This window comes from Macaca thibetana, unplaced genomic scaffold, assembly GCF_024542745.1.
Source record: "Macaca thibetana thibetana isolate TM-01 unplaced genomic scaffold, ASM2454274v1 unplaced_scaffolds228, whole genome shotgun sequence".
Lineage (NCBI taxonomy): Eukaryota > Metazoa > Chordata > Mammalia > Primates > Cercopithecidae > Macaca > Macaca thibetana.
Window position 1 is genome coordinate 25,660 of NW_026089017.1, and position 63,887 is coordinate 89,546.

General features: G+C 37.5%; 2 protein-coding genes across 2 annotated transcripts in view; one reads left to right on the plus strand and one right to left on the minus strand.

Moving 5' to 3' along the window:
* Positions 1 to 7,960, plus strand: part of LOC126947398 (probable E3 ubiquitin-protein ligase HECTD2) — a 17,629-nt gene extending 9,669 nt beyond the window's left edge. Inside the window, exons 2-3 of the mRNA XM_050778059.1 lie at positions 4,169 to 4,298; positions 7,442 to 7,960. Coding sequence (XP_050634016.1) covers positions 4,169 to 4,298; positions 7,442 to 7,515 — 204 coding nt within the window. The 3' untranslated portion in view covers positions 7,516 to 7,960. The remainder of the gene's footprint in view (positions 1 to 4,168; positions 4,299 to 7,441) is intronic.
* A 24,350-nt stretch (positions 7,961 to 32,310) lies between these two features.
* LOC126947397 (probable E3 ubiquitin-protein ligase HECTD2) lies at positions 32,311 to 46,262 on the minus strand. Its single transcript, XM_050778058.1, has 2 exons — positions 46,125 to 46,262; positions 32,311 to 32,448 (listed from the first exon to the last, which is right to left on the minus strand). The coding sequence occupies exons 1-2, from the start codon at positions 46,260 to 46,262 to the stop codon at positions 32,311 to 32,313; spliced, it is 276 nt and encodes a 91-aa protein (XP_050634015.1).
* Positions 46,263 to 63,887: the final 17,625 nt, after the last annotated feature.

Consider the following 63,887-nt stretch of genomic DNA (forward strand, 5'->3'; position numbering starts at 1 on the left):
TGGTATAGTCCCTGCCACCACTATTACCCTGAATCTGTTGTCTCAGCTGTCCTCAAGATTTCATAGTTGCCCCATTTCAGTTAGGCACATTTTAGACCTAACCACTCTTCATTATTTAAGATTATTGACCTTTTTTTTTCTTTTCTTGAAACTTTATCCTCCCTTATTTTTAACACATCACTTTCTTCTCGATTTCTTATCTCTTTGGTCATTCATTCTTAATCTCCTTTTCCAGCTCATAACATACATCCCAATATTTCCCACAGTTCTGTCCTTATATTGTCAGGTGTGTCCAATCTTTTGGCTTCCCTGGGTCACATTGGAAGAATTGTCTTGTGTCACACATAAAATACACTAACACAAACAATGGCTGATGAGCTAAAAAAAAAAAAAAAATCACACACAAAAATTTATAATGTTTTAAGAAAGTTTACGAATTTGTGTTGGGCTGCATTCAAAGCCATCCTGGGCTGCATGCACCCTGGGGGCTGTGGGTTGGACAAACTTGTTACAGGTTTTCTGTTGCTATATTACAATAACCCTGTTATAAAAATTCATTATTTTGTCATGCAAAGCATACTTTTGCCTAGTGAGCATTGGTTCCTTTTGCAGTTACTCACAAATCATGTTGATATAACCCTGTCTAGAATTTTCTTCAAAGATGCTTTCTTCTGTACAGTGAGGTGTCAAAATATGCCTATTCTTCTGAAATTTGAAGAAACCTTTTTACAATGTTTATTTCATTTACTTTATAATTTATGGTAGGGTTTGTTCATTCTCATTATGCTTCAGACTTACACTTGAAATAGCTGTTAACAGTTTGGTCATTTCTGGCCCAGGCTGTCATTCCTCTTCATTCCCTATTATTACTATCTCCATTCAAATTTCATTTCTTCCAGTAGGCCTGGTTTAGCTTCCAGTATTTCTACCCTTTATTCTATTCCCTAGACTGCTACCATAGTGATTTTTTTCTAAAATACAGATATGATCTTGTCATTTCTTGCTTAGAAGTGCTCAATGATTTTTCTCTATCTCTGTGCAGGATAGAATCTATACTCTGTAGCCTGAAGGCCTCATAACATGGCCACTACCTACCTTCCCAGTCATATCTTGCTGGACCTTTCTCCCTTTCTGATTCTATATTCCAACTACACTGCTCCCTAAATCCTACTGTTGCTTAGTCTTAGATAACATTCATGACAGTTGTCAGTGAAAAAATGCCCTCTATATGTTAAATTATTGTAGATATTTACAGCAAAGTTAACAAAGGAGGGACCATTTATTATACAAGCATGACTAACCTTCTTTTACAAATTGGTTACTTTCTTATAACTGTCAAATTCGTGTGTCCAATTTGGCATTTGTTCCCCCTATTATTAAGATTTTCTGAGAGAACAAAATATACAAATAAGCAAACTTAGCCCCAGTTGTTAATAAAATTCTTATTTAAGCATCCTAATATATATAATAAGGAATGATTTACTTTTTCAAATATGTAACCTGTTTAGATTTCATTTTCCTAATCAATACACTAGTTTTGTGTACTTGAACAAATTGCTTTAATTTACCAATATTATGCAAATTACATAATTTACTGACTATTTTATAGAAAGATACTGTGTATCACTGTCTTACCTCTCTTTTCAATTTTTTCTCTTATCTTTGAGACTCTATAAATCCACTAGACATTAGAACTGATAGTTGTTGAATAACTGTTAATTGAATTCTTAGTTTTTATTATTTGGAGATCCCACAAGTGAACTAAGCAATATTCTTTGAGACCTCTTTTATTAAGAAGAGGTGAAGGAAGGGGGAAGAAAAGAAAAGAAAATGTTAAAGTCTTTCCCAGATGGCTTAGGACATCAGAAGTTTCCCTAAAGTACATTTAGTTGTTCTGCTTATGTAATATTCTCTGGTTACGTGAATTGCTCCTAAAGAGATTAAATTTAACTCAACATACATCTATAAAAGTAGAGATTACATCAACCATGAAGGGTTGTTGTGAAAATAGGCTGATGTGTTCAACACACCTACTGTCACATGCTAAGCCCTTAATTAGTGACAGCTGCTATAGTGAGAGACTGTAATGTAAGTGTTAAGAATATAGATTTCATGGTCATTCAAACTGGAATTTGAATCCTGGCTTCCCATTTATCAGCTCTGTGAACATGGGCATGGAAATTCAATTTCCCCATCTATAAAATGGGGTGTAAATACATATAGGAATGTTATAATGTATTAAAGTGGCTACTATAGTAGTAGGTATATAACAAGTACTCAACAAATGACTTGTTTCCTAACACAGAAATACTAACCCAGACATTACTGAGCTGAAATCTAGCCAAGAATCACGGACCAAGCAAAAACAAATTACAATAAAATCTATGAACAGCCAAAAATGTCACACCAAAAAAAAATGCATATGTGTTTTTCCTTTACTCAGGAAAGTGTCCCTCAGGTTCCCATTTAGTGTCCATTACATCACTGTTGCTTGTTAGGTCACTTTAGGTGAGTCTCAGACAGTTCCACTTTCCTTTTCTGTGAAATAAAGGAGCTAGCTAATTTCTAAAAGTCTCTTAATTCCAGAGACTTTTTAATTCTATGTGTATAGTATCTGAAATTTATTTCTTTGGGCTCTTTTATATTTTCTTTAAAAAGTAAATTTAAAGTATAGCACCTATGCACAAGACTCACTGTATGACAAGCTCTGTGTTGAACTTCTAGTCCAGTGTGAAGGGCCAATATTAGAATGATTATAATTTTAGTGGAACAATGTAAATAAATTACAAGAACAAATAAGAATGATTGGTTTTATAGAAATGGTGAACACTGGAAAAAGCTTCAGAAACAAGTTGTTATAGGCTATTCTGCAGTTACAAATTAGCCCCAAGTTTCAGTGTTTGAAAACTGTTAAGGTTTATTATTGCTAATGGTATAGTCTAACATTGGTCAGGATTGGCTGTTTCACATAGTCACTCAAGAACCCAAGCTAACAGATGCTCTAGCATCTCAACTCAGCCTGGATGGTTGCCAGTTGAGGAAAATAGAGAAAAGCTAGAGTTTTGCCCCAGTCTTAAATGCATTGGTACTTTCGGACTCAGAAATGACAGGTGTCATTTCCACTTGTGGCCTATTAGAATGAATCAGATGGCTCTACCTAACTGTAAGATAATGGGGGAATTTAGTGAGCATAAATGCTTCTGCTATATTATATGAGTGAATTCTGAAAAGGTAAATGGCAATCAGTCTGGTAAATTAAGAAGGAGGAGATGAAAAAGAAACTCTTCCTCTACTGTGAAAGTGAAGACGTTACCTTCGGAATTAAAAAGTGGATGTTAAAGAAGTTAGCTACTGTATTCTCTTAAGCATCTGGAAATTGGAACATAGCATAAAAACATCTCAGAGAGCTGAGAATAAGCCCTGAGGCAGCTCTATAGCTTAATCTTGCGCTTCAAAGTATGTGTAAAGATTTTTTATATAATTACAAAGTACTGATTAATTAAATATGTACTATGAATTTTATAGGGTTGTTATTTTGTGAAAGATGTGTGTTAATGAATAGATTCCATGTTTTAGAAGATTGCTGTTACCTGTGCCTAAGGATCCCAAAGTGCTTAGCACTACTTCTAAAAAAAAAATCCTGGTATACCCAATCACAGTGCTTAGAAAAAAATTAATTCTAAAGGGTTATCTTTTTACCTGAACTTATAAAGTTACATCAAATGAGAGGATAGCCTTCAGTGAATCAGCCTGTAAGGTATTACATGCATGCTATTTATTAAAAATAATATTTATAGAGATCACAAAATTAGTATTATTTAAATGCATACTTAAAATAGTAGTTAACATTAATGGAGGGTGTGCAATGTGCAAGAACCAACGCTAATTATATGCATTATCTCTGTTAAATCTTACAATAACTCTATAAGATAGGTACTGTTGTTATTCCCATTTCCAAACTTCTCAGTTTGTAAGTGGATAGATAATAAGGCTGTTTTATATATGAGACAGTTAAGTCCTAGAAAAGGTAAGTCAAATTCATATACGTTTTTATCTATTGACTACTCGTCATCAAATTAAAATCTCTTATAAATGTTTGTGATTTTTGCAATAAAATAATTTATAGGTAGTAGGAAGTATACTGCAATGTTAACTTTTCTGTTTTTAGGGTTTGGACAGAGGAGCCAAAGGCCAAATTTCCACTTTCAGCAGTTTTATTTCAGCTATTAGCCCGAAGAAAGAAGCCGCTGAAAACAGAAGTTCACCTGCACATCTTGTTTTCCCTAACATCAAGAATGGTAAATAATTTTTAAATATATTTTGGCTAAACATATATCATTAAATTATTTAAAAAGTAGATGTTAATTATTCAGCATTGTTCTGATAGGTCTAGTTAATACAACAAAAAGAAGCTGTATATGTATTTACCAGAAGCAGCAAAATCTTTATTTTTAGGTGAATGTTACCTAGAGTAAGAGAATGAAATACAAAACTCATGAGTAATAAGCAACTTTGATTAGAGAGGTGGCTACATTATAAATAAAATAATGTACATATATATTTTCTATATTATATAAATGTATATATTCAAATATTTAATGGATATCCCATATTTGAGCAGTAATCAATAAGAAGACTTTATGGAAAATATATGAAATACTTAGAAATAAACCTAAAAGGAAATGTGTAAATCTATTTGGAGAAAGCTATAAAACTGTTATCTAAAGACTAAAAGGTAGTTTGAATGGAAAAGCTTATAGATATTATAAAGATGTAACATAGGTAAAAAGATAAATGGAAAAAATGTACATTATTTATAGTAGTGATATTTGAAGCAATCTGTATTAGTTAGCTAAATTATGTTAATCTGTACTGCAAATATTATGCTTCTATTAATAAAAATATGATATGTATGTAAAGTGACTAGGAGAAATGCCCATAATACATTGTAAATTGAAAAAAGTAAGTTACATCATTATAGGTAGAATATGAATCCAACGTTTTCAAGTGCAGGGAAACCTTTTGTACTTTGAGCGTAGAAGGGTGCTCACCAATCTGTTAATGGGTTCCTCAGGGAGGTAGAATTGTGTGTATATTATTAATGTTTCTTATGTAACTCTATATTGTTTTATCACAGGAAATGTACATTACTTAAATACTTCTAAGTTCCCCTCACCTTGTAACAAGACAAAACAAACCTTCAAAGGCTTAAATGCCCCTCACACCCTAACCAAGCAAAACAAACCTAGAAATATTTAAAGACATATTTTCTGGTAAATTACCCGTGTCCATAAGCTGCATGTGGTATAAATTATTCTTGCACAGAGATTTTCTGTTTGACATTCTAAGCCAGTGCTAGACCTGTTCTACATTCTTATAGGTTAGTATTTATATTGCCTCATTTTTGAACATTTGCTTTTAATAACTTCTTTCTTTTATTTATTTGCATACACACACACACACACACACACACACACACACACACACCCCTCCATCACGCCAATATTGCCCTAAGGAGGCACCTTTGAGTTCACACTCTGATTTCCATCTACTCCATTCCTTCTATACTAATGTCTTGATCTCTGAAGTCAGTTTGCCAACTCATATGCCTACAAGTTTTTTGAGTGGCCATATTGACTCTTAATATGGTCCACTTATTTGAGCTTCCATCAATGTCTGCTTCCCTCTCATCTGCGCCTGTCTTGTGGAATCTGGACTTACCCCCAACTTGAACTTGGGGTATCTGCATAAATGACTCTGACTCTAGATGAGCAGATCTTTTAGCAGACTTCCTCTATCTTATTAGAACTCCTGGTACTGAATTTTCCTAGCTGTTCTATCTGGATGCCACCTGAATTCAGTTGTGACATGGAGTTTATCTGTTAGGGGCACTGCAGAAGTAATTCTTTCAGTGAATAGAAAGTTAGACTACATCTTCCAAATGTAAGCATGTTTATAGTTCCTTGATGTTTTGGGAAGCTTCTCTTACTTTCCAATAAGATTGTTTCCTCAAAGATGCCTCATTTTTGGCAGTTATTATAATTTTCCTCCCTCTTCTCTGGTAGCAGGACCTATGCTGGGTTTCTCTAACAGCTTGTTTCCCTGTCTGATCAACTGGTATTAGGGAAACTGCAAAAACCCAGCGTGGGTTCACCTAACAGCTGAGGAATGCCTTTCCTCCCTGTGGATCACATGACTAGGTATGCCTGTCAAATTGGCTGTCCTTTTAGAAATACGTGAGAAGTGTAGGAGTTTTACCTACTGTAACAGCTGCTAGTGATGATATCTCTTCAGAGAAACAACCTGGATGATAAGTGATAGAGGAGAGAAAGTTAGCACTACATCGTCCCTTACTCTCTTGTGTCTTCCTTTCTAAAGTTATGATGCCCCTTTCACACTTAATTGAAACATTTTTAAGTAGCACAGAATATCTTTAAAAGAAATGAAGCAATTCTTCCCCAAACTTTCAAAAATGTCTTTCCAGTCTAGGTAGTTCAGAAAAGAGTAGCTATGAACTCTGACATTTACCTTGAGAGCAAGCTCATAGCCAGCTCAGCCCATTTCATGAGTTTAGTAGAACCTTGATATGACCTAATGAATTCTGTAGTTTTTACACACCCTGGAGAAAAGCATACTATGATCTTTGTCACTCTGAAGTAGCCAGGGAAGAACAAGTGGTCTGCAGCTGAAATTGCAATTGGATCTGTGTTTGAGTCCTGTGATCTTCACAGGTCAAGTACCCCAGAGTTTCACATTTTCTCTAAGAGCAACTTGAAGGGCAAGTGTTAGAAGAAACCTAGCACAGGGCTTGTTATTTGCGGAAAGCAAAGGACTTGCCACATAAGGATTCCTACCTTAGAAGAGGTATTTTCAAGTCCCAAATAACTCCATCTACAGGTTTCCTTAAAGAATGAACTGGTTTTAGACTAAATCTCTAAGATCTTTCGCTAGGTCAGAGTGGGTAACTTGGATTTGACTTTTCTTAACTCTTCCTATGGGAAGAGTAATTTTTTCTTTTTTATATTAAAGATAACTTTTTATTGACTAGGTAACACATCTATGTGTTTCAAAAATCAAAACTATAAAAATAAATATGTTTCAGACATCTCACTTTCACTCTCTTTTCTGTTGTCTCTTGTATTCTTTCCTGTGGTTTTTCAGGCAAATGCAAACAAATATAAATAAATATTTATATTTATTTATATATCATTTTCCACCTTTGGTGGGTAACTATGTATGCATTGTCCAGAACCTTGCTTTTTGTCCAGTTCATGTATTCTAGATATCTTTCTGTATCAGTACATAGAAAATTTCTTTATTATTTTTTACAAATATATTCCATTGTATTGGATGTACATTGTATTAGAGTAAGTAAACTGGATTTATTTACTCAGATCCCTATTAAAATAAGTGATTTGTGTCCATTATTTTGTTATTGCAGATAATACCATAATGAATGACTCTGTACATACGTTGCTTTGTTCATCTGCAGGTATATCTATAGGATATTTCTAGAAGTGGGGTTGTTGGGTCCAGGAGTAAATGCATGTACAGTCTCCTTGAGTTTGAATCCATCTGTTTGTTTCCAGGACCTAGCATTCATGGTACATGTAGTCTATACTTAGTTAATAATTTACTGAATGAGGTAATGAATGGGAGGCACTTTTTCTGGGTTTCTGGCATGTTTACCCTGTTGGAATGTTAAACCGATCTCAAGGCTGTAATAAATTGTGTAATTTATGTCCAAATTAAGACATCTATTTCACTAAAGATAACTTTATAGAGAGGGGACTTTCGAGTATTTTTATAACTAGGCTCATAAAAGAACATTTCGCCCCTGCTTTTATCACAGTTTGACAAACACACATCATTGAACTTAGTAAAAAGCACATCTCTAAAATCTAATGAATGTATTTGCCTTATTTGGCTCTGATGGCTAAAGTCCTGTGAGTCAGACTTTTTTTTCCTGTCTTTTTTTTTTTCCTTTCTCTCTCCCACCTTCAATTTTATTTTTTGCCAAATGTTCAGAAAGTCATCCTATAGACAATAGTGTAAAAACCACTTGTTATGACTAATCCATTCTGGTCTTTCCTTGTTTCAGCTGCCTGCCACTACGAAGTAGTCATAAGCAGCACCAAAGTACTAAACTAATACAGGGATCCTTCAACTTGTATCTCATTTATTATTACCTGGCTGGTACTCACACATTGTCAGTTAAGAACCGAGTCTTTGGCTCAACTACTACCTATAACTGCCAATGTGATCTTAAACAGATAACTTCGCCCTCTTGTTTTTTATTGTGTCAAAACATTTATAGAATGAGGAAATTGGGCATGGTGAGTCATAAAGTGTCATTTTACACCTAAGTTTTATTATTTAAATGGTTAATTTTCCACTATATTGATTTTGCTTGATGCTTGCTGAATTTTTTGTTGTTGTTGTTCTTTTTTTTTTTTTTTTTTGGACATCTTATAGTTTAATGGCTCCTACACCCATGTTAATTTAGTTTTCCATTTTAGTATTTGTTTTTATACATAGTATAAGGTTTGGCATCATTCAATAGTGGGAATAACATGAGTTTTGTAGCTTCTCAGGCTGGGTTTGAATTCTGGCTCTGTAACATACAAACTGTACAATCCTAGAAAATTTATTTAACCTCTCTGTGCTTATTTTCTCATCTGTAAAACTGGATAATAAAGAAGCTACCTGAGGAAGTTGTAAAGATATGGATGAAAGCATTTAAAAAGTATTTAATTCTGTATCTTAGGAAGTTCAGTACATGTTATGACAATGTATATAGATGAGCAGTTTAGTTGTGGAGGAAGATATTATCATGGGGCAGGAACATTACTCTTAGCAACTGATGGCACACATTTTAAAAATCCAAAATGTGTTATACATGCAGAAGACTATAATCAACATTTAATAATAAAATTGAAACCCAAGAACTCAGCACTCAAGAGCAGTACTGGCACTATAAAAGCCCCAGGGAGCCCAACCCTATCACATTGCCCCACCCTTCTGTCCAGAGGTTGACTATTGTTCCCTTTTTTATAGTTCCCTCTGTATGAATGAGTCCTCAGGAACAAAGGACACCTCTTGGGACGTGTGGCAGAGCTGCAGTTGAGACTATTAGATGTCTGTCAGAAAGACTCCTCCAACTGTCAAAAGCACTGTAGCTTCAATCTGTGAGGTAACCTGAGTGTCATTAGCTGAGTCAGCAGAGAAAGAAGAGGAGAACAGGGACTTCTTGACCCCCCCCCCCCCCACCCTGGCAAGCCAGGAATAAGAAGTAGGCTCACCTGTACATTCTGTCTTCAGTTTAAAAAGAGTACAGAGGCAGTCAGGGTCTTGGTGATGACAAGTATCAACATTGTTAAATTTCAGGCCACTCAGTTTCAGTCTGTATGGAGTGTAGCTCCCACCTCAGACCACCGTGATTCCTGTTCCTTTGAATTAGAGGTCTGTCTACCTCTGTCTCTGTCTCTCTGGAAGCTTGTCGAGCCATCTCTTGTCTTGGAAGTTTTGAAATTGCACAGCGTTGTGCCTTGGTGTGGGTTTGTATTCATCCCTTGTGCTGTATACTTGGTCTAGCAGCTTCATGTCCTTAAATCCCAGAAAAGTTTCTTGAATTATTTTGTTGATGATGATCCTCTGTTTTTTCTATCCTTTCTTTCTGGATCTCCTGTTATTCAAAAGCCAGACTTTCTGGACTCTTAATTTTCTTTTTTACTTGTATTTCTCTTCTCTTTTGCTTTATGATTTAGGAAATTTTCTCAAAACTCTTCTACTGAGTATCTTACTTCTATTATGCCTTTAATTGTGAAGAATTTTTCCCCACTGAATCTTTCTTTTTTATAGTACCCTTTTATTTCATGGTTGTACTCTCTTTTATTCCTCTGAGAAAGCTAGTAATAGGTTTAAAATTCTTTTTTTCTTCTCCCTGCATGGTTTCTGATTCCTCCATGTTGCTTTTGTCTCTTTGTTTTGGTCTCTGTCCTCCATATTGGAGGCTGTCATTAGAAGTTTGGTAGTCTTTGATTTTCTGCTCATGGTTAATGAGGGAACCAAGATGGATGATTGGAAGGTGAGGCATAAATAAGATTTGTTGACCATAAGCTTTATTATGAGGCTATTTGGGTGGCCTGTTGATTGAGGAACCCTGATGTCCGTATCTTTAGTTATTTCTTCTTAGCCTAATCAGATTCCCCATGAATGTGTCTTCTGTCTGAGGGAAGGGCAGGGTAAGTATTCCGTTTGCGGGGAGAAGGAGATTGGGAGTCTCTTTTGACTGGTCAGTCACTTAGTATTAAGCAATTAGTTGTTTACTGCTACTGTGTCTTGGTATAGTTTTTATAACCTCATCTCTGTCTGGCATTCCCTAGTCCAAAGCACGTCTGTTTTACTCTCTCCAAATAATAGGAATTTCCAGACTTCTGCGTGAGTAGGGATGGAGGAGGGATAGTCATGTAGTGGCAAGGAAGAGATCTAGGGAGCTAACTTTTTATTCAGTTTTTACCATAGTTCTTATTTTTGCCTTCCCCCTTATATTCCCAGTTCCTGATTCTGTGCCCTTTAAGAATTCTGCAGTGTAAATCGTTACTTTGTGATTTCCTTATTGGGGCTTGTATTTAGCTGTCTCAGGGATACTAAACCAATTTTCACTGACATCTCTGCTTCCTAGTTTTTTACCTTTGAGGCTACGGCTATTTCACCTGTTTCTGTTTGTCCTTATAGACTTATATCTTTAAAACAACAACAGAACCTTTTACTGTAGTTAAATGGAATTTTGGGAGGAATTAAAATGTGCTCAGTCTGCCATCTTAACCCAAAAAACCTCCATTTGTTTCTTTAACAGATAAGGAGTATGAGATTCTGAGAGATTACATGATTTCTGTTTATACATGTTCCAGTATCTATTGCGTATATAATAATAAACCTCCCTAAAATTTAGTGGCTTAAAATACCAGCAATGTTTATTTTATTTACAAATACATAATTTGCATGGGGATCAGAGGGGACAGCTCATCTTGGTTCTCCTGAGCATTAGTTGAGGCAGCTTGAATACTGAGAGCTGGAATCACCTGAAGGCTTGGTCACTTCCATGCCTGATGATTGATGCTGGTTGTAGGCTTGGACCTTAGATGAAACACCTACATATGGCCTTTTCAGGTGGCTCTTGTCATCCTCACAGCATGGTGACGGATTCCAAGGACAGACATCTCAAAAGAGAGAGCCAAGCACAAATGTTATTGCCTTTCAATAACCTACTCATGCAGCTCCACTTCTGCCACTTTTGTTGATTAGCAAGGAGTCATTAAGGCTGGCTCATATTCAAAGGGGGGAGAATTAGACTCCATCTTTTGTTGGGGGCAGTATAAAATAATTTATAGACATAATGTAGATCCAGAAAAAGAAAACAAGTTTGGTTGGATGGTTGTTCTTTTTCTTTGGTTGTTTTGTTTTTTGTTGTTGTTTTTTTCAGATATTTTCTTATACCATGTTATAAGGCAGAAATTCATAATTAAAAATCAGTTTTCTATAATACATGACATATACATTGTAAGTTTCCATACTTCCTGAATTTCTCTGTTACAGGCCGTTATCTAGGTCACACTGTTAGAGAATTTTGAAACTTTTTGGTGGGTTTATGAGTCTTTTTCATTTTGTTCTTGAATAGTTGTAGAGGTGAAAGTGATCTAAGAAATGATATAAACTCTAGTGGTTTTTAAACTTGTTCTTGTTTTTGATTGTGACAAAACACTTCTAAAAAAATACAATTTATTAGAGCATAATTATATTAAGTAGAGTTGCTGTGAGTAAAACTATTCATTCAGCACCGTTCCCCCGAGGTAGACCTTGAAGTTCTTTTTTGAAACCTTAGGAACAACTGACTTAAGCCATCTTCTTTCTTTTTTTTTTTTTTCTTTAAGTTCTGGGATACATGTGCAGAACGTGCAGGTTTGTTACGTAGTTATACACGTGCCTTGGTGGTTTCCTGCACCCATCAACCCGTCATCTACATTACGTATTTCTCCTAATGCTATCCCTTCCCTAGTCCCCCACTCACTGACAGGTCCTGGGGTGTGATGTTCCCCTTCCTGTGTCCATGTGTTCTCATTGTTCAACTCCCACTTATGAGTGAGAACATGCAATGTTTTCTTTTCTATTCCTGTGTTAGTTTGCTGAGAATGATGGTTTCCAGCTTCATCTATGTCCCTGCAAAGGACATGAACTCATCCTTCTTTATGGCTGCATAGTATTCCATGGTGCATATGTGCCATATTTTCTTTATCCAGTCCATCATTGATGGGAATTTGGGTTGGTTTGGGTTGGTTCCCAGTCTTTGCTATTGCGAACAATGCTGTAATAAACATACATGTGCATGTGTCTTTATTGTAGAATTATTTATCATCCTTTGGGCATATACCCAGTAATGGGATTGTTGGGTTAAATGGTATTTCTGGTTCTAGATCCTTGAGGAATCGCCACACCGTCTTCCACAATGGTTGAACTAATTTACACTCCCACCAACAGTGTAGAAGTGTTCCTATTTCTTCACATCCTCTCCAGCGTCTGTTGTTTCCTGACTTTTTACTGATCGCCTTTCTAACTGGCATGAGATGGTATCTCATTGTGGTTTTGATTTGCATTTCTCTAATGACCAGTGATAATGAACTTTTTTTCATATGTTTGTTGGCTGCATAAATGTCTTCTTTTGAGAAGTGTCTGTTCATACCCTTTACCTACTTTTTGATGGGGCGGGTTGATTTTTCTTGTAAATTTGTTTAAGTTCCTTGTAGATTCTGGATATTAGTCCTTTGTCAGATGGATAGATTGCAAACATTTTCTCTCATTCTGTAGGTTGCCTCTTCACTCTGATGATAGTTTCTTTTGCTGTGCAGGAACTCTTTAGTTTAATTAGATGCCATTTGTCAATTTTGGCTTTTGTTGCCGTTGCTTTTGGTGTTTTAGTCATGAAGTCTTTGCCCATGCCTATGTCCTGAATTGTATTGTCTAGGTTTTCTTCTAGGGTTTTTATGGTATTAGGTTTTATGTTTAAGTCTTTAATTCATCTAGAGTTAATTTTTGTATGAGCTGTAAGGAAGGAGTCCGTGTTTCAGTTTTCTGCATATGGCTAGCCAGTTTTCCCAGCACCATTTATTAAATAGGGAATCCTTTCCCCATTGCTTGTTTTTGTCAGGTTTGTCAAAGATCAGATTATTGTAGATGTGTGGTATTATTTCTGAGGCCCTCTGTTCTGTTCTATTGGTCTATATATCTGTTTTGATACCAGTATCATATTGTTTTGGTTACTGTAACCTTGTAGTATAGTTTGAAGTCAGGTAGCATGATGCCTCCAGCTTTGTTCTTTTTGCTTAGGATTGTCTTGGCTATATGGGCTCTCTTTTGGTTCCATATGAAATGTAAAGTAGTTTTTTCTAATTCTGTGAAGAAAGTCAATGGTAGCATGATGGGGATAGCATTGAATCTATAAATTACTTTGGGCAGTATGGCCATTTTCATGGTATTGATTCTTCCTATCCATGAGCATGGAATGTTTTTCCCTTTGTGTGCTGTCTTCTTTTCTTGAGCAGTGATTTGTAGTTCTCCTTAAAGAGGTCCTTCACATCTTTTGTAAGTTGTATTGCTAGGTATTTTATTCTCTTTGTATCAATTGTGAATGGGAAATCACTCATGATTTGGCTCTATTTTTGGTGTATAGGAATGCTTGTGATTTTTGCACATTGATTTTGTATCCTGCGACTTTGCTGAAGTTGCATAGCAGCAAATGATACTGGCCTCATAAAATGAGTTAGGGAGGAGTTCCTCTCTTTCTATTGTTTAAAATAGTTTCAGAAGGAATGGTAACAGCTCCTCTTTGTACCTCTGGTAGAATTGACCTGTGACTCTGTCTGGTCCTGGCTTTTTTTTGGTTGGTAGGCTATTAATTACTGCCTCAATTTCAGAACTTGTTATTGGTCTATTCAGAGATTCAACTTCTTCCTGGTTTAGTCTTGGGAGTGTGTATGTGTCCAGGAACTTATCCATTTCTTCTAGATTTTCTAGTTTATTTGCGTAGAGGTGTTTATACTATTTTCTGATGGTAGTCTGTATTTCTGTGGGATCAGTGGTGATATCCCCTTTATCGTTTTTTATTGTGTCTATTTGATTCTTCTCTCTTTTCTTCTTCATCAGTCTGGTTAGTGGTCTATCTAGTTTGTTAACCTTCTCAAAAAACCAGCTCCTGGATTCACTGGTTTTTTTTGAAGGGTTTTTCGTGTCTCCATCTCCTTCAGTTTTGCTCTGACCTTGGTTATTTCTCATCTTCTGCTAGCTTTTGAATTTGTTTGCTCTTGCTTCTCTAGTTCTTTTAATTGTCATGTTAGGGTGTCGATCTTAGATCTTTCCCACTTTCTCCTGTGGGCATTTAGTGCTATAAATTTCCCTCTAAACACTACTTTAGCTGTGTCCCAGAGATTCTGGTACGTTGTGTCTTCATTCTCATTGGTTTCAAAGAACTTATTTGTTTCTGCCTTAATTTCGTTATGTACCCAGTAGTCATTCAGGAGCAGGTTGTTCAGTTTCCATGTACTTGTGTGAGTTTCTGAATCCTGAGTTCTAATTTGATTGCACTGTGGTCTGAGAGACTGTTTACTATGATTTCCATTGTTTTGCATTTGCTGAGGAGTGTTTTACTTCCAATTATGTGGTCAATTTTACAATAAGTGCAATGTGGTGCTGAGAAGAATTTATATTCTGTTGATTTGGGGCAGAGAGTTCTGTAGATGTCTGTTAGGTCTGCTTGTCCAGAGCTGAGTTCAAGTCCTGAATATCCTTGTTAATTTTCTGTCTTGTTGATCTAATACTGACAGTGGGGTGTAAAAGTCTCCCATTATTATTGTGTGGGAGTCTAAGTCTCTTTGTATGTCTCTAAGAATTGCTTTATGAATCTGAGTACTCCTGTATTGGGTGCGTATATATTTAGGATAGTTAGTCATCTTGTTGCATTGATCCCTTTACCATTATGTAATGCCCTTCTTTGTCTTTTTGGAACTTTGTTGGTTTTAAAGTCGGTTTCATCAGAGACTAGGATTGCAATGCCTGCTTTTTTATTGCTTTCCATTTGCTTGGGAAGTATTCCTTCATCCCTTTATTTTAGCCTGTGTAGTCTTTGCACATGAGATGGGTCTCCTGAATACAGCACAAGGATGGGTCTTAACTTTTTATCCAATTTGCCAGTCTGTGTCTTTCAATTGGGACATTTAGCCCATTTACATTTAAGGTTAATATTATTATTTGTGAATTTGATCCTGTCATTATGATGCTAGCTGTTTATTTTGCCCATTGGTTGATGCAGTTTCTTCATAGTGTCAAGAGTCTTTACAATTTGGTATGTTTTTGCAGTAACTGGTACCGGTTTCTCCTTTCCATATTTAGTGCTTCCTTCAGGAGCTCTTGTAAGGCAGGCCTGGTGGTGACAGAATCTCTCAGCATTTGCTTGTCTGTAAAGATTTTATTTCTCCTTCACTTAGGAAGCTTAGTTTGGCTGGATATGAAATTCTGGGTTGAAAATTATTTTCTTTAAGAATGTTGAATATTGGCCCCCACTCTCTTCTGGCTTGTAGGGTTTCTGCAGAGAGATCCGCTGTTAGTCTGATGGGCTTCCCTTTGGGGGTAACCTGACCTATCTCTCTGGCTGCCCTTAACATTTTTTCCTTCATTTCAACCTTGGTGAACCTGATGATTATGTGTCCTGGAATTGCTCTTCTCAAGGAGTATCTTTGTGGTGTTCTCTGTATTTCCTGAATTTGAATGTTGGCCTGTCTTGGTAGGTTGGGGAAGTTCTCCTGGATAATATCCTGGAGGGTGTTTTCCATCTTGGTTCCATTCTCCCTGTCACTTTCAGGTATGCCAATCAAATGTAGGTTTGGTCTCTTCACATAGTCCCATATTTCTTGGAGGCTTTGTTCATTCCTTTTCATTCTTTTTTCTCTAATCTTGTCTTTACACTTTATTTCATTATGCTGATCTTCAATCTCTGATATCCTTCCTTCTGCTTGATCGATTCAGCTATTGATACTTGTGTATGCTTCATGAAGTTCCTGTGCTGTGTTTTTCAGTTCCATCGGGTCGTTTATGTTCTTCTCTAAACTGGTTATTCTGGTTACCAATTCCTCCAACCTTTTATCAAGGTTCTCAGCTTCCTTGCATTGGGTTAGAACATGCTCCTTTAGCTTGGAAGATTTTCTTGTTACCCACCTTCTGAAGCCTACTTCTGTCAGTTCGTCAAACTCATTCTCCATCCAGTTTTGTTCCCTGGCTGGCGAGGAGTTGTGATCCTTTGGAGGAGAAGAGGCGTTCTGGTTTTTGGAATTTTCAGCCTTTTTGCGCTGGTTTTTCTTCATCTTCGTGGATTTGTCTACCTTTGGTCTTTGATGCTGGTGACCTTTGGATGGGGTTTTTGTGTGGACATCCTTTTTGTTGATGTTGATGCTATTCCTTTCTGTTTGTTAGTTTTCCTTCTAACAGTCAGGCCCCTCTGCTGCAGGTCTGCTGGAGTTTGCTGGAGGTCCACTCCAGACCCTGTTTGCCTGGGTATCATACAGCAGAGGCTGCAGAACAGCAAACGTTGCTGCCTGTTCCTTCCTCTAGAAGCTTCGTCCCAGAGAGGCACCTGCCAGATGCCCGCTGGAGCTCTCCCGCATGTGGTGTTTGTCAACTCCTGCTGGAAGGTGTCTCCCAGTCAGGAGACATGGATGTCAGGGACCCACTTGAGGAGGCAGTCTGTCCCTTGGCAGAGCTTGAGCACTGTGCTGGGAGATTCTGCTGCTCTCTTCGGAGCCGCCAGGCAGGAACATTTAAGTCTGCTGAAGCTGCGCCCACAGTCGCCCCTTCCCCCAGGAAGAATTTGTATTTCTACATGTTTCCGGGTGATGCTGATGCTGCTAGTCTGCACAAAATACTACGAAACACTCTTCCATGGTTTTAAATGAGAGACCAGTTTGCTAATGACGGCTTTGCTGAACTGAGATTGGCTCTGCTTTAGTGTTCCAATTTTATATGGCTTTGTTTACACTGTGATGGAAATATCCAATGTCAAGTAATTTGTAGTGTAAACACAAATTGGACAAAGGTTCAATTTATAAACAAGTAAAATTAGGTATCCCCACAAATGGCTTCTTATAGATTATATTTGGCAATCTTTATTAGAGGGAAAGAAAAGGGCATCTCAGCCTAAAATAAATAAATGATATTTATCTCCTCTCTTCAACACCAGTCTTGTTACTATTACCTTTTGTGGCTCCTATAGAGTTTTTCTTCCTCTTTACCAGGCTAACTTCCCTTTCTTATCCCTTCCCACACACTTTTCCCCAACCTGGCTATAAACATCTACAATTAAATACAAACAGATTCATTCAAATATAAATTAACTTACACACAGACCATATATACACAGTTTTATATCCACTAATTTTATTAATACCATGCTGAGGTGGAAGAGTGAAATTTGAATTAGTAAGAGAACTGGATTTTGGCAGAGCCTGAGACTGAAGAGATTCTTACATAATAGAAATAGTAATGCCAAGGCCAAGAGGATTCTAGGGTAAGTTTAGAAACCAGAAGCCCAGATGGGATTTATTTTTAGTTGAAAAGGTAACTTAAACTGAAGAGTCCTGCAGAATGTTAACACACTATGTTAATGGAACTTGAATCCTTTGCTCAGATTAGTGAATGAAAACCAAACTCCAGGATGTGACATTCAGCTATTAAGAAAAGAAAAATAACAGACTGCAGCTGTTCTCAAGGCCCTGAATATCAAGGCATTGTTTCCAGAGACAGGCTTTCTGCCTGTTCTCACAGATAGTTATTAAAATATAATTCAAAAAGAGAAAATCAATAACTATGGTGATGAGGGATTAATTAAATCTTAAACTGACATTACAAATAGAGGCAAATCTTTGTTCTATCATATGCAACTTTTTCTGCAATATAGAAAATCATAATAGAGTGAAAAAAGCCAAAATAAATTACTGAACCTCCAAGTCAAAATCTTTTCTTTACCTCCAATTCAGTGAATACTTTGAACATCTTTGGCTGAGCCAGGATAACAGTAATCATTTCCCCTAATCTTTTAATAAAATGCTGTCAATTTTTGTGAATTGTTGTAGAAAGCTGCATTTTACCAGTAAAACACTAGAAGCCAATGTAAGAAGAATAAGGGCTGTCGTGGGGGTTGGCAGTATATTCAAAAATGTGAAGATCAGAATATAACTATGTGTAAGGGGTGTGAGTTTATCTGATCTTCAAATTTTTGAATAGCTCACTGTTTTCACCCCCAGACGTCACAACTTCTCTTCGGAACATTGGTTCTGCAGTGTTTCTACTTAATATTTCGACAAAACAAAGACTGACATTTTCAATTGGCCACATGATTAGGGGACTGATAACTGTTCCTGGCTAGCCAGCACAGATGGCAACAGCAACATTGGAGGTAAAGAAAAGTCTTTATGAAGATTGGAGGTTCAGTAGGAAAATTTATTTTGGCTTTTTTCACCCTTCCTTATTTCTACTGCTAGAGAGAAAAAGTTGCATGATAGAAAAAAGATTGTGCTGCTAGTTAACGTTTTGATTTAATTAATGCTCACCATAGTTTGATTTTCTCTTATAAATAATTATTAATTAATAACTAGTGAGAACAGTAATGAAAAAGCAGTCTTAACAGTATGGGACTGAGTCGTATTGCTGGCTGAGTTGTGAAATTTGTTAACTTTACATAAGCAACTAAAGTTCCTGGGCCTCAGTTTAGACATTATACAATGAAAGAAGAGGGAGTGGCTGGCAAGTCAGCCAAATAGGTTAACAGCTCCGGTCTTCAGTTTAAGTTACCCCAACTGAGAAACGCAAAGGCATCTGGGATTTCTGCATTTCTAAACTGAGGTACCCAGAATCATCTCTTGGCCTTGGTTAGACAGTTATGTGCAGAATCTCTTCAGGGTGAGGCATCACCACATCCGGGAAGCACAAGGGATCACAGAACTCCCTCCCCTAGTGAAGGGAAGGTGTGAGAGACTGTGCCCTGAGGAACGGTGCACTCTGGCCCAAATATGACACTTTTTCCATGGTCTTCACAACCTGAAGACAAGGAGATTCTCTTGGGTGCCTATGCCACCAGGGCCCTGGGATTCAAGCACAAAACTGGGTGGCCACTTGAGCAGACACCGAACTTGCTGCAGGTAAAGAGGAAGAAATACCCAGTGGCGCCAGAAAAGTGACACAGAACCATTCACTGCCCTGGAAAGGGGGCTGAAGCCACGGAGCCAAGGGGTCTAGTTCAGCAGATTCCACATGTACAGAGCCTAAGCAGCTAAGATCCAAAGGCTTGAAATTCTCGCTGCCAGCACAGCAGTCTGAAGACGACCTGGGACACTCGAGCTTAGTGGGCGGGGAATTTTACTTCCGTTTATATTACTGAGTCTTGAGTAGGGAGTTTTCCCCTCACAGTGTAAACAAAGCCACTGGGAAGCATATTTAATAAACTAAAATTGGCCACACTAAAGTAGATTTAAGCAAATGTTCCGCTGTAGCCAAACTGCCTCTCTCGATTCCTCCCCTCTGTGAAGGGCATCTGTGAAAGAAAGGCAGCAGCCCCAATCAGGGGCTTATACATCAAACTCCCATCTCCCTGGGACAGAGCATCTGGGAGAAGAGGTCACTGTGGGCACAGCTGCAGCAGACTTAAATGTTCCTGCCTGCCAGCTCTGAAGAGAGGGGCGAATCTCTCAGCACAGCGCTCGAGCACTGCCAAGGGACAGACTGCCTCCTCAAGTGGGTCCCTGACATCCATGTCTCCTGACTGGGAGACACCTTCCAGCAGGAGTTGACAAACACCACATGCGGGAGAGCTCCAGCGGGCATCTGGCAGGTGCCTCTCTGGGACGAAGCTTCTAGAGGAAGGAACAGGCAGCAACGTTTGCTGTTCTGCAGCCTCTGCTGTATGATACCCAGGCAAACAGGGTCTGGAGTGGACCTCCAGCAAACTCCAGCAGACCTGCAGCAGAGGGGCCTGACTGTTAGAAGGAAAACTAACAAACAGAAAGGAATAGCATCAACATCAACAAAAAGGATGTCCACACAAAAACCCCATCCAAAGGTCACCAGCATCAAAGACCAAAGGTAGATAAATCCACGAAGATGAAGAAAAACCAGCGCAAAAAGGCTGAAAATTCCAAAAACCAGAACGCCTCTTCTCCTCCAAAGGATCACAACTCCTCGCCAGCCAGGGAACAAAACTGGATGGAGAATGAGTTTGACGAACTGACAGAAGTAGGCTTCAGAAGGTGGGTAACAAGAAAATCTTCCAAGCTAAAGGAGCATGTTCTAACCCAATGCAAGGAAGCTGAGAACCTTGATAAAAGGTTGGAGGAATTGGTAACCAGAATAACCAGTTTAGAGAAGAACATAAACGACCCGATGGAACTGAAAAACACAGCACAGGAACTTCATGAAGCATACACAAGTATCAATAGCTGAATCGATCAAGCAGAAGGAAGGATATCAGAGATTGAAGATCAGCATAATGAAATAAAGTGTAAAGACAAGATTAGAGAAAAAAGAATGAAAAGGAATGAACAAAGCCTCCAAGAAATATGGGACTATGTGAAGAGACCAAACCTACATTTGATTGGCATACCTGAAAGTGACAGGGAGAATGGAACCAAGATGGAAAACACCCTCCAGGATATTATCCAGGAGAACTTCCCCAACCTACCAAGACAGGCCAACATTCAAATTCAGGAAATACAGAGAACACCACAAAGATACTCCTTGAGAAGAGCAATTCCAGGACACATAATCATCAGGTTCACCAAGGTTGAAATGAAGGAAAAAATGTTAAGGGCAGCCAGAGAGATAGGTCAGGTTACCCCCAAAGGGAAGCCCATCAGACTAACAGCGGATCTCTCTGCAGAAACCCTACAAGCCAGAAGAGAGTGGGGGCCAATATTCAACATTCTTAAAGAAAATAATTTTCAACCCAGAATTTCATATCCAGCCAAACTAAGCTTCCTAAGTGAAGGAGAAATAAAATCTTTACAGACAAGCAAATGCTGAGAGATTCTGTCACCACCAGGCCTGCCTTACAAGAGCTCCTGAAGGAAGCACTAAATATGGAAAGGAGAAACCGGTACCAGTTACTGCAAAAACATACCAAATTGTAAAGACTCTTGACACTATGAAGAAACTGCATCAACCAATGGGCAAAATAAACAGCTAGCATCATAATGACAGGATCAAATTCACAAATAATAATATTAACCTTAAATGTAAATGGGCTAAATGTCCCAATTGAAAGACACAGACTGGCAAATTGGATAAAAAGTTAAGACCCATCCTTGTGCTGTATTCAGGAGACCCATCTCATGTGCAAAGACTACACAGGCTAAAATAAAGGGATGAAGGAATACTTCCCAAGCAAATGGAAAGCAATAAAAAAGCAGGCATTGCAATCCTAGTCTCTGATGAAACAGACTTTAAACCAACAAAGTTCCAAAAAGACAAAGAAGGGCATTACATAATGGTAAAGGGATCAATGCAACAAGATGACTAACTATCCTAAATATATACGCACCCAATACAGGAGTACTCAGATTCATAAAGCAATTCTTAGAGACATACAAAGAGACTTAGACTCCCACACAATAATAATGGGAGACTTTTACACCCCACTGTCAGTATTAGATCAACAAGACAGAAAATTAACAAGGATATTCAGGACTTGAACTCAGCTCTGGACAAGCAGACCTAACAGACATCTACAGAACTCTCTGCCCCAAATCAACAGAATATAAATTCTTCTCAGCACCACATTGCACTTATTGTAAAATTGACCACATAATTGGAAGTAAAACACTCCTCAGCAAATGCAAAACAATGGAAATCATAGTAAACAGTCTCTCAGACCACAGTGCAATCAAATTAGAACTCAGGATTCAGAAACTCACACAAGTACATGGAAACTGAACAACCTGCTCCTGAATGACTACTGGGTACATAACGAAATTAAGGCAGAAACAAATAAGTTCTTTGAAACCAATGAGAATGAAGACACAACGTACCAGAATCTCTGGGACACAGCTAAAGTAGTGTTTAGAGGGAAATTTATAGCACTAAATGCCCACAGGAGAAAGTGGGAAAGATCTAAGATCGACACCCTAACATGACAATTAAAAGAACTAGAGAAGCAAGAGCAAACAAATTCAAAAGCTAGCAGAAGATGAGAAATAACCAAGGTCAGAGCAAAACTGAAGGAGATGGAGACACGAAAAACCCTTCAAAAAAAACCAGTGAATCCAGGAGCTGGTTTTTTGAGAAGGTTAACAAACTAGATAGACCACTAACCAGACTGATGAAGAAGAAAAGAGAGAAGAATCAAATAGACACAATAAAAAACGATAAAGGGGATATCACCACTGATCCCACAGAAATACAGACTACCATCAGAAAATAGTATAAACACCTCTACGCAAATAAACTAGAAAATCTAGAAGAAATGGATAAGTTCCTGGACACATACACACTCCCAAGACTAAACCAGGAAGAAGTTGAATCTCTGAATAGACCAATAACAAGTTCTGAAATTGAGGCAGTAATTAATAGCCTACCAACCAAAAAAAAAGCCAGGACCAGACAGAGTCACAGGTCAATTCTACCAGAGGTACAAAGAGGAGCTGTTACCATTCCTTCTGAAACTATTTTAAACAATAGAAAGAGAGGAACTCCTCCCTAACTCATTTTATGAGGCCAGTATCATTTGCTGCTATGCAACTTCAGCAAAGTCGCAGGATACAAAATCAATGTGCAAAAATCACAAGCATTCCTATACACCAAAAATAGAGCCAAATCATGAGTGATTTCCCATTCACAATTGATACAAAGAGAATAAAATACCTAGCAATACAACTTACAAAAGATGTGAAGGACCTCTTTAAGGAGAACTACAAATCACTGCTCAAGAAAAGAAGACAGCACACAAAGGGAAAAACATTCCATGCTCATGGATAGGAAGAATCAATATCATGAAAATGGCCATACTGCCCAAAGTAATTTATAGATTCAATGCTATCCCCATCATGCTACCATTGACTTTCTTCACAGAATTAGAAAAAACTACTTTACATTTCATATGGAACCAAAAGAGAGCCCATATAGCCAAGACAATCCTAAGCAAAAAGAACAAAGCTGGAGGCATCATGCTACCTGACTTCAAACTATACTACAAGGTTACAGTAACCAAAACAATATGATACTGGTATCAAAACAGATATATAGACCAATAGAACAGAACAGAGGCCTCAGAAATAATACCACACATCTACAATAATCTGATCTTTGACAAACCTGACAAAAACAAGCAATGGGGAAAGGATTCCCTATTTAATAAATGGTGCTGGGAAAACTGGCTAGCCATATGCAGAAAACTGAAACACGGACTCCTTCCTTACAGCTCATACAAAAATTAACTCTAGATGAATTAAAGACTTAAACATAAAACCTAATACCATAAAAACCCTAGAAGAAAACCTAGACAATACAATTCAGGACATAGGCATGGGCAAAGACTTCATGACTAAAACACCAAAAGCAACGGCAACAAAAGCCAAAATTGACAAATGGCATCTAATTAAACTAAAGAGTTCCTGCACAGCAAAAGAAACTATCATCAGAGTGAAGAGGCAACCTACAGAATGAGAGAAAATGTTTGCAATCTATCCATCTGACAAAGGACTAATATCCAGAATCTACAAGGAACTTAAACAAATTTACAAGAAAAATCAACCCGCCCCATCAAAAAGTAGGTAAAGGGTATGAACAGACACTTCTCAAAAGAAGACATTTATGCAGCCAACAAACATATGAAAAAAAGTTCATTATCACTGGTCATTAGAGAAATGCAAATCAAAACCAGAATGAGATACCATCTCATGCCAGTTAGAAAGGCGATCAGTAAAAAGTCAGGAAACAACAGACGCTGGAGAGGATGTGAAGAAATAGGAACACTTCTACACTGTTGGTGGGAGTGTAAATTAGTTCAACCATTGTGGAAGACGGTGTGGCGATTCCTCAAGGATCTAGAACCAGAAATACCATTTAACCCAACAATCCCATTACTGGGTATATGCCCAAAGGATGATAAATAATTCTACAATAAAGACACATGCACATGTATGTTTATTACAGCATTGTTCGCAATAGCAAAGACTGGGAACCAACCCAAACCAACCCAAATGCCCATCAATGATGGACTGGATAAAGAAAATATGGCACATATGCACCATGGAATACTATGCAGCCATAAAGAAGGATGAGTTCATGTCCTTTGCAGGGACATAGATGAAGCTGGAAACCATCATTCTCAGCAAACTAACACAGGAATAGAAAAGAAAACACTGCATGTTCTCACTCATAAGTGGGAGTTGAACAATGAGAACACATGGACACAGGAAGGGGAACATCACACCCCAGGACCTGTCAGTGAGTGGGGGACTAGGGAAGGGATAGCATTAGGAGAAATACGTAATGTAGATGACGGGTTGATGGGTGCAGGAAACCACCAAGGCACGTGTATAACTACGTAACAAACCTGCACGTTCTGCACATGTATCCCAGAACTTAAAGAAAAAAAAAAAAAAAAAGAAAGAAGATGGCTTAAGTCAGTTGTTCCTAAGGTTTCAAAAAAGAACTTCAAGGTCTACCTCGGGGGAACGGTGCTGAATGAATAGTTTTACTCACAGCAACTCTACTTAATATAATTATGCTCTAATAAATTGTATTTTTTTAGAAGTGTTTTGTCACAATCAAAAACAAGAACAAGTTTAAAAACCACTAGAGTTTATATCATTTCTTAGATCACTTTCACCTCTACAACTATTCAAGAACAAAATGAAAAAGACTCATAAACCCACCAAAAAGTTTCAAAATTCTCTAACAGTGTGACCTAGATAACGGCCTGTAACAGAGAAATTCAGGAAGTATGGAAACTTACAATGTATATGTCATGTATTATAGAAAACTGATTTTTAATTATGAATTTCTGCCTTATAACATGGTATAAGAAAATATCTGAAAAAAAAACAACAACAAAAAACAAAACAACCAAAAAAAAAGAACAACCATCCAACCAAACTTGTTTTCTTTTTCTGGATCTACATTATGTCTATAAATTATTTTATACTGCCCCCAACAAAAGATGGAGTCTAATTCTCCCCCCTTTGAATATGAGCCAGCCTTAATGACTCCTTGCTAATCAACAAAAGTGGCAGAAGTGGAGCTGCATGAGTAGGTTATTGAAAGGCAATAACATTTGTGCTTGGCTCTCTCTTTTGAGATGTCTGTCCTTGGAATCCGTCACCATGCTGTGAGGATGCCAAGAGCCACCTGAAAGGGCCATATGTAGGTGTTTCATCTAAGGTCCAAGCCTACAACCAGCATCAATCATCAGGCATGGAAGTGACCAAGCCTTCAGGTGATTCCAGCTCTCAGTATTCAAGCCGCCTCAACTAATGCTCAGGAGAACCAAGATGAGCTGTCCCCTCTGATCCCCATGCAAATTACGTATTTGTAAATAAAATAAACATTGCTGGTATTTTAAGCCACTAAATTTTAGGGAGGTTTATTATTATATACGCAATAGATACTGGAACATGTATAAACAGAAATCATGTAATCTCTCAGAATCTCATACTCCTTATCTGTTAAAGAAACAAATGGAGGTTTTTTGGGTTAAGATGGCAGACTGAGCACATTTTAATTCCTCCCAAAATTCCATTTAACTACAGTAAAAGGTTCTGTTGTTGTTTTAAAGATATAAGTCTATAAGGACAAACAGAACAGGTGAAATAGCCGTAGCCTCAAAGGTAAAAAACTAGGAAGCAGAGATGTCAGTGAAAATTGGTTTAGTATCCCTGAGACAGCTAAATACAAGCCCCAATAAGGAAATCACAAAGTAACGATTTACACTGCAGAATTCTTAAAGGGCACAGAATCAGGAACTGGGAATATAAGGGGGAAGGCAAAAATAAGAACTATGGTAAAAACTGAATAAAAAGTTAGCTCCCTAGATCTCTTCCTTGCCACTACATGACTATCCCTCCTCCATCCCTACTCACGCAGAAGTCTGGAAATTCCTATTATTTGGAGAGAGTAAAACAGACGTGCTTTGGACTAGGGAATGCCAGACAGAGATGAGGTTATAAAAACTATACCTAGACACAGTAGCAGTAAACAACTAATTGCTTAATACTAAGTGACTGACCAGTCAAAAGAGACTCCCAATCTCCTTCTCCCCGCAAACGGAATACTTACCCTGCCCTTCCCTCAGACAGAAGACACATTCATGGGGAATCTGATTAGGCTAAGAAGAAATAACTAAAGATACGGACATCAGGGTTCCTCAATCAACAGGCCACCCAAATAGCCTCATAATAAAGCTTATGGTCAACAAATCTTATTTATGCCTCACCTTCCAATCATCCATCTTGGTTCCCTCATTAACCATGAGCAGAAAATCAAAGACTACCAAACTTCTAATGACAGCCTCCAATATGGAGGACAGAGACCAAAACAAAGAGACAAAAGCAACATGGAGGAATCAGAAACCATGCAGGGAGAAGAAAAAAGAATTTTAAACCTATTACTAGCTTTCTCAGAGGAATAAAAGAGAGTACAACCATGAAATAAAAGGGTACTATAAAAAAGAAAGATTCAGTGGGGAAAAATTCTTCACAATTAAAGGCATAATAGAAGTAAGATACTCAGTAGAAGAGTTTTGAGAAAATTTCCTAAATCATAAAGCAAAAGAGAAGAGAAATACAAGTAAAAAAGAAAATTAAGAGTCCAGAAAGTCTGGCTTTTGAATAACAGGAGATCCAGAAAGAAAGGATAGAAAAAACAGAGGATCATCATCAACAAAATAATTCAAGAAACTTTTCTGGGATTTAAGGACATGAAGCTGCTAGACCAAGTATACAGCACAAGGGATGAATACAAACCCACACCAAGGCACAACGCTGTGCAATTTCAAAACTTCCAAGACAAGAGATGGCTCGACAAGCTTCCAGAGAGACAGAGACAGAGGTAGACAGACCTCTAATTCAAAGGAACAGGAATCACGGTGGTCTGAGGTGGGAGCTACACTCCATACAGACTGAAACTGAGTGGCCTGAAATTTAACAATGTTGATACTTGTCATCACCAAGACCCTGACTGCCTCTGTACTCTTTTTAAACTGAAGACAGAATGTACAGGTGAGCCTACTTCTTATTCCTGGCTTGCCAGGGTGGGGGGGTGGGTCAAGAAGTCCCTGTTCTCCTCTTCTTTCTCTGCTGACTCAGCTAATGACACTCAGGTTACCTCACAGATTGAAGCTACAGTGCTTTTGACAGTTGGAGGAGTCTTTCTGACAGACATCTAATAGTCTCAACTGCAGCTCTGCCACACGTCCCAAGAGGTGTCCTTTGTTCCTGAGGACTCATTCATACAGAGGGAACTATAAAAAAGGGAACAATAGTCAACCTCTGGACAGAAGGGTGGGGCAATGTGATTGGGTTGGGCTCCCTGGGGCTTTTATAGTGCCAGTACTGCTCTTGAGTGCTGAGTTCTTGGGTTTTAATTTTATTATTAAATGTTGATTATAGTCTTCTGCATGTATAACACATTTTGGATTTTTAAAATGTGTGCCATCAGTTGCTAAGAGTAATGTTCCTGCCCCATGATAATATCTTCCTCCACAACTAAACTGCTCATCACAACTAAACTGCTCATCTATATACATTGTCATAACATGTACTGAACTTCCTAAGATACAGAATTAAATACTTTTTAAATGCTTTCATCCATATCTTTACAACTTCCTCAGGTAGCTTCTTTATTATCCAGTTTTACAGATGAGAAAATAAGCACAGAGAGGTTAAATAAATTTTCTAGGATTGTACAGTTTGTATGTTACAGAGCCAGAATTCAAACCCAGCCTGAGAAGCTACAAAACTCATGTTATTCCCACTATTGAATGATGCCAAACCTTATACTATGTATAAAAACAAATAATAAAATGGAAAACTAAATTAACATGGGTGTAGGAGCCATTAAACTATAAGATGTCCAAAAAAAAAAAAAAAAAAGAAGAAGAACAACAACAAAAATTCAGCAAGCATCAAGCAAAATCAATATAGTGGAAAATTAACCATTTAAATAATAAAACTTAGGTGTAAAATGACACTTTATGACTCACCATGCCCAATTTCCTCATTCTATAAATGTTTTGACACAATAAAAAACAAGAGGGCGAAGTTATCTGTTTAAGATCACATTGGCAGTTATAGGTAGTAGTTGAGCCAAAGACTCGGTTCTTAACTGACAATGTGTGAGTACCAGCCAGGTAATAATAAATGAGATACAAGTTGAAGGATCCCTGTATTAGTTTAGTACTTTGGTGCTGCTTATGACTACTTCGTAGTGGCAGGCAGCTGAAACAAGGAAAGACCAGAATGGATTAGTCATAACAAGCGGTTTTTACACTATTGTCTATAGGATGACTTTCTGAACATTTGGCAAAAAATAAAATTGAAGGTGGGAGAGAGAAAGGAAAAAAGACAGGAAAAAAAAGTCTGACTCACAGGACTTTAGCCATCAGAGCCAAATAAGGCAAATACATTCATTAGATTTTAGAGATGTGCTTTTTACTAAGTTCAATGATGTGTGTTTGTCAAACTGTGATAAAAGCAGGGGCGAAATGTTCTTTTATGAGCCTAGTTATAAAAATACTCGAAAGTCCCCTCTCTATAAAGTTATCTTTAGTGAAATAGATGTCTTAATTTGGACATAAATTACACAATTTATTACAGCCTTGAGATCGGTTTAACATTCCAACAGGGTAAACATGCCAGAAACCCAGAAAAAGTGCCTCCCATTCATTACCTCATTCAGTAAATTATTAACTAAGTATAGACTACATGTACCATGAATGCTAGGTCCTGGAAACAAACAGATGGATTCAAACTCAAGGAGACTGTACATGCATTTACTCCTGGACCCAACAACCCCACTTCTAGAAATATCCTATAGATATACCTGCAGATGAACAAAGCAACGTATGTACAGAGTCATTCATTATGGTATTATCTGCAATAACAAAATAATGGACACAAATCACTTATTTTAATAGGGATCTGAGTAAATAAATCAAGTTTACTTACTCTAATACAATGTACATCCAATACAATGGAATATATTTGTAAAAAATAATAAAGATATTTTCTATGTACTGATACAGAAAGATATCTAGAATACATGAACTGGACAAAATGCAAGGTTCTGGACAATGCATACATAGTTACCCACCAAAGGTGGAAAATGATATATAAATAAATATAAATATTTATTTATATTTGTTTGCATTTGCCTGAAAAACCACAGGAAAGAATACAAGAGACAACAGAAAAGAGAGTGAAAGTGAGATGTCTGAAACATATTTATTTTTATAGTTTTGATTTTTGAAACACATAGATGTGTTACCTAGTCAATAAAAAGTTATCTTTAATATAAAAAAGAAAAAATTACTCTTCCCATAGGAAGAGTTAAGAAAAGTCAAATCCAAGTTACCCACTCTGACCTAGCGAAAGATCTTAGAGATTTAGTCTAAAACCAGTTCATTCTTTAAGGAAACCTGTAGATGGAGTTATTTGGGACTTGAAAATACCTCTTCTAAGGTAGGAATCCTTATGTGGCAAGTCCTTTGCTTTCCGCAAATAACAAGCCCTGTGCTAGGTTTCTTCTAACACTTGCCCTTCAAGTTGCTCTTAGAGAAAATGTGAAACTCTGGGGTACTTGACCTGTGAAGATCACAGGACTCAAACACAGATCCAATTGCAATTTCAGCTGCAGACCACTTGTTCTTCCCTGGCTACTTCAGAGTGACAAAGATCATAGTATGCTTTTCTCCAGGGTGTGTAAAAACTACAGAATTCATTAGGTCATATCAAGGTTCTACTAAACTCATGAAATGGGCTGAGCTGGCTATGAGCTTGCTCTCAAGGTAAATGTCAGAGTTCATAGCTACTCTTTTCTGAACTACCTAGACTGGAAAGACATTTTTGAAAGTTTGGGGAAGAATTGCTTCATTTCTTTTAAAGATATTCTGTGCTACTTAAAAATGTTTCAATTAAGTGTGAAAGGGGCATCATAACTTTAGAAAGGAAGACACAAGAGAGTAAGGGACGATGTAGTGCTAACTTTCTCTCCTCTATCACTTATCATCCAGGTTGTTTCTCTGAAGAGATATCATCACTAGCAGCTGTTACAGTAGGTAAAACTCCTACACTTCTCACGTATTTCTAAAAGGACAGCCAATTTGACAGGCATACCTAGTCATGTGATCCACAGGGAGGAAAGGCATTCCTCAGCTGTTAGGTGAACCCACGCTGGGTTTTTGCAGTTTCCCTAATACCAGTTGATCAGACAGGGAAACAAGCTGTTAGAGAAACCCAGCATAGGTCCTGCTACCAGAGAAGAGGGAGGAAAATTATAATAACTGCCAAAAATGAGGCATCTTTGAGAAAACAATCTTATTGGAAAGTAAGAGAAGCTTCCCAAAACATCAAGGAACTATAAACATGCTTACATTTGGAAGATGTAGTCTAACTTTCTATTCACTGAAAGAATTACTTCTGCAGTGCCCCTAACAGATAAACTCCATGTCACAACTGAATTCAGGTGGCATCCAGATAGAACAGCTAGGAAAATTCAGTACCAGGAGTTCTAATAAGATAGAGGAAGTCTGCTAAAAGATCTGCTCATCTAGAGTCAGAGTCATTTATGCAGATACCCCAAGTTCAAGTTGGGGGTAAGTCCAGATTCCACAAGACAGGCGCAGATGAGAGGGAAGCAGACATTGATGGAAGCTCAAATAAGTGGACCATATTAAGAGTCAATATGGCCACTCAAAAACTTGTAGGCATATGAGTTGGCAAACTGACTTCAGAGATCAAGACATTAGTATAGAAGGAATGGAGTAGATGGAAATCAGAGTGTGAACTCAAAGGTGCCTCCTTAGGGCAATATTGGCGTGATGGAGGGGTGTGTGTGTGTGTGTGTGTGTGTGTGTGTGTGTGTATGCAAATAAATAAAAGAAAGAAGTTATTAAAAGCAAATGTTCAAAAATGAGGCAATATAAATACTAACCTATAAGAACGTAGAACAGGTCTAGCACTGGCTTAGAATGTCAAACAGAAAATCTCTGTGCAAGAATAATTTATACCACATGCAGCTTATGGACACGGGTAATTTACCAGAAAATATGTCTTTAAATATTTCTAGGTTTGTTTTGCTTGGTTAGGGTGTGAGGGGCATTTAAGCCTTTGAAGGTTTGTTTTGTCTTGTTACAAGGTGAGGGGAACTTAGAAGTATTTAAGTAATGTACATTTCCTGTGATAAAACAATATAGAGTTACATAAGAAACATTAATAATATACACACAATTCTACCTCCCTGAGGAACCCATTAACAGATTGGTGAGCACCCTTCTATGCTCAAAGTACAAAAGGTTTCCCTGCACTTGAAAACGTTGGATTCATATTCTACCTATAATGATGTAACTTACTTTTTTCAATTTACAATGTATTATGGGCATTTCTCCTAGTCACTTTACATACATATCATATTTTTATTAATAGAAGCATAATATTTGCAGTACAGATTAACATAATTTAGCTAACTAATACAGATTGCTTCAAATATCACTACTATAAATAATGTACATTTTTTCCATTTATCTTTTTACCTATGTTACATCTTTATAATATCTATAAGCTTTTCCATTCAAACTACCTTTTAGTCTTTAGATAACAGTTTTATAGCTTTCTCCAAATAGATTTACACATTTCCTTTTAGGTTTATTTCTAAGTATTTCATATATTTTCCATAAAGTCTTCTTATTGATTACTGCTCAAATATGGGATATCCATTAAATATTTGAATATATACATTTATATAATATAGAAAATATATATGTACATTATTTTATTTATAATGTAGCCACCTCTCTAATCAAAGTTGCTTATTACTCATGAGTTTTGTATTTCATTCTCTTACTCTAGGTAACATTCACCTAAAAATAAAGATTTTGCTGCTTCTGGTAAATACATATACAGCTTCTTTTTGTTGTATTAACTAGACCTATCAGAACAATGCTGAATAATTAACATCTACTTTTTAAATAATTTAATGATATATGTTTAGCCAAAATATATTTAAAAATTATTTACCATTCTTGATGTTAGGGGAAACAAGATGTGCAGGTGAACTTCTGTTTTCAGCGGCTTCTTTCTTCGGGCTAATAGCTGAAATAAAACTGCTGAAAGTGGAATTTTGGCCTTTGGCTCCTCTGTCCAAACCCTAAAAACAGAAAAGTTAACATTGCAGTATACTTCCTACTACCTATAAATTATTTTATTGCAAAAATCACAAACATTTATAAGAGATTTTAATTTGATGACGAGTAGTCAATAGATAAAAACGTATATGAATTTGACTTACCTTTTCTAGGACTTAACTGTCTCATATATAAAACAGCCTTATTATCTATCCACTTACAAACTGAGAAGTTTGGAAATGGGAATAACAACAGTACCTATCTTATAGAGTTATTGTAAGATTTAACAGAGATAATGCATATAATTAGCATTGGTTCTTGCACATTGCACACCCTCCATTAATGTTAACTACTATTTTAAGTATGCATTTAAATAATACTAATTTTGTGATCTCTATAAATATTATTTTTAATAAATAGCATGCATGTAATACCTTACAGGCTGATTCACTGAAGGCTATCCTCTCATTTGATGTAACTTTATAAGTTCAGGTAAAAAGATAACCCTTTAGAATTAATTTTTTTCTAAGCACTGTGATTGGGTATACCAGGATTTTTTTTTTAGAAGTAGTGCTAAGCACTTTGGGATCCTTAGGCACAGGTAACAGCAATCTTCTAAAACATGGAATCTATTCATTAACACATCTTTCACAAAATAACAACCCTATAAAATTCATAGTACATATTTAATTAATCAGTACTTTGTAATTATATAAAAAATCTTTACACATACTTTGAAGCGCAAGATTAAGCTATAGAGCTGCCTCAGGGCTTATTCTCAGCTCTCTGAGATGTTTTTATGCTATGTTCCAATTTCCAGATGCTTAAGAGAATACAGTAGCTAACTTCTTTAACATCCACTTTTTAATTCCGAAGGTAACGTCTTCACTTTCACAGTAGAGGAAGAGTTTCTTTTTCATCTCCTCCTTCTTAATTTACCAGACTGATTGCCATTTACCTTTTCAGAATTCACTCATATAATATAGCAGAAGCATTTATGCTCACTAAATTCCCCATTATCTTACAGTTAGGTAGAGCCATCTGATTCATTCTAATAGGCCACAAGTGGAAATGACACCTGTCATTTCTGAGTCCGAAAGTACCAATGCATTTAAGACTGGGGCAAAACTCTAGCTTTTCTCTATTTTCCTCAACTGGCAACCATCCAGGCTGAGTTGAGATGCTAGAGCATCTGTTAGCTTGGGTTCTTGAGTGACTATGTGAAACAGCCAATCCTGACCAATGTTAGACTATACCATTAGCAATAATAAACCTTAACAGTTTTCAAACACTGAAACTTGGGGCTAATTTGTAACTGCAGAATAGCCTATCACAACTTGTTTCTGAAGCTTTTTCCAGTGTTCACCATTTCTATAAAACCAATCATTCTTATTTGTTCTTGTAATTTATTTACATTGTTCCACTAAAATTATAATCATTCTAATATTGGCCCTTCACACTGGACTAGAAGTTCAACACAGAGCTTGTCATACAGTGAGTCTTGTGCATAGGTGCTATACTTTAAATTTACTTTTTAAAGAAAATATAAAAGAGCCCAAAGAGAATAAATTTCAGATACTATACACATAGAATTAAAAAGTCTCTGGAATTAAGAGACTTTTAGAAATTAGCTAACTCCTTTATTTCACAGAAAAGGAAAGTGGAACTGTCTGAGACTCACCTAAAGTGACCTAACAAGCAACAGTGATGTAATGGACACTAAATGGGAACCTGAGGGACACTTTCCTGAGTAAAGGAAAAACACATATGCATTTTTTTTTGGTGTGACATTTTTGGCTGTTCATAGATTTTACTGTAATTTGTTTTTGCTTGGTCCGTGATTCTTGGCTAGATTTCAGCTCAGTAATGTCTGGGTTAGTATTTCTGTGTTAGGAAACAAGTCATTTGTTGAGTACTTGTTATATACCTACTACTATAGTAGCCACTTTAATACATTATAACATTCCTATATGTATTTACACCCCATTTTATAGATGGGGAAATTGAATTTCCATGCCCATGTTCACAGAGCTGATAAATGGGAAGCCAGGATTCAAATTCCAGTTTGAATGACCATGAAATCTATATTCTTAACACTTACATTACAGTCTCTCACTATAGCAGCTGTCACTAATTAAGGGCTTAGCATGTGACAGTAGGTGTGTTGAACACATCAGCCTATTTTCACAACAACCCTTCGTGGTTGATGTAATCTCTACTTTTATAGATGTATGTTGAGTTAAATTTAATCTCTTTAGGAGCAATTCACGTAACCAGAGAATATTACATAAGCAGAACAACTAAATGTACTTTAGGGAAACTTCTGATGTCCTAAGCCATCTGGGAAAGACTTTAACATTTTCTTTTCTTTTCTTCCCCCTTCCTTCACCTCTTCTTAATAAAAGAGGTCTCAAAGAATATTGCTTAGTTCACTTGTGGGATCTCCAAATAATAAAAACTAAGAATTCAATTAACAGTTATTCAACAACTATCAGTTCTAATGTCTAGTGGATTTATAGAGTCTCAAAGATAAGAGAAAAAATTGAAAAGAGAGGTAAGACAGTGATACACAGTATCTTTCTATAAAATAGTCAGTAAATTATGTAATTTGCATAATATTGGTAAATTAAAGCAATTTGTTCAAGTACACAAAACTAGTGTGTTGATTAGGAAAATGAAATCTAAACAGGTTACATATTTGAAAAAGTAAATCATTCCTTATTATATATATTAGGATGCTTAAATAAGAATTTTATTAACAACTGGGGCTAAGTTTGCTTATTTGTATATTTTGTTCTCTCAGAAAATCTTAATAGGGGGAACAAATGCCAAATTGGACACACGAATTTGACAGTTATAAGAAAGTAACCAATTTGTAAAAGAAGGTTAGTCATGCTTGTATAATAAATGGTCCCTCTTTTGTTAACTTTGCTGTAAATATCTACAATAATTTAACATATAGAGGGCATTTTTTCACTGACAACTGTCATGAATGTTATCTAAGACTAAGCAACAGTAGGATTTAGGGAGCAGTGTAGTTGGAATATAGAATCAGAAAGGGAGAAAGGTCCAGCAAGATATGACTGGGAAGGTAGGTAGTGGCCATGTTATGAGGCCTTCAGGCTACAGAGTATAGATTCTATCCTGCACAGAGATAGAGAAAAATCATTGAGCACTTCTAAGCAAGAAATGACAAGATCATATCTGTATTTTAGAAAAAAATCACTATGGTAGCAGTCTAGGGAATAGAATAAAGGGTAGAAATACTGGAAGCTAAACCAGGCCTACTGGAAGAAATGAAATTTGAATGGAGATAGTAATAATAGGGAATGAAGAGGAATGACAGCCTGGGCTAGAAATGACCAAATTGTTAACAGCTATTTCAAGTGTAAGTCTGAAGCATAATGAGAATGAACAAACCCTACCATAAATTATAAAGTAAATGAAATAAACATTGTAAAAAGGTTTCTTCAAATTTCAGAAGAATAGGCATATTTTGACACCTCACTGTATAGAAGAAAGCATCTTTGAAGAAAATTCTAGACAGGGTTATATCAACATGATTTGTGAGTAACTGCAAAAGGAACCAATGCTCACTAGGCAAAAGTATGCTTTGCATGACAAAATAATGAATTTTTATAACAGGGTTATTGTAATATAGCAACAGAAAACCTGTAACAAGTTTGTCCAACCCACAGCCCCCAGGGTGCATGCAGCCCAGGATGGCTTTGAATGCAGCCCAACACAAATTCGTAAACTTTCTTAAAACATTATAAATATTTGTGTGTGATTTTTTTTTTTTTTAGCTCATCAGCCATTGTTTGTGTTAGTGTATTTTATGTGTGACACAAGACAATTCTTCCAATGTGACCCAGGGAAGCCAAAAGATTGGACACACCTGACAATATAAGGACAGAACTGTGGGAAATATTGGGATGTATGTTATGAGCTGGAAAAGGAGATTAAGAATGAATGACCAAAGAGATAAGAAATCGAGAAGAAAGTGATGTGTTAAAAATAAGGGAGGATAAAGTTTCAAGAAAAGAAAAAAAAAGGTCAATAATCTTAAATAATGAAGAGTGGTTAGGTCTAAAATGTGCCTAACTGAAATGGGGCAACTATGAAATCTTGAGGACAGCTGAGACAACAGATTCAGGGTAATAGTGGTGGCAGGGACTATACCAAAAAAACTGACAAATGAATGGGAAGTTAGAAAATGAAAGCAATGAGCAAGGATGACTCAGAAGCTTTACTGAAGGGGAAAAAAGCCTGAGGGGGTTAGAATGCAAAGGTTGAGGGAAGATCTACTATGTGCATTACCATGGTTGCCATCTAATGTTCCCTTCTATTTAAATTGCCCCACTCGTGGTCCCCATAGCATTGCTGTTATTCTTTGTGCAGGAATGGCTGTGGACTAGAGCAGAGGTAGGCACTCAACTAAGAGGTAGCCCATCTGCAATTAGGGTAGCCACGTATTAGCTGGCTTGGCATGATGGACACTGATGCTTCCTAGTAAGTCAACCAGAGGTCTTTCGAGATTTTAGACAGAGGAATATAGAAAAGACTGACCAGCTAAAAGAGAATAGCAGAGGCACAAAAAACAGCCAGTCTCTGTTCCTGTTTGTTTTCTGCTTCCAATCTATGTGCCTCATTTCAATAAATTCTCTTTTGCCAAAAGGAGGCTGATTTTCTTTCTCTCTCTCCTCTCTCTCTCCCTTCCCCCCTCCCTCCCTCCCTCTCTCTCTCTCTCTCTCTCTCTCTCTCTCTCTCTTTCTTTCCTTTTGAGATGTAGTTTCACTCTGTCGCCCAGTCTGGAGTGCAGAGGCACAATCTTGGCTCACTGCAACCTCCGCCTCCTAGGTTCCAGTGATTCTCCTGCCGCAGCCTCCTGAGCAGCCGGGATTATAGGCGCACACCACCATGCCCGGCTAATTTAAATTTTTTTTTTTTTTTTTTTTTTTTTTTGTGTATTTTTAGTAGAGATGGGGTTTCACCATGTTGGTCCGGCTGGTCTTGAACTCCTGACCTCATGATCTGCCTGCCTCAGCCTCCCAAAGTGCTGGGATTACAAGTGTGAGCCACTGAGCCCAGCCTGATTTTCTTTTTTTTTTTTGTAATCATAAAAGCTTAAACAACATAATAAAAATTCCTTGGTCTAATAAGTCTCTTGTTTGTAAAATAATTGTGCTCTTGACACATTATACTTGAGATGACATGAAATTAATCATAGATACTTTCACACATTGATAGAATAATAAAAGTAAATTCTCAAAACACCAGTTGCCCCACATCAGCTTATACAAAAGAAATCTTACAACCTAACACTTCCATGAGAAAAAAAAGGGCATCATTTTGTGCAATGGCAAAATAATTAATATTAGAGAATCAAATCAAGAAGTTATTGGGTATTAATATGACATCAAACTCCAGACTAAATTAAATGTTAAAGAACATTACTTTACAAACCTTCTGAAATTTGGACCACAGCTATTACATGTGGCTTCGTGAGTTTTGTAAATGTTATCTATGAGTCCTACAGAAGAACACTAAAGATGATGGCCTGGAATGTGGCCAGCCTACAGTGGGCTGGGGGTGTTGAGGAATAGATAGTAGCAGGATACTCAACCAGCTGTTCCAGATTGAAGATAAGTACAAATAGAGAACACAGGGAAAAACACTAAGAATTCTTTGAGGGAAAAAAATACTCAAAATATTTCAACCTGGCATAATAAATAATAGACCTGATTCTCTAGGCAGAGGCTGACCATACATTTATTAAACTAGAATTCAGTAAACGTTGCAAACAGCAGAAAAATGTAGTAATTACAAGAACTAATCAAAAATCTTATTTCACAAGTACCTAATGTGGGCTTCAATGGTCTTTTTGATGATATAATCACATAGATTATATGTAATAATCTCAAGATATTTAAACGGACAAATACTTAAAGAGTACCTGTTCTGCTATTAACATATAGTTAAATATTTTCAACCTTATTTTAAATTTTATTTGCATACATGAGTTCCTACTTTCAACCTCTACTGAGGAAGAGACTGAATCTTAAATTTCCAATTTCTTCATCATATTTTTCTACCAATGCTAGTAAGAATAACCATGGTTTTCCATGATCACTTCTGAATTGACTAACAAGTGCTACTATATTTAAAATTCTGGTAAAATTTACTTTGATCATCCTCTATACTCCAAAAGTTGCCTTAGAAGATCAACATTTTTCTTCCCATTCTAACCCAATCTTTGAAAAAACGAGTAAGTGCTGGCTGTTCCATCATGAAATGCTTTAAAAGCCATATCTCACTATCTTAGTTTCTGAATTAAAATACTTTAAATTGAACGTCTATGTCTATAAAATTCACCCTTTAGTCTCAATGAGTCCAGGAATCTGTGATGCATATAAAAACTACTTTTTCAAAAGAATGAGTAGCTTCCTGAGATACTGAACAAAGGTTATGATGACCAAAAAACTGATAAACGCATATTTATAGGTTTCAAGTTAAAATAGAAAACATTTAAGATACCCTGTTTTACCAATTTTTAATAAACTGACCTAAACTACCAATCAGAGCCATCCTGGAGCCAATGATATAATTTAGAGTCTACAAAGAGACTATTTTAGGCCCTGATCCTGGGTAAAGATATTTTGTTTCTCTTTTTGTATGCTTTTTCACAGTTCCCTATTAGGATGGTAGGTTATAAACTCATGAAATGCTAACTTTGTTCTACCATCCTTCTACTAAGATATGAAAACTCAGCTACTTTCAAGGTGGAAAGTTCCCTACCAACCAAAAAAGCACCAGCCCAAGTGGAATTGGTTTAAGTGATATAAATCATATCTTTAAATGGAGACTAGGAAATAAGGATGTGGATTCTGAAACAAAATTTTGTCACACACATACACACAAATCAACGCAATTGATCATATAGATGACTGAAAATTAGCCCTACAAACGTTAGTCCTGAAGCTCAGAAATTTCAGTTCATTTATCATTAGGAAGGCAAGGTGGCATCAGAGATTTTATTCATTTATTTTATAATATAAGAAAATATTAAAAATACATGAATACATTATGCTTAAACAGTAAAATATTACTTTTTAAATGCGCATTTTGATCCAGTCAAAATTCCTCAACCAATTAAGAGTCTGGTTCTTTTTTTAACAAAAACATCTAGAACAAAACCAAGTTACTTTGAAATATATTAAGCAGACTCAAATTTCAGACCGATTTTTCAATTCAGCTGAATTGGTAAAATCTCAATAACTTCTATTTTCAAAAGGCACATTCATCATTTCAAAAAAATGTTTTCTGATGGCTCACTAGAATGTCACACAGATATCCTCCAAGTTACAGATATCAACTTAAAAACAAGTAGTTATTCATATAGCTCATCAGTATAACATTTTACCACTCAAGAAGGGATTCTTCAGTCAGAGTTAACTATAAAACTATAAAAAAAAATGGAGAAAAAATAGGGAAGTCAAACAGGGCCTCACACTTGATATAGAAGGCTGTGAAGGAAAGTACCAAATCCACAGGACAGGAGTAGAGTAGAAAGGGCTGGCTGGCTTACAAACAGCTTTTCAGCTACAGATGTTGCTTTGTAAACACAATCATGTGTTGCTTAACAATGGGGATATTTCCTGAGAAATGCTTCATTAGGCAACTTTGTAGGTGTGCAAACATCACAGAGTATACTTATACAAATCTAGATAGTACAGCTCACTACACACCTAGATTATATGATATAGTCTATTGCTCATAGGATACAAACACCTATAGAGCATGTTACCATGCTGAATACTGTAGACAACTGTAACACTAAGTATGCATCTAAACATATTTAAACAGAAAAGGCATTAGACCACCTTCAGATTATGTGATCTGTCATTGACTGGGACATTGTTATATGACACATGACTTTAATAATCTCATCTAACACTGAGTGCTTACTTTGTACAAGGTGTTTTTCTAAATGTTTTATGTGTATTAATTTAGACTTCATTTCTACCTTATGAAGTAGGTTCAATTATTATTTTCCCCATTTTATAGATGGAGAGTTACAAACAGCAAAGCAGAATCATACTTGACTTTTTTGGAGGTTCTCTGGCTCAGAATTTATAATAACCGCTTTTCTCCAATTGTTAAATATAGTTATAAATTATTTGTGTCCTAATGGGTTATTCATGAAGGGGAAAATAAGCAAGCACTACATTATGATTTTGTAGTTAAAAAAAAAGTTGACAAAGAGACTTTACAACCCACTCAAACTTAAGACATGGTGGGTATGTATTTATACAGTCATAGCCCTCCCTTTTTATGTATTAAGTGTCTTGGACTATTTTGCTTCAATCAGATTGATTTTACATATAATTTAATGATCTATTCATACCATAACCAAGCAATTAGATATCCTAGAACATATCTTTTCCATGATTGTTCTATCTCCAGTAACAAAAATTTAAACAAATTTGTTACTGGGCGACAAGTTCTTTTTCAAACTAGAATTAATGCCATAGGTGCAGCTTCTTTGTACCACATGGCCCCTATTACCTATGACCACAGATACAGAGTGTTCAGAATTGGGCAAAGAATAGGAATCAGAAACATCTCCGTTACAAAGCAACCACTGTCCCTGACTAGCCATTTTACTCCTCAGCAAGGTACACATAACCTGACTCTCAGATTCCTTTTCTGTGAAGTGGGAAAATATCTTCCTCACGGGGTTGTTGTGATTGCTTTTGGTTGCATTATTTAACTAAATAAAAGAATACAAAGCAAATGCTTCGCACAGAGTAGGCACTCAATAAGTAGCTATTATTGTTATACACACTTATTTTGTATATTTGTAATATCTGTAGTTTCTTCAATTACTTATCATCACCATAGCGTTAATTCTTTCCCATCTCAACTCTTGTTTAGAGCATAATGAACAAAGGGCACAACATTTTCCATACAAGATTGTTCCAAATACCTAGCTGGGTATATTATTGTTAAGTACACATACGTACACACACACACACACACACACACACACACACACACACACACACTCTTTCTCTCTCTAATTTGGAATGCTATTGACCTCATCTGGAAATCTCAGAGTCCTTTTCCTTTATTAATGCTTCTTCCCTTTCATTTCTGCTGTCTAGTTAGGTTCCACATGGTGTGTATGCTCTCATCCCTTACACTCTGTCCTGTGGCCACCACCTTAGTGGATGCACTCATTGCTTCAGGCATGAGCTACAAAGCTCTTTTCTTCACTTTCTTCCTCCTCCAGCTTAACTATACACTACCACTGATTTCATTATGTTGTTCCTCTATTTCAGAAATTCCAATAGCTTCCCACTAACCACAGGGAAAAAAAAAAAAAAAAAAAAAAACTGTCTATGCTTCTCTGCCTAGTGATCTGGCTCCAGCCCCCATGCAATCTTTCTTACCTCCCACAAGTTCCCAGCATGCTTCCACTGGGCTCACTTTATTACTCACTAATTTTTCCTTTTAAGCCTTGCTCATGTTGTTTTCATCACTGGATTACTTTGCCCACTTTCTTCTGCCTATCCAAATCCTATCATTTTTCAATGGCCAGCCAGCTTAAATAATTACCTTTACTTCAAGGCCTTTCTTCATAGTTCTGCATACAGTGATCGCCTTTCTCTAATCTCCAATAGTACAAATTGTTTCTATGGCTCATTGTGGCTTTTACATATTGCTTTGCTTTTCATGTGTTAACCCTGCATACCCGAGGCAGAGACCACTTTTTAAAACCTTGTCTTTTTGCATTTTCTGTAGCACCTAGTACAAAACTAAACATAAAAGATGTCCAATAACTGGCAGTTACATTTTGTCCCAGGGACTCCATCAACCCCATTTATACACACCTGATAAGCAAACTTCTCATTCTTGTTACTAAACTCCATCAAATCCTCTCCACACACATTATGCTCACCCTCAAGCTCTTCCTCTTGTCTTCTATTACAGGCTAACATCCCTTTAAAATTCTCAACTAATATCCTCCCATTTCTCTTCACCACCCTGACCTAAGTCAAATCTAGCTCTTTCTTGAACCCACTGTACTGGTACCCTATCCAGAGGGTTCTACCCCATGTAGAACCTCTCTCTTCTGTTCACCTGATTAGGCGCAGAAGTAAAAAAAGTCAAATTTGTCCTCACTGACACCGTTATTTCTGCCCCACCTCTGAGCATTTTCTTCTTTCTCATTCACCACTTTTTTAAACATCTGCAATACATCAATAACTAATTTATAATATTCCACTCCAATCCATCAACCTCAGTAAATTTAATATTCATATTATCAGCCCTTCATATTCATACACTACTTCAAATTCTTTATTTTGCTTAGCTCCATGGACTTGCATCACCTCTCCACAGCAGCAAGGCCAAGACCCAAACACTGAAAGTCTCTGAGGGCTCTATCTTGAGCCTCTTGTGCATCTCCAACTGGAACCACTTTCACTGCCATTTCTTTCAATTCCCCACCATGCCTGATTTCTGCTGTCTCTCGTTCACTTAATCCATACCTGTCACAAGTTCATTTCAAATGCTGCTCCACAAACTAAGTAGATTTGGGAGATGGTAATTTAAAAATACAGATTCCTACACCTCGCCCATGGAGCTTTTAATTCGGTATATAGAGTGTCAAGTTTCAATCTTGGTATACCCGGGGAATTAAATTAAAAAAAAGATGCCTGAGCAACATCACCAGAAATTCTGATTTAACAAGCCTGCATTTGGGTCTGGATAATGATAGCGTTAAAAGTTCCTCAGTTAATTCTACTGTGCATCTAAGGTTGAAAACCGGTGCTCTAGGGTGAGATGTAGGAATGAGGACTTTAACATGCTACCAAGGTAACTCTGCGGTCAGTCAGGCTTGAAACCACTGTGTTAGGCACCTCCTCACTAGCTGGAATGGACTTCCTTCATGCTTAGATGGTCTTAGGATAAAACACTTTTACGGCTGTCCTTTCCAGCATTCTTTCTCCCACCCCGTACCTGTCTGTAAACATACACGATACAGCCTAACTCTTCAACTTTAATTAGGGTCACTGTAAACTGACCTTCTATTTATTTATAATATTTATATTATTTTTATTCATATATATTCATTTACAAATGTGACACAATGGTTTTCTGAAAAAGCCACTATTGTAGGATCACAAATTGAGTCACAGACACAAACTAGACAGGTAGAACCATTAGGCTGGGGCAAAAAGGAAGAATAACTGGAATGTCTCAAAGAAAAAGTTATTAATGACAATTAGGTTCATAAGCAAACCTCTAGGAGCTCTGTTTAATCTATAGGAGGTTGAAAAACAACTCAAGAGGCCATAAGCTGTATTTCCCTGCCCACCTACCTCACACACCAAGATCTCCTTCTCCTCCCCACACATACCACGGCCTTCCTAACCGCTGTGAAAGTCAATCACCACCCCAGTTCTCCTGGATTTCTTATCCTTTGGATGGACTAAGGACCAAGCATAGATTTTCTACATTTAAGCTTTTCACTGCTATAGCTCTGAATTCTAGCTTTGAAGTCTCTCTTTGACAAACACACACACACATTCTGCCACAGATCCTGTCATAAATTCTGTTAAAAAAAACCTGTCATAAAAAATCAATGGTACTGACTCTGAAAGACTTTATAAGGCACAAGCAAGGCTGAGGCAGGAGAATGGCTTGAACACGAGAGGCGGAGATTGCACTGAGCCGAGATCGCGCCACTGCACTCCAGCCTGACGACAGAGCAAGATTCCGTCTCAAACAAAACAAAACAAAACAAAAAAAACCCTCAAGTTTTTTCATATTTATCCTTATCCTCTTCTATTCCAACTTATATCTTTTCAAAGTTTAATTCAAGATTTTTTTTCTTGAATATATTCTTCTCTTTGTCTAGTAGTACAAGTCCATAATCCTCTATTTACAATTTCAAAGTCCTATAAATTCTTGAAACTGAAATGTTTTTGCAACTCATTTGGTGCCAAAAACATGCACCTGATCTGAACTGACATGACGCTACTTTTTTCCCTTTAGCATGAACACATACATTTCACTGCAGTTATTAATATGCTTGATTAGAGAGAACTGGCTAGGACCTTACTGTGGGTATTAAATAATATATGATATATGTACCTAATTACCTTTCTAAAATCTGAAAAACTTGAAATCCCAAAGCAGACTGTAGACTTGTATCGACACTTGCAAATTTTTATTCCAAAACGGCAATTTTTCAGTTACACTGAGATAAATAGGTTTTTGGGGAGAGCGTTTGCTTGAGGACCTAAACCCACTCATTTAACTGTTTCTATAAGTACATACATTTACTGTTTTAAACAACCAACATATAAAGGAACTGCTGTAATTCTGTGAGTTGGACTTCCTATACAAAATCTGAAAACCTAGGGTACCAGCAGCAGGAACCAGATCTCCAAGCTGCTGGGTGACAAATTTCTTCAAAGCATTTCCCAGGGTAATCCCTAACCCCAGCTCCAATCTACCAATCAATTGTAACTACGCTTTTAAATGTGTATCATTACTGTTCACAATTTGCTGCATCGATTTAAAGAGCTTGTTTTAACAATTTCCAGTTATCAGGGCCCTCAGACATTTTTGAAAAACCTACCGAATCCAAAAATTATTCCTAACACCAATACAGTACTTAACGAAGAGTGAGCTATTTTAGTAAGTTCTTAGTCATTTAAGAGGGAGGTTTTAAGAAATGAATTGCAAGTAGGAAAAAATAAAATGTATAATGTTCACTAAACTTTTACTATTTTGTCACACACAGCTGCTTGACAAGTCATGATCTTTAAATATATCAAAGTAAACTTTCAAAAAGTACTTAAATATTATGTCAAAATAAAAAATTGCAAAAGCCGAGTTTTTTTTTTTCTTTAATTGTGCTTCGAATTAACCAGTCACAACCACCAGTAAAAATAGGGAAAGAGGGGGAGGGGGCTGTCCCATGACATCATCTGGCAATATGTAGTTTGAAGCCTGAGAGCGCTCTCCAAATAACCCTTACGAAGATACAGCTGGGAAATCATCCCTGTTAAGCTTAGATAACTTGGGTTTAAATAAAAGGTTCAAAAAGCCTCCCCCCACCTGAGTCACATGTCTGTACCATATGAAAAATAAAACCATTACTGATGCATCTACCTCCCACTACCCTGACAGCAACGGAAAGGTCACAATTAAGTGGAAACTCGCCGCACAGCCTGTTTAATCTGAAGGGGGAAGGGAAAGAAACGCGAAGAAAAGGACAAAAATCCGCGCGCCTCCAGGGCAGGCAGGCACCTCCGTGGAAAACCCACTCCCGCCTGCTGACACCTATGCTCATCCAACAGATCATGCCGACTCAAGATGCAGGTAATTCTCTTAGATAAAGTGGGGGCCCAAGCCCCAGAAAATAACGCAAACATCCAGCGGAACCGACCACCCCCAACATTTCCCGAGGGTGGAAGATGTAGCTCGCGAAGTGTTCTGGGCTGCCCACGAGGCACAACTCTTTCATTTCTGCCCAAGGAAGGGCGGCCTGGGTGCCTCTCCCTGGAGTGCCAGGGGGTGCCCAGGGGGGAGACGCGGGCCTCCTGGCGGCCCTCGCCCGTCCGCCGTCCCTCCTGACTCCCGCCGTCGGGGCGCCAGGCGGCCCCGGCCCACCACCTACCGCGGTCGCGCCGGCGCCAGCCGATACGATGGGCGGCAGCTTCTCGCGCTCCGGCTCCTTCCCTTTCCTCTCCTCAGGCGCGGCCGCCGCCACCACCAGCGGAGTGGCGGGCGAGGGTACCCGACCCGCCTCACTCATGTCGGGCCGGGCGGCGGGAGCGCCAGGCGGCGGCGGCAGCCTCAGTGCTGCTGGGCTGGCGCTGCTGCTGCCGCCGCGGCCGCGAGAGGGCTCTGGGCTGCAGCTTCTAGCTGCCGCCGCCGCCGCCGCCGCCGCCACTCCGCCCCCGCCCGCGCCCGCGCCTCTGCGCGCGAGCCCGAGGGCCGCGCGACCCCGCCGGCCGCCCCCGCGCGCGCCAGGCCCGCGGACACGGCTCCCCACAGCTACCACAGGTGTCTTGCTCCCGCCTCCCCCGCCCGCCCGGGGCTCGCGCGTCGCGGGTCAGGAGCGCCGGCGGTAGCCGCCCTTGTCAACCCCGAGGGCCCGGAGAGAAGGTGCCGCGGTCGACGCCCGGCCGCCATATTGTTTGCAGAGTGTCGCCCGAGATGACGAGGAGACCCCGCACCGGGACCGCGCAGGAGAACCTGGACTAGGGGCGGATAGTGGGGGAGACAAGTCCAGCCCTGCAAAGGGTCAGACGGGGATAGTCCGAGTGGTACCAGTAGGGCAGGACGTAGGCACAGACTACCCTTCACGGACGGCCCTGGCCTGCGGCGCCTAGTCCCGCGGGCGAGCGCCCTCGGGGTCTGGGCTGGTGGCCTTTTGCCTTCTTCTTCCAGGCGCCCACTAAGCTGTCCGCCTTTGGGCCTCTGCCTTCTTATCCTTGCCCGCCTTCCTGAGCCCAGGAGAGGCGACCCAGAGCTTGCGCAGAGCCCCGGGAGACAGCCTTTTCTGGCTCAGCAACCGACCCTTTTGTATACGCCTGGATGGCCTCAACCTACACAGGAAAAGCCTGGAGGTGGGGAGGAGTGCGACGTGGTGGGCCCCCCCTTTCCCCTTCCCCCATAGGATTGGACGGCCAGTCCACACTTTCCATTCCTGTTCCTCTCGTCCCTCTTTGACTGCCAAATCCGCCTCTCCCTTCCCGTCCCCAAGCGCCTACGTTTTGCTGTCTACCCGCAACCTTTGCTGTCTCCTATCCATTCCTTCATTGTTCCTTTCCGTTTATGTTAGCGATGTACATACCCAAACTCTGCTGCACAGTCCTCAATCAAATCATTACAAAATAGGAGTAAAAACTGGAAAGCTGAAGAAGAGAGCTTTTAATTATGAAATTAAAATACCCCCCACCTCCACCACCAGGACACCTAGACAATTTCCTTTCCTTTCTTGTCGCCCCTCCTTTTCCTCAGTCTATTGGAGTGGTGGAGACACCTGCTGATCTAGGAGAAAGGAGAGAGTAAGAATGCGCTGTATCGCCTATTAAAAGCAAGGGATTTCGATACTCAGGTCTATCAGGTTTTTTGCCGGTGCTTTCGTTATTTTATTCGAGGTTGAGTGAATTTTTAGATCAAGAGTACCTAGGTCCAAATACAAGAACCAAAAATATCTCTGAAACAAACCCAAATATGATTTGGGGATATCTATTGTTTACATAATTGGGAGTTATTAGTGTAACTAAATACTAGTTATGGTACTTCATAAAGATGAGGTTGCATGTTTTCAAACCCACCATTTATAACAAGTAGATCTGAAGCAAACAATGTTGCCTTCTAAATTATGAATTCTGACTTTCATTTATAGCAAGGCTTTCTACTTTAATATAGTTACTGTTGCCACCTGTTTACTTGTGAATTAACAAAAGGTATAGAATAAGTGCCGTATAGTCAGCAAAAAAATATTTCAATGCAGGGAAAATGATGCATCCAGGCATTACTTTGAAGCATCCTCCTCCTTTCTATTAGTATTTTTCTTAAATTCTTTTTCAGGATTTTCTTTCCTTCTTAAACTACTGAAATACTCATCCCATAGAGAAGAACATACCATTATTCTCTGCTTTTAGCAGGTCTGTATACTGATCATGGATACAGCAGCAATTCAAATGTTATTTTATAAAAGGAAGCCTCTATTTTAACTGCAATTCCAGATATTCTGTGCTGCTAAGTCTAGGTTGATAGAACAAATACTAGAGGGAAAAGTATCTTCTTTCCTATTGTTTTCAACTAGATTTAGTAATTTGCTATAAAAATGCTTGGATGAGAAACCACTTGGATAACAGGCCTTCTGCTTTCTTTTTTCATGTGTGAGACTAAATAAAAGTGTCTGTACATGTAGTCACATTCAATAGAACAAAATGCTTAAATATTGGCGAAACAAGGCAAGTCAGAAATGTTAATTTCTGCTACTGCACCAGAGTAGATAATAACCCATTTCTTAACAAATTCTCTGATTAATTCACTTGTGCGTTCCATATGAAAAATGATGATTTGTTTATATTTCCTTTTACTTCTTGTTAAATAAATGTCCTCAATCCACCACCTCATCTCTCCCTCATACATAGTCCAGGAGGGGGCTGGAGGGTGGGAATGGGGCCTGCTGGAAAGCTGTAGAGTTATAGCTCTGGGGGAACTTGTGGTGTGCTTGAGAGACACATTCCCAGCTGCCATCAGGGTGCTTCTGGAGATCCAGGTGGGAGAAGACAGTGTTGTAAGGCAGGACATACAGAGAGCTCTGCCCATTCTGTACAGAGGTGTGGAGAAGATGCTTTTTAGCTATTCCTAGTGTCAGAAGTGCAACAGTGAGGGTATCCAAGTATAAACTCATTTGCTTTGGAAAAACTAGGAGTGAGGCAGAAGAAGCATTTCATGTTTCTAGGTCCAGATGGAAAACCTGAGCTCATTAATTATATCTATGGGGAATAGGGTTTTGCAGGGTGGGAGTGAGGGTTAGAGAACTCATTATTTCCCTGGAAGAAAAAGAAAGACAAAATTACAAGGTAATGGAAGGTCGAAATTATAGACAACTTCTATTTTAATTATGTATGGTAATACTAATGTAGTGAACAATAGCAAAATAGGTACACAGATCACTTAAGAATGGTTTATACCACTAATACCTTAATTTTAGAAGGTATAGTTATGAAATAGTGCAACTTATTTTAATATTTCAACTGAGTGTTGTCCTAAAGTAAACTTGGGGAAATTATTTTAGCCATGTTGACCTTGTTAAAAAGATTTTTAGAACTCTTTCTTAGGTATAATGGTTGTGGATTTTTAAAATTACTATTTAAAAAATAATTTGGCTGGGTGCGTGGCTCATGCCTGTAAACCTAAAACTTTGGGAGGCCAAGGCAGGTAGCTCACTTGAGGTCAGGAGTTTGAACCCAGCCTGGCCAACATGGTGAAATCCTGTCCCTACTAAAAATATATATATAAAAAAAATTTAGCCAGGCATGGTGGTGGGCACCTGTAATCCCAGCTACTTGGGAGGCTGAGGTGGGAGAATCGCTTTCAACTCGGGAGGCGGAGGTTGCAGTGAGCTGAAATTGCGCCACTGCACTTGAGCGTGGGTGACAGAGTGAGACTCCATCTCAAAACAAAAAAAACTTTTCTTTATTAAAAAAAAAAAAAAGATGCTTTGTCATTACAGAAAAACAGAAAATACAGATTAGCAGAATCATTTAAACTAACTTTAGATACTAAGACCTTGCTCTGTATCTTTAAAAAATCTCTTGTATCTGTCTACACACCCCCCACCCACCACCCCACAGTGTTTCTTCCTTTGTTTTTATAAAAGTTGAACATACTGAAACACTGTTTGGAGTCTTTGCAGCTAATTCTTTAGAATAACCCCAGTGATGTGATAAATCTTTAGAGGATGATTTTTTTAAAAATTGCACAATGCTATATAGAGCCAAGACTGAAGAATAAAGTAGATGATGATCAAGCTTTGTATTTTTAATCAGACTTCTCTTGAATCTGTTCTCTGCCTAGATTCCCATTGCCATTGACCTAATTAAGGCCCTTAACATCTCTAACCCCAATTATTTCTGTAGCCTGGCAACTGGTCTTGCCTTCAGTTTCTTACCTGCTCTAATGGCCACCAGAATGACCTCTTCAGAATATATAGTTTCTAGCCAGCCCTTTGTTTTAAAATACCGTAGTAGTCTTTCAAAGCCTTTATGCTAAAAATTTTCCCCTAGTGTGGCATTCTGCTGAATTCTTTGCAAAAGAAGGCATTTTTCTTAATGTCCTAAATAGAATCATTCCTTTCTTTCTGCTCCCAGAGCATGTTATACATACTTACCTTTATAGACCTATTACATTACATCTTAGTTTTTTGTTCCCCAAATAAGTCATGGCACAGAGGAGAAAGACTATGTCTGATTAGTCCTTGAGTCCCTACATGTAGCACACTACCTGGAGTGTGCTATTGAGGAGGCACTTAGCAAACCCAGAAGAAACGAAACGATGTTTTCTTGAAGTGGTTTGTACAGGGGCTCTGAAATCTTTTCCAAAGATAAATTATAAAAATGCTCTGAGTGATGAACTATACTCATTCAGATGATTTGGTCTTGATATTGCTTCTTTAAAATCTTAATCTTCTAGAGCAGTGCTATCAGTAGAACTTCGCATACTAGGGGAAATGGTCTGTATCTGCACTGTCCAGTGTGGTAGCCAATAGCGTCATGTAGTTATTGGGCACTTGAAATGTATCTATTGCCAGAGGAATTGAATTTTTAATTTTAGTTCATGTTATGTAAGTTGTGTTTGAACAGCCACATGTGACTAGTGGCCACCATATTGGACAGTACATTTTAGAGCTGCATCTCAGCTGTAAAACAGCAAGTCCAAATTAGTGGCACACTAATTAATGAGCCTCACTGTATCTTAACCTCATTCTTCAGAATTTATGCAAGCAAATGTTCACCAAAGTAATGAGGGCAGGTTTAAAAGAGCTTAATAATAAACGCCTAAAAGCCTAAGTAACTTCTTCCTTTTTTATTGTTTCTTTTTAAATATTGTATTCACAGGAGTTTGCATGTGTTGGTGAAACCACATTTAGCTATATCTTGATTTGACCAAGTCCTATAGAGGAGTGACCTAAACTAGAAGAAACTGTTAGTAACAGTAAAAATTGAGGTGGCCGTATGTGTTTTCAAGTTGGTTTTGGATGTCCTGTTTAGATATTTTCAAAGGAAATGCTAATTAAAGAGTTCTAATTAGTTCTAATGCTAATTAAAGAGTTGTGCTTGATAAACTAGTTCTATAGAACTGCCGCATGTGAAATTCTAATAGTCTGACCTGGATATATTGATAACTCTTCTAAATCTTAACCTCAATTTTACATTTGTTTTCCACACAAAACCAAGAAAAACAACAACAAAAACATTAAATTGTACATCAGAAGTATCCTATGCATGATGTACCTATTTAAATTTTTATTGAGTCTAAGTTAACTTATGTATTGTAAGGCTGCTGAAGTCATCAAAACAAGTCAGAATGGCATATACTGCTATTCATTTTTACCTTTTGTCTTGCTAAGAGCACCCTGATTTGACATAACAATATGCTTACATAAAAGTGATTTCTTTTCTGCACTTTCTCGCAGCTATGTAGCATAATGTAACATTATTCTAGCCAATGAGGTGTATGCTGACATTTTAGGGAAAGTATTTGCTACCTTTATTTTGCCTGAAATGAAGATACGATATGTCAACGTGGTGCTACAACAAACAGGAGGCAGCAAGCATAAGGATGAATGTCAAAACGCTAAGGACAGGGTGATGGAGAGAGAAAAGGAATCTGGAACAGTCCTGAAATTGTAGAACTGCTACACCAGCTTGGACTGCCTATATCTGGATTTCTTTTTTGTAAGACAGATGAATCCCTATCTTATTTAAATCCATATTAGTTCTTCTGTCATTTGCAGCTAAACAAATTCCTGTCACACTTCATGCACGCGCATACGTGCACACGCGTGAGAGCACACACACACACACACACAAACCCATAGTTTTTTGTCTTAGTTCATCCCCAAACTAGTCAGTTGGTTGAAATTCTAGTGGTTTAACCTGTTGTTTCAGGCACAGCTTTAATCAAGTAAAATAGCTATCTTCTTATCTCAATTCTATGATTAATAATAGTTCAGGAATTACAATAACCTTTGTAAAAACATGAATTTTCTTCTTCAAAGTTGGAAAAGATGCCTCTACACTTCAACGCAAAGTATTAGAATAAAATTAGGAATTCTGAAAATTACCTTTAGTCTTGGCTCTTCCAATTTTTAATTATGTGGCTTTAGCAAAATCACTGTATTTGAATTAATTTGCTTAATGTTGCATGAGTGTTGTGGAAAACAGTGAAAAAACATGCAGAATTGCTTTGTGAACCATGCTGCATTTAATAAATCCAACTTAATGAGCACTGCTGGTTACTAGAGACTGTGCTAAGCACTTTCCATGGATTTGTTCATGTCTTCTCGGAAACCTACTTTTAGTATTACTGTAGAGTAGGGACTCATTCCCATTTCATAGATGGGCAAATTAAGGAATTATATCTAGTAAACTGTTCAGATTCATCTCCATACTTGCCACAAAGCATAGACAAAGCTGTTCGATAAATGTTTATGGGAAGAATAAATGTTCATTTTATTTATTTTGCTATCCTATAATTGCGTACCATTTAGGATATTATAAACCCATAGTAGATTTGGCCACATAATAAAGGACTGCTATTGGAGGCCTGCTCAGCACCTCCCTGTTGTCCAGCATCCTAACAGAACATTTTCTACTAGAGATACTGAAATAATCAGCTTTTTACTGAGGTAAAAATCCAATCTAAGCATCTTTGACTAATAACTTCTCTTGCCTATAGAGGGTTTTGAGGACATATAGATCCCTAGTCTTTAGCACACTTCTGAGCCCTCAGGCTCAACAAATATTGTTGAATGGGTAGATGTTAAATGCTTCACAGATACTGCTTTTGGGGACCCTGCAACTATTAACGTTATATTATAAGCATGCTGTGGTCAGTAGGTTGCATTCTGGAAATATTTTAATAAATCTTGTATTCTTTAAACACATCAGGTATTGGAGTTTATTTACTTTTTAGTTTTTCTAGCTTTATTGAGGTATAATTGACAAAAATTGTATAGATTTGAGGTATACAATGCGGTGTTTTGGTATACATATATCTTGTGAAATAGTTACCACAATCAAGCTATTATTTCCATCATCTCACGTAATTACCTTTTTGTGTTCGTGGTGAGAGCATTTAAGACCTACTCTCTTAGCAAATTTCAAATATGCAATATAGTATTATTAACTGTAGTCACCGTGCTGTTCCTTAGATCTCCAGAACCCTATCTGCTATGGTTCGAATGTGTTCCTTAGAGTTCATGTGCTAGAAACTTACTCACCATTGTAGCAATGAGACTTTTAAGAGGTGGGTAGGCCATGACGGCTCTGTCTTCATGTATGGATTGATGCTGTTATCGCAAGAGTGTGTTATTGCAGGAGTGAGTTTGTTATCATGAGAGTGTGTTTCCTTATAGAAGATTCAGTTTAGGCTTCTTTTGCCTCTCTCTCACTCTTTCTCACCCTTCTGTCTTCTGTAATGGAGTGACTCAGCAAGAAAACCCTCACCAGATGCTGGCACCAGAACTTTTAGCCAATACATTTCTGTTCTTTATAAATTACCCACTGTAGTATTCTGTGATAACAACACAAAACCAAAGGCATTATTTGTCCTGCATAACTGAAACTTTCTACTTTTTAACCAACATCTCCCCATTTTTCCTGCCTTCCAAGCCATGGCAACCACCCTTTCTACTCTCTGCTTCTATGAGTTTAACATTTTTAGATTCCACATATAAGTGAGGATCATACGCTATTTGTCTTTTTGTGCTTTAGCTTATTTTACTTAGCATAATATCCTTTAGGTTCATCCGTGTTGTCCCAACTGACAAGATTTCCTTCTTTTTAATGGCTGAAATTCCTCTGTGTGTGTGTGTGTGTGTGTGTGTGTGTGTGTGTGTGTGTGTGTGTGTGTGTGTGTGCGCGCGCGAGCGCGCGCACGGCGCGCACGCGCCCGCACTCGTCTTTATCCATTCGTTCATCTCTGGACACATAGGTTGATTCCATATCTTGGCTATTGTAAATAATGCTGCCATGAACATGAAAGTGCAGATATCTCTTCAAGATACTGATTTCATTTCCTTTGCATGTATATCTATTAATAGAAATGGGATTGTTGGATCATATGGTAGTGAGGAACTTCTATATTATTTTTCATAATAGTTGTACCAATTTCCATTCCCACCAACAGTGCATAAGGGTTCCCTTTTCTCCACATCCTCACCAACGCTTGTTATCCGTTGTCTTTTGATAATAGCCATTCTCTTTTTTTTTTTTTTTTTGAGATAGAGTCCCACTCTGTCTTCAGGCTGGAGTGCAGTGGCACGATCTCGGCTCACTGCAACCTCCACCTCCTGGGTTCAAGCAGGTTCTCCTGCCTCAGTCTCCCAAGTGGCTGGGACTACAAGCGTGCACCACCACACCAGCTAATTTTTGTATTTTTGGTAGAGACTGGGTTTCACCATATTGGCCAGGATGGTCTCGATCTCTTCACTTCGTGATCCGCCTGCCTCAGCCTTCCAAAATGCTGGATTAACAGGTGTGAGGCACCGCGCCCAGCCGATGACAGCCGTTCTAATAGGTGTGAGCTGATATCTCATTGTGGTTTTGATTTGCATTTCTCTGATGATTAGAGATGTTGAGCATTTTTTTAATACAACTGTTGGCGATTTGTGTGTCTTCTTTTGAGAAATGGCTTTTCAGATCCTTTGCCCATTTTTTAAATCAGGTTATTTGTCTTCTTGCTATTGAGTTGTTTGAATTCCTTATGTATTTTGTATATTAACCCCTTATTAGATGTATGGTTTGTAAATAATTTTTCCTACTCCATAGGTTGTCTCTCTTCACTCTGTTGATTGTTTCCTTTGCTATGCAGAAGCTTTTTTAGTTTGATGCAATCTCATTTATCTATACTTGCTTTTGTTTCTTATACTTTTGGAGTAATATCCAAAAAATTCCTTTCCAAGACCTATTTCAAGAAGATTTTCCCCTGTATTTTCTTCTAGTAGTTTTACAATTTCAGCTCTCACCTTTAAGTCTTTAATCCATTCTGGCCTGATTTTTGTAGATGGTGTAAGGTTAGGGTCTAATTTTATTCTTTTTTTTTTTTGGATGGAGTTTTGCTCGTTTCCCCAGCTGAAGTGCAATAGCGCAACCTTGGCTCATTGCAACTTCTGCCTCCCGGGGGTTCAAGAGTTTCTCCTGCCTCAGCCTCACAAGTAACTGAGATTACAGGCATGTGCCACCACACCTGGCTAATTTTGTATTTTTAGTAGAGATGAGGTTTCGCCATGTTGGTCAGGCTGGTCTTCAACTCCTGACCTTAGGTGATCTGTCCACCTCGGCTTCCCAATGTGTTGGGATTATAGGCGTGAGCCACTGCACCTGGCCTAATTTTATTCTTCTGCATGTGAATATACAGTTTTCTCAGCACCATTTATTGAGTAGATTAACCTTTCCTCATTGTGTGTCCCTGGCACCTTTGTCAAAAACAGTTGACTTTTAAACGAGTGGATTTATTTCTGAGGTGTCTATTCTGTTTGATTGGCGTATATGAATGTTTTTATGCCAGTATCATACTGTTTTTATTTACTATAGCTTTGTAGTATATTTTGAAATCAGGGTAGTGTGATGCCTCCAGCTTTTGCTCTCCTTGATCAAGGTCACTTTGGCTATTTTGGTCTTTTGTGATTTCATTGAATTTTAGGATTGCTTTTTCTATTTATATAAAAAATGCCTTTGGAATTTTGATAGAAATTATATTGAATCTGTAGATTGCCTTGGATAGTGTGGACATTTTAACAATGTTAATTCTTCCAATTCATCAACATAAGATATCTTTTCATTTATGTGTGTCTTCTTCAATTTCTTTCATCAGTGTTTTATAGTTTTCAGTGTATAAAAAATTTCACCTCCTTGGTTAAATTTCTTTCTATTTTATTGTTTTTGAATGGTATCGTAAACGTATTGTTTTCTAAATTTATTTTTTAAATAGTTAATTGTTAGTCTGTAGATAAAATAATTTTGGTATGTTTATTTATTTTGTATCCTGCAACTTTACTAAATTTATTAGTTCTAACATTTTTTGTGGAGTCTTTAGAGGTTACTATGCACACCATCCCTTATGATGGTATTACTTATGAATTTTTGACTTTACAATGAGTTTATTAAGATATAATCCCATTGTAAATAGAGGAGTATCTGGATTATGATGGTTCACGTTATGATTTTTCAACCTTTTGATTGATTTATTGGTACATAACTTGATGCATTCCAACTTAGAATATTTTAAACTTACCATGGGTTTATTGGGATGTAACCACATTATAAGTTTAGGAGCATCTGTATATAAGATCATGCCACCTCCAAACAGAGAAAATTTTACTCCTTCCTTTTCTATTTGATGGACTTTTGTGTCTTAATCTTGTGTAATTGCTCTGATCAGAACTTCCAGTTACTATGTTGAATAGAATGGCATCTCTGTTTTGTTCCTGATCTTAGAGGAAAAGCTTTTAGCTTTTCACTGTTAAGTATTATGTTAGCTGTGGGTGGTGTAATACGGCCTTTATTAGGTTGAGGTACATTCTTTCTATACCTAATTTGTTGACAGTTTTTATCATAAAAGGAATTGAATTTGATCAAATGCTTTTTCTGCATCTATTGAGATGATCACATGATTTCTATTCTTCATTCTGTTAATGTGGTATAATCACATTTATTGATTTGCATATGTTGAATGATCCTTGCATCCCAGGGGGATAAATCCCATTTGATCGTGATGTATGATACCACTAATATGCTGTTGAATTTCATTTGCTAGTATTTTGTTGAGGAATTTTTGTATCTATGTTCATCAGGGATATTGGTCTATATTTTTATTGTAGAATGCCTTGTCTGACTTTGGCGTCAGGGGGTAATGATGACCATAAAATGAATCTGGAAGTGTTTCCTCCTCTTCAATTTTTCAGAAAAGTTTGAGAAAAATTGATGTTAATTATTCTGTTAAAGTTTGATAGAATTTACCAATGAAGCCATCAGGTTCTGGGGCTTTTTTTGTTGGGAGGTTTTTGGTTGCTGATTCAATCTCCTCATCTATTATTGGTCTGTTTGCATTTCCTACTTCTTCATGTCTTCAGTCTTACTAGGTTGTATGTTTCTAGAAATGTATTCATTTTCATTTCTACGTTACCCAATTTGGTTGTATAGAAGTTGTTCATTTTAGTCTCTTACGATCCTTTGTATTTCTGTACTATCAGTTGTAATGATTTACTCTTTCATTTGTGATTTTATTTATTTGAGTCTCTTCTTTGTTAGATTTGTCAATTTTATCTTTTCAAAAAAGCCAACTCTTAATTTCATTATCAAAAAAAAAGTTTCTTGTCTCTATTTTTATTTTATTTCTGTTTGTATCTTCGTTATTTCTTTCCTTCTGTTAACTTTTGTATAGTTTTGTTCTTTCTAGTTAGTTCCTTGAAGTTGAAGGTTAAATTATTTGAGATCTTTTTTTTTTTCTTAATATAGGCAGTCAGCACCACAAACTTCCCTCTTAGAACTGCTTTCACTATAAGTTTTGGTATATTGTGTTTCTATTTTCATCTCAAGATTTACTTCTAACATTTTAAAAAATTTCTTCTTTGAATCATTGGTTGTTTCAGAATATGTTTAATTTCCACACATTTATGAATTTTCAATGTTTTCCTGTTATTGATTTTTTAGTTTTATACTATTGTGGTTGCAAAAGATAATTTAAATCTTACATTTATTAAGACTTACTTATCTATTTTGGAGAATGTTCACAGAACATGCAGTTGTGAAGAATATGCATTCTACTGCTGTTGGATGGAATATTCTGTATATGTCTGTTAGGTCCATTTGGTCCGTAGTGTTGTTCAAGCCCTCTGTTTCCTTAGTGATTTTCTGTATAGATGATCTATGTGTTTGTTGAAAGTGAGGTATTGAAATAATCTACTATGTATCAAATTGCTATATGTTTCTTCTTCAGGTCTATTAATATTTTGCTTTATATATTTAGATGCTCTGATGCTAAGCACTTACATGTTTATAATTGTTATATTCTCTTGATGAATTGACTCCTTTTACATTATATATATAAAGACCTTGTTTGTCTCTTGTTTACAGTTTTTTGACCTATAGTCTATTTTGTCAGACATAAGTATAGCTACCCTGGCTCTCTTTAGGTTACTATTTGCATGGTATATCTTTTTCCATGTCTTCACTTTCAGTATATGTGTTGTCCATAAGCCTAATATGAGTCTACTGTGGGCAGCATATAGTTGGATCTTGTGTTTGTTTTATAAAATTATTCATTCAGCCACCTATGTCTTTTGATTAGAGAATTTAATCCATTTAAAATTAAAGAATTATTGATAGAAAAGGACTTACTACAGGTTGAGTATCCCTAATCTGAAAATTCAAAATACAGAAATATTCCAAAACTTGAAACTTTTTGAGGAAGGATGACATGATGCTCCAAGGAAACGCTCATTGGAGCATTTCGGATTTGGAGTTTTTGAATTAAAGATTCTGAGCTGGTATGTATAATACAAATATTCCAAAATTTAAAAAAAAATCTAAAGTACCTCTAGTCCCAAGAATTTCACATAAGGGATACTCAACCTATACTACCATTTGTGAATTCCTTTTCTGTTTATTAGTTCCTTTGTTTTTTTTTCCTTTTCCTCTTGCTGTCTCCTCTTATGATTTGATGGTTTTCTATAGAGATATGCTTTAATATCTTTCGCTTTTGTGCTATTACAGGTTTTTTTTCCTTGTGATTACCATGAAGCTCGCACAAATCATAACAGTCTACTTTCAGCCAATAAGAGCTTAACTTTGACTGCATACAAAAACTCTACACTTTAACTTCTTCTCTCTCTCCTGCTCATGATTTATGTTATTAATGTCACAATTTACATCTTTTTACATTGTATGTCTATTAGCAAATTATTGTAGCTATAGTTATTTTTAATACTTTTGTCTTTTGACTTTTATACTAGAGTTAAAAGTGATATTTCCACACCACCCCATTACAGTATTAGAGTATTCTGAATTTGACTATATATTATCTTTACAATGAGTTTTTTAACTTTTGTATATATATATTTTTTTAATGGAAAATTTTTTTTTAATTTATTTATTTATTATTATACTTTAAGTTCTAGAGGTTACATGTGCATGAAACATGCAGGTTTGTTACATATGTAATACTTGTGCCATGTTGGTGTGCTGCACCCATCAACTCGTCAGCACCCATCAACTTCGTCATTTACATCAGGTTATAACTCCCCAATGCAATCCCCTCCCCCCTCCCCCTACCCCATGATAGGCCCCAGTGTGTGATGTTCCCCTTCCCGAGTCCAAGTGATCTCATTGTTCAGTTCCCACCTATGAGTGAGAACATGCGGTGTTTGGTTTTCTGTTCTTGTGATAGTTTGTCTAAGAATAATGGTTTCCAGCTGCATCCATGGTCCCTACAAAGGACACAACAAACTCATCCTTTTTTATGGCTGCATAGTATTCCATGGTGTATATGTGCCACATTTTCTTAATCCAATCTGTCACTGATGGACATTTGGGTTGATTCCAAGTCTTTGCTATTGTGAATAGTGCCACAATAAACATACGTGTGCATGTGTCTTTATAGCCAGCATAATTTATAATCCTTTGGGTATATACCCAGTAATGGGATGGCTGGGTCATATGGTACATCTAGTTCTAAGATCCTTGAGGAATCGCCATACTGTTTATCCCATCAATGTGATTGAACTAGTTTACAATCCCCACCCAACAGTGTAAAAGGGTTCCTATTTCTCCACATCCTCTCCAGCACCTGTTGTTTCCTGACATTTTTAATGATCGCCATTCTAAATGGTGTGAGATGGTATCTCATTGTGGTTTTGATTTGCATTTCTCTGATGGCCAGTGATGATGAAGCGCATTTTTTTTCATGTGTCTGTTGGCTGTATGAATGTCTTCTTTTGTAGAAATGTCTGTTCACTATCCTTTGCCCACTTTTTTCGTTGGGGTTGTTTGTTTTTTTCTTGTAAATTTGTTTGAGTTCTTTATAGGTTGCTGGATATTAGCCCTTTGTCAGATGAGTAGATTGCAAAAATTTTCTCCCATTCTGTAGGTTGCCTGTTCGCTCTGATGGAAGTAGTTTCTTTTGCTGTGCAGAAGCTCTTTAGTTTAATTAGATCCCATTTGTCAATTTTTGGCTTTTTGCTGCCGTTGCTTTTGGTGTTTTAGACATGAAGTCTTTGCCCATGCCTACGTCCTGAATGGTACTACCTAGGTTTTCCTCTAGGATTTTTTATGGTATTAGGTCTAACATTTAAGTCTACTAATCCATCTTGAATTAATTTTCGTAATAAGGAGTAAGGAAAGGATCCAGTTTCAGCTTTTCTACTTATGGCTAGCCAATTTTCCCAGCACCATTTATTAAATAGGGAATCCTTTCCCCATTTTTCTTGTTTCTCTCAAGGTTTGTCAAAGATCAGTATGGCTGTAGATGTGTGGTATTATTTCTGAGGACTCTGTTCTGTTCCATTGGTCTATATCTCTGTTTTGGTACCAGTACCATGCTGTTTTTGTTTACTGTAGCCTTGTAGTATAGTTTGAAGTCAGGTCTAGGTAGCGTGGATGCCTCCAGCTTTGTTCTTTTGACTTAGGATTGTCTTGGCAATGTGGGGCTCTTTTTTGGTTCCATATGAACTTTAAAGCAGTTTTTTCCAATTCTGTGAAGAAACATCATTGGTAGCTTGATGGGGATGGCATTGAATTTATAAATTACCTTGGGCAGTATGGCCCATTTTCACGATATGATTCTTCCTATCCATGAGCATGGTATGTTCTTCCATTTATTTGTGTCCTCTTTTATTTCACTGAGCAGTGTGGTTTGTAGTTCTCCTTGAAGAGGTCCTTTACATCCCTGATGTACGTTGGATTCCTAGGTATTTTATTCTCTTTGAAGCAATGTGAATGGAAGTTCATTCATGATTTGGCTCTCTGTTTGTCTGTTACTGGTGTATAAGAATGCTTGTGATTTTTGCACATTAATTTTGTATCCTGAGACTTTGCTGAAGTTGCTTATCAGCTTAAGGAGATTTTGGGCTGAGACAATGGGGTTTTCTAAATATACAATCATGTCATCACTGCAAAGAGGGACAATTTGATTTCTTCTTTTCCTAACTGAATACCCTAGATTTCTTTCTCTTGCCTAATTGCCCTAGCCAGAACATCCAACACTATGTTGAATAGGAGTGGGTGTGAGAGAGGGCATCCCTGTCTTGTGCCAGTTTTTCAAAAGGGAATTTTTCCAGTTTTTGCCCATTCAGTATGATATTGGCTGTGGGTTTGTCATAAATAGCTCTTTATTAATTTTGAGGTAACGTTCCATCAATACCGAATTTATTGAGCGTTTTTAGCATGAAGGGCTGTTGAATTTTGTCAAAAGCCTTTTCTGCATCTATTGAGATAATCATGTGGTTCTTGTCTTTGGTTCTGTTTATATGCTGGATTATGTTTATTGATTTGCGAATGTTGAACCAGCTTTGCATCCCAGGGATGAAGCCCACTTGATCATGGTGGATAAGCTTTTTTGTGATGTGTTAGCTGAATTGGTTTGCCTGTATTTTATTGAGGATTTTTTGCATCGATGTTCATCAGGGAATATTGGTCTAAAATTCTCACTTTTTTGTTGTGTCTCTGCCAGGCTTATTGTTATCAGGAAGATGTTTGGCCTCATAAAATGTGTTAGGGAGGATTCCCTCTTTTTTCTATTGATTGGAATAGTTTCAGAAGGAATGGTACCAACTCCTCTTTGTACCTCTGGTAGAATTCAGCTGTGAATCCATCTGGTCCTGCGGACTTTTTTTTGGTTGGTAGGCTATTAATTATTGCCTCAATTTCAGAGCCTGCTATTGGATCTATTCAGGGATTCAACTTCTTCCTGGTTTAGTCTTGGAAGAGTGTAAGTGTCCAGGAAATTATCCATTTCTTCTAGATTTTCCAGTTATTTGCGTAGAGGTGTTTATAGTATTCTCTGATGGTAGTTTGTATTTCTGTGGGGTCGGTGGTGATATCCCCCTTTATCATTTTTAATTGCGTTGATTTGATTCTTCTCTCTTTTCTTCTTTATTAGTCTTGCTAGTGGTCTATCAATTTTGTTGATCTTTTCAAAAAACCAACTCCTGGATTCATTGACTTTTTGGAGGGTTTTTTGTGTCTCTATCTCCTTCATGTTCTGCTCTGATCTTAGTTATTTCTTGCCTTCTGCTAGCTTTCGAATGTGTTTGCTCTTGCTTCTCTAGTTCTTTTAATTGCGATGTTAGAGTGTCAATTTTAGATCTTTCCTGCTTTCTCTTGTGGGCATTTAGTGCTATAAATTTCCCTCTACACACTGCTTTAAATGTGTCCCAGAGATTCTGGTATGTTGTAGCTCTTTGTTCTCATTGGTTTTCAAAGAACATCTTTATTTCTGCCTTCATTTCGTTATGTACCCAGTAGTCATTCAGGAGCAGGTTGTTCAGTTTCCATGTAGTTTGAGCGGTTTTGATTGAGTTTCTTAGTCCTGAGTTCTAGTTTGATTGCACTGTGGTCTGAGAGACAGTTTGTTATAATTTTCTGTTCTTGTACATTTGCTGAGGAGTGCTTTACTTCCAATTACATGGTCAGTTTTTGTAGTAAGTACGATGTGGTGCTGAGAAGAATTGTATATTCTGTTGATTTTTGGGTGGAGAGTTCTATAGATGTCTATTAGGTCTGCTTGCTGCAGAGATGAGTTCAATTCCTGGATAATCCTTGTTAACTTTCTGTCTCGTTGATCTGTCTAATGTTGACAGTGGAGTGTTGAAGTCTCCCATTATTATTGTATGGGAGTCTAAGTCTCTTTGTAAGTCTCTAAGGACTTGCTTTATGAATCTGGGTGCTCCTGTATTTGGGTGCATATAATATTTAGGATAGTTAGCTCTTCCTGTTGAATTGATCCCTTTACCATTATGTAATGGCCTTCTTTGTCTCTTTTGATCTTTGATGGTTTAAAGTCTGTTTTATTCAGAGACCTAGTATTGCAACCCCTGCTTTTTTTTGTTCTCCATTTGCTTGGTAAATCTTCCTCCATCCCTTTATTTTGAGCCTATGTATGTCTCTGCGGTGTGAGATGGGTCTCCTGAATACAGCAGACTGATGGGTCTTGACCTCTTTATCCAGTTTTGCCAGTCTGTGTCTTTTAATTGGAGCATTTAGTCCATTTACATTTTAAGGTTAAATATTGTTATGTGTGAACCTTGATCCTGCCATTATGATATTAACTGGTTATATTTTGCTCGTTAGTTGATGCAGTTTCTTCCTAGCCTTGATGGTCTTTACATTTTGGCATTGTTTTTGCAATGGCTGGTACCAAGTTTGTTCCTTTCCATGTTTAGTTGCTTCCTTCAGGGTCTCTTGTAAGGCAAGGCCTAGGTAGCGTGACAAAATCTCTAAGCCATTTGTTTATCTGTAAAAGAATTTAATATCTCCTATCTCTTATGGAAACATAAGTTTGGGCTGGATATGAAATTCCTTCTGGGTTTAAATCTTCTATTCTTTAAGGAATGTTGACTATTGGTCCCCCACTCTGCATTTTGCATGGAGAGTTTTCTGCCGAGAGATCAACTGCAATAGTCTGATGGGCT

Bases quoted from the DNA above. Each gene is read 5' to 3' on its own strand.
- LOC126947397 (XM_050778058.1), bottom strand. From the start codon at position 46,262: ATGAGTGAGGCGGGTCGGGTACCCTCGCCCGCCACTCCGCTGGTGGTG. The intron at 32,449-46,124 runs GTAGGTGGTGGG...TTCTGTTTTTAG, and splicing joins CTGGCGCCGGCGCGACCGCG to GGTTTGGACAGAGGAGCCAA.